The sequence below is a fragment of the Balaenoptera ricei genome, chromosome 15 (assembly GCF_028023285.1).
Source record: "Balaenoptera ricei isolate mBalRic1 chromosome 15, mBalRic1.hap2, whole genome shotgun sequence".
In the NCBI taxonomy this organism is placed as follows: domain Eukaryota; kingdom Metazoa; phylum Chordata; class Mammalia; order Artiodactyla; family Balaenopteridae; genus Balaenoptera; species Balaenoptera ricei.
In genome coordinates, this window is record NC_082653.1 from 79630933 (window position 1) to 79700431 (window position 69499).

At 55.9% G+C, this 69499-nt stretch overlaps 1 protein-coding gene and 1 pseudogene across 8 annotated transcripts; both read right to left on the reverse strand.

Moving 5' to 3' along the window:
* Positions 1–4625: 4625 nt before the first annotated feature.
* Positions 4626–5526, reverse strand: LOC132349902 (uncharacterized; annotated as a pseudogene).
* Positions 4626–38002, reverse strand: ELN (elastin). Of its 8 annotated transcripts, none has more exons than XM_059896194.1 (37): positions 37647–38002; positions 31557–31607; positions 30551–30580; positions 29660–29692; positions 27476–27505; positions 26163–26198; positions 25559–25654; positions 25251–25313; positions 25109–25165; positions 24383–24430; positions 23317–23388; positions 23008–23037; positions 22438–22509; positions 21735–21776; positions 21262–21321; positions 20620–20676; positions 19080–19175; positions 18935–18994; positions 17978–18250; positions 16700–16753; positions 16020–16130; positions 15745–15798; positions 15263–15343; positions 14354–14410; positions 12865–12996; positions 12722–12781; positions 12065–12169; positions 11344–11382; positions 9868–9939; positions 9723–9782; positions 9337–9420; positions 8766–8804; positions 8500–8553; positions 7922–7966; positions 7507–7536; positions 6813–6863; positions 4626–5655 (listed from the first exon to the last, which is right to left on the reverse strand). In XM_059896194.1, exons 1-37 carry the CDS (start codon positions 37726–37728, stop codon positions 5612–5614), a joined length of 2460 nt encoding a protein of 819 aa, XP_059752177.1. In that variant the 5' UTR covers positions 37729–38002; the 3' UTR covers positions 4626–5611. The 8 variants fall into 8 exon arrangements, with proteins under 8 accessions (XP_059752177.1, XP_059752171.1, XP_059752169.1 ...); XM_059896188.1 differs by having other exon boundaries at positions 22492–22509; positions 37647–37862; XM_059896186.1 differs by having other exon boundaries at positions 15745–15795; positions 37647–37862.
* Between the last annotated feature and the right edge of the window lie 31497 nt (positions 38003–69499).

The following is a 69499-nucleotide window of genomic DNA, read 5'->3' on the forward strand; positions in this document are numbered from 1 at the left end:
TGAACTTGGAACTGTTTCTCCTCCTCAATCTTTTGGAAGAGTTTCAGGAGAATTGGTATAAATTCATCTTTAAATATTTGGTAGAATTCACCAGTGGAAACCATCTGGTCTTGACTTTTCTTTGTTGGGAGGATTGATTACTGATTCATTCTCCTTTCTTGTCATTGGTCTCTTCAGATTTTCCATTTTTTCACAATTCAGTCTTGGCAGGTTGTGTGTTTTTAGGAATTTATTCATTTCTTTAGATTATTCAATTTGTTGGCATACAATTCTTCCAGCTTCTTTTAAGGATACTTGTGATAGCATTTAGGGCCCAGCAGGATAATCTCCCCATCTCAAGATCCTTAACTTAATCACATCTGCAAAGACTCTTTCTCCATATAAGGTAACTGTTAGGGGCTAAATTGCATCCCCCCTAAAATTCATATGTAGAAGTCCCAACCCCCAACAACTTCAGAATGTCACTGTATTTGGAGATAGAATCTTTAAAGAGGCAATTAGGTTAAAACAGGTCATCAGAATGGGCCTTAATCCACTATGACTGACATCCTTATAAGGAGAGGAGAGTAAGAGACTTATATGCACAGAGGGAAGACCATGTGAGGACACAGGGAGAAGACAGCCACCTACATGCCAAGGAGAGAGGCCTCAGGAGAAACCAACCCTGTGGACACCTTGATCTTGGACTTCCAGCCTCCAGAACTGTGAGAAAATAAATTTCTGCCACCCAGCCTGTGGCAATTTGCTATGACAGCCTGAGCAGACTAATAACAGTAATATTTACAAGGTTTCAGGGATTAGGACCTGGAGATCTTTGAAGCTATTATCAGCCTAGCACATTTGCTTACCATTACCACCTCTCTACCAGAGTGTGTAACTAATGAAAGCAGGGAGTTTAAACTATTTTGATCTCAGAACAATGTCTATCCTTAGGGAGTTGCATTCTGGTGGGGAGAGTCAGACAATAAACAAAGACGCAAAGTATATTGTGCTATGTGGTGACATGATGGGTACTGGTGATGGGTGCTCTGGAAAAAGAGGAGGCAGGGCCAAGTCACTGGTCTCCCAAGTGGGGGAGGAAGGTATAGTTTGCAATTTTATTTAATTATCATTATTATTTTTGGCCGCACTGCACGGCTTGCAAGATCCTAATTCCCTGACCAGGGATTGAACCCCCCTCCTTTGCAGTGAAAGCTCGGAATCCTAACCACTGGACCGCCAGGGAACTCCCTATAGTTTGCAGGTTTAGAAAGGGGGTCAGGGAAGGACTTTCTGAGAAGGTGACATTTGAATCAAGACCTGAAAGAGGTGAGGATGCCGAGCGCGCTGATAACGGAGGGAAGAGCTTTCTGGGCAGGAGAGACAGCAGACGTGGAGGCTGCAGAGGGGTGGCCTGTTGCCTGCAGGGAAGGGAAGAGGGCAGTGTAACCACACGGCCTGGCAGGGGGCCGAGTAGCAGGATGCTGGTCAAACAGCTGGTCAGAACACCTGGTCCAACTCAGGTAGGGGCTCCTCGGCCATTGAAAGGCCTCTGGCTTGGGCCCCGAATGAGACGGGAGCCACAGCAGGATTTTGAGCAGATGTGTGACCTGAGCTGACTTATGTTTTAAGAGGATTGTTTTGGCTGCTGTGTGGAGAGAAGGCTGAAGGGGAGCCAGGGCAGAATCAGGGAGCCGAGTCTGGAAGCTGTGTCAGTCACCCGGGCAAGAACTGCTGGTGGACCAGGGCATGGGGTTGGGAGGGGTGGTTGAACTCTGGTTATCTTCTGAAGGCAGTGACCCAGGATTTGCTGGTGAATCTAGTGTGGGCCGTGGGAGGAGAAGAAGTCTCCAAATCTGCTGGCTTGAACCACTGGAGCTGCTGTTTACTGAGATGGAGAAGGTGGGGAGGAGAGCAGGTTTTGGCGGGGGTGGGCGGACCCATGCTACGCAGGATTATGAGACTTCCAGGTGGAGATGTTAAGAACTGACCTTGAACGTGCAAGTCCAGAGTTCAGGGGAGAGGTCTGCGCTGGAGGTGTCAGTTTGGGAACTGCCAACGCATACGCGGTATTTAAAGCCATGAATTATGAGAAATCGAAGCAGGGAGTCGCCAGGGCTGAATGCTGGGGCTGGCCAACTTTCAGAGGCTGGAGAGCTGCAGAGGGATGAGCAAGGGATCTTTTGTTTTGTTTTGTTTTTTGATTTATCTTTTCTATTTTCAGGACTTTCTCCCATAGACCTGTATCATCCAATACTGTGGCTATTTACACTTAAAAATTTAAATTAAAAAACAAAATTAAAAATTCAATTCCTTAGTCTCACTAGTCATATTTTTAGAGCTCAAGAGCCCACGTAGCTAGTGGTTACACACTGGACACAGCAGATAGAGGACATTTCCGTCATCACAGAAAGTTCTGTGGACGGTGCTGCTATAGACCAACTCACACTGACATGTAGGAAAGATACGTACACACAAATGTCCAGGACAGCATTGGTCATAATAGCAAAGTGATTAAATAAATACAACAGATATAGTTACTGGTATGTTAACTCCATGAGGAAAGGGATTTTTGCCCATTTTGTTTACTACTGTATATTCAGCTTCTAAAACGGTACCTATTGCATGGTAGGTAACTCCATAAGTATTTGTTAAATGAATATACAGCTGATAAGGAATGATCTTTGAAACATAGTTTTGATTAAAATAACACCAAAATGCTGAGTAATGCAACTAGTATGTGTATATGTTTGTGCATGATGAATAGATGTCTCTGGAAGGGAGGGTGACCAACTATCCCAATTTGCCTGTGGCTGAGGGGTTTCCCAGGATGAGCAAGGGATCTTTTTGCTGAACAAGTGAACGAATGAATGAATCTGGTTTGCCACTACTCTTGGGCAGGCTGTCACTCCTCACTGACTGTCACAGCAGCCCCCCACCCCGTGGTCTCCTTTAACCTACCCCCTACCCGCTTCTGATCCATCCTTCGCCTTTCCTCGGCTCTGCTCCCTCCCACCAGGCAGTCAGAACCATCACAGGGCTGCCCTTCCTGCTTGAAAGGCCTGACCCTCCCTACTCTCTGCTCTATTCTCTGCCTAGTAGATTGCTTCCTGTGCTCTGCTGTCCTCTGGGAAGCTGTCCCTGAGCATCGCCCCACCCCCTTGCTCTTTCCACAGGGTCCTTGTGCGCAGGCGCACGGATACCCATACAGCCGTCTGCTGCCGTCTGCACGGCAGACTGCACCCACACTCCCGACAAACAGCTCCCTCGCCATCCTTCTGGCCTCCACGAGTGCCCACTGGCCATGGGGTTCGCTCTCAGGGGAACGGATGCACACATGAGGCCATGTGGGCCCTGGAAGTGGAGTTGGTGGTCTGCGGAGGAAATTCCAGAATCTGGTACCCAAGAGTGTGCTCTAGAAGGGAGTTGTGGGCTCCAGGGGGGCACATCCCCATGCTCTGTGGATTTGTAGCCCTGAGGGGAGGGGGACGACCCTGGGGAATTGGTGCATCCAAGGGTAGTACTGAGCCTCCTGTTGCCACCTGCAGGGTGTCATTTGTTATGCTTTGTAAGGAAGTAAAGTGGTGCCCTAGTGGCCATGTGTGACAGTGAGTCTTCCTTAGAGGGGATGTTTAGAGGGAAACATCCATCTGTTTTTCTGAGGTCGGGCCATTTCTTTTTTTTTTTTTTTTTTTTTAATTTAATTTATTTATTTATGGCTGTGTTGGGTCTCAGTTTCTGTGCGAGGGCTTTCTCTAGTTGCGGCAAGCGGGGGCCACTCTTCATTGCGGTGCGCGGGCTTCTCACTATCGCGGCCTCTCTTGTTGCGGAGCACAGGCTCCAGACGCGCAGGCTCAGTAATTGTGGCTCACGGGCCTAGTCGCTCCGTGGCATGTGGGATCTTCCCAGACCAGGGCTCGAACCCGTGTCCCCTGCATTGGCAGGCAGATTCTCAACCACTGTGCCACCAGGGAAGCCCTGGGCCATTTCTTTTCTCTCTGCAAGGCTGTTCACCAAGGCCAAGGGTTTGGTCTGGACAGAAGGGTCATTTTTGTTTTCTCCATCTGTACTCTCAGCATCTAGAGGCCAAGGATTTGGACCTAAGGGGTGAGGGCTGGGGAAGGAGTGTCTGGGTGGGTGAACCCACATCCTCAGAGGAATGAGACCCACTGTGGGTGGGCATGTGTAGGGCTGGCTGCTCTGCTTCCCCTACAAAGGGATTATCATTATTAAAGGACACGCTGAACTAGGAGATGGATCAATTCACCAGAAGCCAATGGCAGGCGATTGGCAGCCCCCTAAATACATTTTGAACAGGTTCCCCAAGGCCGAACCCTGTTCCCTACCCGGACCAGGAGCTGAAGGCAGATGAGGGATTACAAAGGAGGCCAAGACATAGTTTCCTTTAAAAGGTTTTCATTTATTGGTCTTTTCTGAAGCAGTTAATTCTCTTTTCTTATTTAAAAAAAAAAAATGTGTGTTTCACTCAGAGTTATACCAAAGTGATTAAAATGAATCTTCTACTGGGGATGTAGCTCCCCAGATCAGAAAAAAAAAAAAAAAAAAAAAAAAAGTTTTTTTTTCCCCATGAACCACAAAAATAAAACCAAAGGAGAACATCAACAATCAAAAATAATCCCCAAATATCCAGGACAAAAAATAAAATATTTATTGATCTATCACAGCGAGACACAAAGAGATGGGCGGGGCAGGGGGGGAAATGCTCTGAAGTACAGTGGCTCCAGGGGGGGGACCGGGGATACAGTACTGCGTGGGGGGAGACCCAGTTTTGGGGGGAGATTCCTGCTGCCCCAGTCGGCACAGCCCCTCACAACCTGGGCTCAGGGCCCCTACGTAGGGGTGTGTGTGGTGGGGCAGAGGCAGGGCACAGGCTGCCATGACAGGTTAATCGAGTTGATGGTAGGGGCGCCCAGCCAGCTAGCGGTGCCGGGCAGCCAAATGGGGGCCAGGACGGATGGACGGATGGGCAGATGGGCGGATGAATTCCACAAGAGCAAGAGGGCTATTCCCAATGGGGGGAATCTTCCAACCTGAAGGTGCCCCAGACATGGGGAATAGCGACTGGTAGGGGAGAGTGGGCCAAGGGGGCCAAGAGATCGTGTGACCGAATCCAGCTTGAGGGTTTCGATGCTTGGGTACCAACTGGACCGCAGCCAGAGGGGGGTCCTGGTGGGCAGGGGGAGGTGAGACTGCCCAGGAAGTGTCTGCACCATCTTCAGAGGAGCCCCAGGGAAGGGGTTCCCTAAGGGGCTGCCCTTCCCTCCTCCCTCCCCGCAGGAAGAATGAGAGCACCAGTACGTAGCACCAAGTTCCCTTGGAGATGGAGTGTGTGGAGGGGGAGCTCCTGGGTGGGAAGGGGGTGGGGGCAGGGGCCAAGCCCACCCACCCCTTGCCTCTGAAGCAGGGGGCTTCCAGGGGCCCACTTGGCCACCACTCTCTTGTTTCCTTGCCCTGTGGATTTCCAAGGCCACCCTGCCTGCCCTGTTCCCTCCTGGGGTGGGAACTTAGGAGGGGGCATGGGATGGGGGTGGGGGGTCACAAAGGGTTTACATTCTCCACCAAGCAGTAGCACCAACGTTGATGAGGTCGTGAGTCAGGGGTCCTGGGAAGCTCACTTTCTCTTCCGGCCACAGGCTTTCCCCAGGCAGGCCCCAGCTGGGTGCGGGGAGGCACACGCAAGGGTCAGTCTTGGTTGCTTCTCAAGCCCTTGCCCACTCCCCCCAACCCCAAGCTGTTCTTAGCACCCACATCATCACAGCAGGGAACAGAGGCTCCAAGAAGCCACGGGAAGCCTGGACACGACCCCAGGCCCCTCTCTGAACTCTTCCGCTGTACAGACTCCCACTGGGCAGGTGGGTGGTAGCAGGACTCCTGCCCTCTTGAGCGGAGGGTCTGATTGGTTAACCTTATTTCAAATCATCAAGGCACCGAAGTCTGGTAGTAGGGCCTGGGGTAGCGCCTACCCTTGGGGGAGCTCGATGTGGCTCATTACTGCCACCTGGTGGCAACGAGCACCATCTTTCTCTCTCTCTGTGAAGCTCATCCAGGGTGTTTGTTGGGAAAGAAAGCCAACAAAAAGAAAGCTTGTGTGACAGGACCACAGGCACCAGCTGGTGCCTGACTGAGAGCTGGGCGCCCTGGACGAGGTCAGGCTGCTCTTGCCTCTGCCTCTCCCTGCCCTGGCCCGGGCTGTCGCATCTGCTCAGCGGGAAGCAGGTGGCGGGGGAAGGGGATCCCAGCCTGAGCTGGGCACAGGGGCGGAGCTGGGGCTTCTCTGGGTCTCTTTTGGGCATCGTTGGGAGATGCCTGGGGGGTGGTGATCAGACCCCCCACGCACACACTGCCAGAGGCACATCTGCATCTTGGAGCAAGGGTGTGGATCTGGGCCGCCTCTGCCCACCCTGCCGGGTCCACCCCTCTGACCCCCTGACTCCAGGGCTCCCTTTGTTGTCGCCTCCATTCTCTCTCTCCTTCTCTGCCCCTCCCAGCCCCTCCCTCCTCCTCATCCCTTCTCTTTCTCTTGGCTCCTCCTTGCAGGGGCGGGTGTGGGTACCAGGGAGGGAGGGGCTGCCAGGCCTGGCCTGGATGAGCCTGGAGGGTCCTGGGCCCACTCTCAGCTCTGCGTGTCTGTGTCGCAGGTAGAAGAACGGGTGGGTAAGGTGTCCAGCTCTGCCCCAGCTTCCCCACTCCCTGCCAGGCCTCGTCTGAGGTGCTGCCCTCTCTCCCAGGCTGATGGGTCCCATCACTCTGCCTCTGCCCGACACCCACCCTCCCACCCCCCGCCCACTTCCAGGGGCTGAGTCTCTACTCACCTTGGTATCCCAGGGCTCCCAGAGCCCCTCCATAGAGCTTGGGAGGTTTGCCTGTGGAGGGAAAGCCGGGATTGGGGAGGAGGCCAGGCCTTCCCGCCTCTCCCAGACACCCCACCCCAACCCCCCGCCCCTCCACGCGCCTCCATCTTGCAGCAGCGGGTTCCAAAGGCCTCTCTGACCCCGGCCCTACCCTCCTGTCCAACCTTGCTCCTTGCAGATGGCCTGCTGCCTGTGGAGGACTGAGCAGCTCTGCGGCGCCTTCTCCCACCACAGTCAGACCCTGGCCACGCCTCCCAGGGGCAGCCTTACCCCCCACTGACAGGCTCCAGGCTCAGCCTCCCTGACCACCTGCTTGAAGAGGCCTTGTTCTTCCCCTACAGTTTCTTTCCTTTTCTATGGGACCTTGTCAACCTCTCTGGTTAGACCTTAAGACCCGGGCTGACCCAGGTCCCTGTCTCACTCCTGGTGCCCAGTCGAGTGCCCGGCTGGGAGCCCCAGGACCCATATCCCCACATCCCAGGGTTGACTTCAGCTTCTGTGATTCCCCGTGGAGCTCCCTCGGGTCCCCACGCCAGAGGGCCAGCCCAGGGCCGTGGCTGCACTAGCCGCTCCCTCAGCAGGATCGACCCCCGCCCTGCGAAGGAGCTCAGGGCTCTGCTTGAACCGGGGCCCCTTGTTCTTATGATAGACTCACCACCGACTCCCAGGCCCCCAGCTCCGCCACCTACAAGGCAAGGAGAGGGGTCGTGAGTGTGCCCACCTCTGGGGTGCCCGCCAAGCCCTCCCGGGCAGCCTGGGCCTCGTCTGAGAGGGGCCAAGTTCTGGGCTTGGGTGTTGGAAGCCCTTGGCTTTGCCTCTATCAGTGACTGTGTGACCTTGAGCGTGTCCTTGGCACTCTCTGAACCTCAGTTTGCCACATATGAACGTGGTGTGTTGGAAAAGCTGATGCTCCCTGGCCCGGCACGGGAGGGAGAGGAGAAGGGGAAACCCAACTCTGTGCGATCTGAGGGCGTGGGGTACCCTTCGGGTCCTGGCTCAGCCCTTCTGAGCAGGAGATGAACCAGGGAAGGAGGAAGGATGGGGCTCAGGGCGGGGGAGTCTGGTCATACCTGGGAAAATAGGAGACAGTCCGAAGCCAGGCCTTGCTGCGACACCTGCAGGAGGGGTTTGGGGTTGGTGGGGGGCAGGGCCCACCCCAGCCTTGCCACCTATTGCCTCTCCGACTAGGACCACCTCCTCCCACCGCCCCCTCCCCACTGCCAAAGCAGCTTTCTTAACAAAGCTGGTGCCCTCCTGGCATCCTGGGGTGCGGCTCCATGGCCTCAGCTCGTCGGCCTGGTGTCGGAGGCACATGTGTCCGCCTGACCCTGAGGCCTGCCCCTCTGCCCAGGATGCCTCCTTTCCCGGACTGTCCCCTCCACCCTCTCGCTGTGTCCCTGTGCCAGATGCAGCTGCAGATCCCGGACTGTCCCCTCCACCCTCTCGCTGTGTCCCTGCGCCAGATGCAGCTTCAGATCCCGGACTGTCCCCTCCACCCTCTCGCTGTGTCCCTGCGCCAGATGCAGCTTCAGATCCCGGACTGTCCCCTCCACCCTCTCGCTGTGTCCCTGCGCCAGATGCAGGTAGGCAGCCAGGCCTCCTCCAGGGCCGGCCGAGCTGAGGATTTCACAGCGGAGGTGGTCCCTACCTCCAAGTGGGAACGGCCTGCCGGCGCCTAGGAAACCTCCAAGGCCAGCGGCACCTGAGAAGAGGGCAGATGGGGGTCAGGACGAGCCACAGTTTAAGGGACCCTGGGCATCCCCTCTGGGGTCTGGGGTCAGGGATCTCCCGGATGTGCCTTCAGGGGTATCGTGAGCAGGACTGAGGCCTGCGCCGGGGCGGGGACAGGGCAGTGGGGGTGGGGCATAAGCAGCCTGCAGGCCTGGGCAGAGGGAGGCATCGGGAGCAACTCACCATATTTGGCTGCTTTAGCAGCTGCAGCTGGGGACACACCTGGGGAGATGGGGAGCATGAGGGCCCAGGAATATCTCCTCCCTCCCCAAGTCATGTCCCCCTCCTGACCTGCTCACCGATCTGCCATCTGCCTACTGACTCATCCTTCCACCATCCCTCCACCCCGCCTTCATCCGTCCATCTTTCCAGAAGTCTTTATTAAGCTCCTACTGTGTGGCCAGCCTTGTGGAGTACACGGGGTAAGAGACTTCAGGCCAGGTCAGGTAGGGAGACACAATGATGACCCAAGAGAGAGAGAAATGTTAACATAAGGTCCACCATGATGGCAGAGACTTTGGGAAGGTAATTTCCCTCCAAGCTTTGCTTTTCTTCTCTGGAAAATGGGCATAACCATCTCTATCCTAATGAACTCCCACTTGAGGTGGTTGGGTGAATTGAAAGAGAGGGAGAGGACTGGGACACCCAGCTGCAAGGGGCAGCCCTCGCTAAGCCTGCTCAGGCCCCTCCAAATGCTGCAGGAGCCCAGAGAAGGGGGCGGTCATGCACTCACTGATTCCAGGGTACCCCTTACCTCCAAGGCCCGCAGCCCCTGGGACAACTCCAAGCCCTCCGACTCCGAGCCCACCGACTCCGAGCCCACCGGGTACCCCCAGCCCTGAGGAGAGAGCTGTGCATTAAGCCCCGCACGTGAGAGCAGCTGGTCTGTGCGCGGTGGGGTGCGGGAGGAGGTGGGGGGGGGTGGGGAGATCATCCCAGGACCCAGGTGGAGCCTGAGCCCCCAGGGCCTTGGAGGGCTAGTGGGGCCAGGAGGTGGGCCGGGCCCCTGGGAGACGATGCCCCTGAGGGCCTCAGGAACAGGTCAGGGAATATGTGCTCCATGGTGCGTGGTCAGAACCCCTCCCCTCCTGTCAAAGCCTAGAAGCCTGGCGGCAGCCCCCGCCTCAAGCCTGTGCTCACCAAACTGGGCGGCTTTGGCGGCAGCTTTGGCGGCAGCAGCCACAGCATCAGGTCCGGCTCCTGGGGACACAGAGGGGGCTCAGGGAGGGACTCTCCATGGGTCAGTCTCCCTCAATGCCCAGCCTGTCCTGGGGTTTCAACTCACCTACCACACCACCTGGGACACCGACTCCGCCAAGACCTCCAACGTCTCCAAGGGCCCCAGGCACTCCTGCTCCTGTGGAGAGAGGACAAAAAGTCAATCCTCCCCTTTCTGAAGGACGGGGTCTCCCGGCCCCAGGGCTACTAGGCAAGTAGACAGGTGGCTGAGGCCATGCGACCTAGTGGAAGGAGCATTGGACAGAAGTCCATAACCAGACACCTGGGTCTGAGGTCCAGCTCTGCCCTGACCCATCGGGCAAGGGCACACCCCCTTGAGCCTCAGCCTGCCTGTCTCCTCTCCTTCCTCCCGGCCTGGTGCTGGGACCTGCAGGTGGTCACAGTGGTGGCTGTGGCCACAGGCTGCCAAGGGTGGAGGACTAGTCTCAGGTCCTGACAGCCCTGGGTTTGAATCTGGTTTCTCCACTCATCATAGCTGTCACCTCTCTGAGCCGCAGAGTTGCATCTCTATAAAGGAGATGATGATCCTTACGCCTGCTCACCTATAGGTGTTTGAAGAGTGAAAGGACCTCTGAGTGTGAACCACTGTCCAGTACAGAGCTGCCAGGAGCGGCAGCAGCAGGAGTTACAGCTAGCGCTTTAGGGGGACACTCATGGTCCGTGTGTCACACTTATCAGACTGCTCCGGGCAGCAGGAAAGGTAGGTACTATTAGCCCCATTTCGCAGATGAGAAAATTGAGGCACAGCAGTGGTTAAGCAATGTGTTCAAGGTTTCATGGGCAGGAAATGACTTCGGAGCCAGAGCCCTTAACTGCTCTGTTTCCCTGGCAATGGCTGCCGAACTCAGGCCAGCAGAGCCGCCAGCGAGGAACAGGAGAGGGGCCTGTGGGTCATCAGTCCCGCCGTGGGCGGGGGCTGAGGAAGCTGGGATTTTCCGAGGTAGAAACTGGCCCCACGTGGACCGGCCAGGCCTGGTTGGCAGTTCCCTGGCGGAGGCCCCGGCCCAGATCCCAGGAGGCCGGGAATGCAAGGGGACATAGACAGTGTGGATCTGGCCAGGCGGGGCTGCCCGAGTGCCAAGTGTGGGGGGAGGGCAGGTCTGCCACGTCCTCGTGGCTCGTGGCGGGCGCAGTCATGCTGACAGGGAGGCAGGGGCCCAGATGAGGAGTCCTGGCTTTGCTGGGAGAGCAGCCCCAGCCCCTCCCTGGCCTTGGGCCCCATGAAACTGTCAGGGTCTGAGGGGTCTTAGGGACCATGGTCCTCACCAAAGTGAAACTGCCCCCAGCGGGGCTGGAAATGTGAAGAGCGGTTTTGGTTGTCCTGGGGCTGGAGGCACTCTAGGCATTTAGTGGGCAGGAGCCAGAGTCTGCTGAACCATCATTAATGCTTCCTAGAAACTGCCTTTTTCCATCCTGACCATCCCAACCCTGCGCTGTAGGCTCCAGGCACTGGGCCCTGGCCCAGGGGGAGGGGAGCTGGGTGACCAGGTGCTGTCAGGGATGGTGTGTGGGGTGCACTCACCGTACTTGGCAGCTTTAGCTGCGGCCAGGGCTCCAGGTACTGGGGAAAAGGGCAAAAGGAAGAGTGGGGTGGTCAGCAGCTGAGCTCTGTGCCTGGGGATTCTGCTTCCTCCAGGGAGTCCTCCTTGACTTCCTCAGCCTTCTTTGCTTCTCTCAAAGCCCTGAAGCTGTGGCTCTGCAGCCAGGAGCTCACCCAGCCAAGTACAGAGCTTCAGTGTCTAACTGTGCCTCTACCAGTCTGGTCTGGGGGTGCTTGAGGGCTGAACTGTGCCTCCTCCTTCCATCTGTCCCCTCCCGTCTCCTCTAGGCCCGGCGTGGTCTGCCTGAGGCTGGACATAGAGCAGGCTCAGTAACTAGTAGATGAAGAGCTAGAGTTCCTAGTGGCCCCCTTGCCACAGCGCACTGCTGAAGGGGCGCCAGGCTAGCCCACCCACACCACTGATCCCAGGGACCTCCAGCCTCCTTCCTTGGGTGGTGGGCTTCTTCTCAGTTTGGAGCCCTGGCACCCTTCCACTGAGGAGACAGAAACTCTGAAATCTGGCAGAAGAGGACCCTTCGCCTGGCCTGCCCACATCCTGTTACCCCAGTTGTCTCTAACTGCTCAGGAGAACCTAATGGAGAATTTATTGCACACCTCTGAGTGGAGGGGACGTGCTGGGAGGAGAGGTCTCCCTCCTCTGAGGTCAGGGGCGTTTCTGTTCAGCCCTTAGAAGGCCCCTCACCTGCACCTGCCCCAAATCCAGGAACACCAACACCAACTCCAAGTCCAGGAACTCCAACACCGGGTCCAAATCCGGGAACGCCGGCAGGAAGCCCAGCGGCAGCCCCTGGGGGAGATGGGGAGTGGGGTGGCGGCAGCAGGCAGGGAACAGGCCCTTTTTGGGGTGTACGGCTTAGGGAGCTGAGTCAGGCCCCAAGGGAAGGGGTCCAGACCCCCTTAATCTGCCCTCTACGCTGCCACCAGAATGGTCTTCCTAAAACTCTCATTGACCACCAAGTCCAGCCCTTCCCCAGGCTGGCATTCAGGGACACACACTCTGGACACCACTGCCCTTTTCAGCCTAACCTCCTGTTCCTCCCTTTTGGATGAACTCATTTGATTCTCCTAACAAGCCTCTGTGACAGGTGCCATCGGTACCCACACGAGAGGACAGGAAACTCAGAGGTCACTCAGCTAGTGTGTGGCTCAGGGCTCGAACCCGGGTCTCCCTCAGGCCAAATCTGCACTTCCAATCCCTCTGTCTGCCGCCTTGGGGGCCTCATGAGGCTGCAGGGCGGGCCTGAGATATGGCATGTCCTGGGGTCCAGTTTAGGCTTGGGTCACGCTGGGCCAGGCCTGGGCTTGTGGGGTGAGGAGAGAAGGCAGGCAGGGCACTCACGGAACTGGGCTTTGGCGGCCGCCTTAGCAGCGGATTTGGCTGCAGCTGGGGCCCCTACTCCTGGGAGGAGAGAGAGGGGGTTCAAGGATGGCGCCCAGGGAGCATTCAGAGGCCCCTCAGGCCCACTTGCTCACACTGCTTACCTATGATGCCACCGGGGCCAATGCCAACACCGGGACCCACGCCGACTCCGGGACCCAGACCGACACCGGGACCCAGACCAACACCGGGACCCAGACCGACACCGGGGCCCAGACCGACACCTGGGCCTAACCCTGCAAGACAGAGAAGAGCTCATCCTTAACCAAGTCCTGATCAAGGAGGGCAGAAGCTAATGGAAAGAGCAGCGGGCTGGAGGTCAGGAGCCCTGGGTCCTTAGCCAGGCACAGACTTGCTGTGTGACCTTGGACAAGTTACTTTCCCTTGATGGGCCTCAGCTTCTTCATCCCTAATATGAGGTCTGGGCAGGATCAGGAGTTCTTAAACTTTGGAGTTACAAGGGCCCCTTTGAGACTCCTGAGGGTGATGGAGGCAGACTTATGTAGTAAAGGGAGCTCTGCAAGACAGGCAGGACTGGCTTCCAAGCTCAGCTCGGCCACCATTTAGCTATGTGACTATGGGCAAGTCTCTTAGGCTCTTGGAGCCTCAGTTTCCACATCTGTGAAATGGGCATAAGAGTACCAATTTCATAAGGCTGGTGTAATGATTACCTCAGCAAATGATAGTTTCACAAAAAAGAGTTGTTTGTCATATGTGAGTTTGGGGGTCAGCAGACCTGAAGTTAAGATTTCTCTGGCTCTAAAGTGAGCTGTTGGGCTTCCCTGGTGGCACAGTGGTTAAGAATCCGCCTGCCAATGCAGGGGACACGGGTTTGAGCCCTGGTCCCGGAAGATCCCACATGCCACGGAGCAACTAAGCTCATGTGCCACAACTACTGAGCCTGCGCTCTAGAGTCTGCGAGCCACAACTACTGAGCCTGAGTGCTGCAACTACTGAAGCCCGTGCACCCTAGAGCCCGTGCTCTGCAACAAGAGAAGCCACAGCAATGAGAAGGCCACGCACCGCAAAGAAGAGTAGCCCCCACTCGCCACAACTAGAGAAAGCCCGCGCACAGCAACGAGGACCCAACGCAGCCAAAAATAAGTAAATAAAATAAATAAATTTATTTAAAAAAAAAATAATAAAGTGAGCTGTTTCGCTATGCCATATTCAGGAAGGTATGGGAACCTGGGGCTGCCAGGGTGGCCCTCAGATGAAGCAGGACATGGAGAACCTTGTCAGGGAGCAAGAACATGGCTGTCCCTTGGGGTAGGTGGGAGCCCAGAGGAGCCCAGCATTTGTTCCAGAAGCAGGGCAAGGCCCCAGCTGGACTGGGAGGCAGCAGTGGCTTTGGGAAGGGTAGGGGGTGTGTTCTGGAGGGCTCGCCAGCACCTGTTCTTACTTTGCCTTCCTAATCAGAAACCTCATCCACACCCCTCAAAGTGGTCAGATGGGCCAAAAGCTGTGAGGAAGGCCCACACCCAGAACATGACAGCCTAAGGAGGGGGGTCTGCCAGACCCCAAAGCAGGGACACAAGAGAGCAGTGCTCTAGGCTGAGGGTCGAAGACAGGACTGGCAGGGGGCTCACTTACCAAACTGGGCAGCTTTGGCGGCTGCTTTGGCGGCTGCAGCTGCCTGGATCCCTGCCCCTGGAGATGTGAAGAGTGTGGAGTGGTCCTCAGCACCACTTCCCCCTCTTACCCACCCTCCACAGTGGAAAGGCTTCTCAGAGACCACCTCTAGGGAACTGTCCCCTCACCCAGGAAACCCAGCGTGAGGCAGGCCCGCTCTCAGATGGCCCACCAGCCGCCCTGGGTACGTCCCTTCCCTGAGAAGCAGCTCTGAGACTGTGGCCTTCTAGCTCTGCCCATGGTGGAGGGCAGCCCGAAGCTGTCTCTCCTAAACCTCAGTCTAAAAGATTTCTGGAGCTTTCTGCTGAAGGTGATGTTAGTTTTTAAAAATCCTAATCACGTCCGTATCCAAAACTATTAGAGGAAGCGCCACATTTCTTGGGGGGAAACTCAAAAGGGGAATTTCCTCCCAGAAAGAAGAAGAAATGCAGAAGAGAAATCTTCTGGTGGGAAAAAAACAACCAAGGAAGGCTGTAAATTAATCTCATTGTAATTCTTAATCTCCTCCCCTTGGAGAAAGAGTGCCGGGAAAACAAAGGCTGACACAGGCCCTCCCACCTGATCAGAAACCAGAAAGGCCCCGTGAGGGGTGAATGAGGCCCCCCAACCCTGGTAGAGCAGAGTTCCACTGCCTATTGGGCTGACATCCTGAGCGTCCCCGGGGTAGGTAGGGGACTTGCCGGGTTCGCTCAGCAATCTGGAATCCCATGGGGGCTCTTCCCTCCAAACTAAGGGAAATTGCTTTGTCTCTACCCTTGTCTCTGGGCTCAGTCTTGTCATCTGTAAAATGGTACACTTGACATAGGCCACCTCCAGGGCCCCTTCCATGAGATAAGCCAAACCCATGTCTGGGTTGGGGACACAGCTCACCTGGTACCCCTACAGCGCCTGGCACACCTGGTATTTCTCCTCCGGCACCTGGCACCAGCCCTCCCAGGGCTCCTGCAGCACCTGGAGGGGTGAAGAGCATCCAGCTCTGCCCTTGAAGTGCCCCCTTCTTGGGGGAGCAGAGGGTGAAGGTAGGGGTTGCATAATGGCATAATGGTTGTGTATGGACGGGCACCTTTAACTCGCTGGTCTGGGGGAGATAAGCCAGGCACCAATGATCCTAATGGTGCGCAATTGAAAAGCGCAGAAAACTTCACTGTGGCTTTGGAAGATGGGCCCAGGGGCTTCCGACCTTGACCCAGGCCATTTCAGCCCTGGAGGCCCTAGTGTGAGGTTGCTCTGCCCTCGTGTTGGAGAATTGCTCTGAGCTTTGAGCCTGGGCCTTGCAGGAGAGCAGGGCTGTGGTGGGGAGGAGGGGAGGGCATGGCCCTGGGCGTGAGGACAGGCAGGGCTGGGGCACTTACCGATCTTGGCTGCCTTGGCGGCGGCTGCCTGGGCGGCGGCTGCTTGGGCTGCTGCTATGAGGAACCGAGAAAGAAAGAGACTCAGAAACCTTGCTGGATCTCAGCCAGGCTGTGCTGACAGAGCTCCTGCCCCAAAGGCACTGGAGACCCTCCCTGCGCTCTACCCCAACTCCTCCCTGAGCTCGGCGAAGCCCAGTCAACCCTCCCCCACCCCCACCCCCATCCACCAAGCCCCCACCCCTTCCCTGTTTCCCCCGCATGGAACTAAGGCTCACGGGAAAGGCCAGCTCCAGGAACACCTCCGACTCCGACACCGAAGCCAGGAAAGCCCCCAGCACCGACGCCGAAAGTGGGAATACCTCCAACTCCCACTCCGCCTCTGGCCCCTGCAGAGAGAAGAGAACCAAGTGGAAAACGATCACAATGAGAGAGGCTGGGAAGGGCTCTGGGGGACGCTGGACTGGAGAAGAGGATGCGAGCTTCCCCTAAGTCTGGTCCATGAAGGACAGGAAACCATGGGACACCTGGGCCCCCCACCAACTTCCTCCCTACTGACACCCCGCAGTGTGTCTCCAGCCCCTCTCTTCTCTGAACACTTGGGGAAGAGCCTCTTTGTTGAAGATGGAAAGACTGTACACAGGTCCCCTACCCCAGCCAGTCTTGGGCTCCTCTGAGAGGGTCCTGGCCAGAGCAGGGAGGGTCAGGGACACTGTCTCCACTGGGACTCTCCTATCACCCAGTCCCTTGGCCTCATGGTGGGAGACAACTGGGGGAGACATAGTCCTGGGGCCCAACAGGGCCAAGTCCCAGCTCTGCCAGTGACTTGCTGTGTGGCCCTGGGCAAGTCACTCCCCTTCTCTGGGCTGTACAACGGGGACTAGAAGATGACGGTCCTTTAGTTCTGGCAAGTAAAGGCCAGAATAGGGTGGGGCGGAGCTATCAGCACAGGACTCACCGAATTTGGCTGCTTTGGCTGCTGCTTTAGCAGCTGCAGCTGGTGACACAGCCCCTGTAGAGACCAAGGGAAACACAAATGCTCAGGAGAGAATGGAGCAGAGATGCGCTATATATATCCTTCTGTCCACCCATCTGTCTTTCAGTCCATCTTCTTTCTATCTGTTGAGCCAACACAGAGTGGTCCATCCATTTACTCACACATATATCTCCATCAGCCCATCTGTCCATCTGTCTATCCAGTCACCCATTCATCCATCTGCTGACCTTCCTGTATGGCTGTCCATTTGTCTATCTTTGGACCTCAATCTACCCACTCAACCACTTATCTCTCTGCCCACCCACACACGCATTTATCCATCCATCTATCTATCTATCCATTCATCTAAATATCTAACCAACCAACCATTTTGATTTTCTTTTTCTCGCGGCGCCCCGCGGCACGTGGGATCTTTGTTCCCCGACCAGGGATCAAACCCTCACCCCCTGCACTGGGAGCGCAGAGTCTTAACCACTGGACTGCCAGGGAAGTCCCCCATCCATTTTGTATTTGCTTTCTACCCACCCATTCATCTGCTCACCTACCCACGTGCTTATCCATCCATCCATCCATCCATCCCTCCATCCATCCATCCATCCATCCATCCATCCATCCTTCTAACCACTTATCTTGTCCCCCACCTGCCTATTCATCTCTCTTGTCATTTATCCATTTATCCCACCATCCACCATTTTACCTATATCTATCTATCCATCCATGTAACCACCCATCCTTGTATCTGTCCCTTCATCCACCCACCACCCACTCTCTCATCCATCAATTTGCCTACTCATCCACATGGCCATTCACCTACCTCCCTAGCTGTCCCTCTGCCCATCCACCCCCCCCATCCATCTATCCACCCATCTACCTACCCACCCATCTATCCACCATTTACTGAACACATATTCAGCTAAGGGCTGGGAACACAGAGATGAAAAAGACATGGTTCCTGCCCCCAGGAGCACACTGACAGCCAAAAGGTGAATTCAAGATGTTGCTGGCCGTAGTTAATTAGGAGGTGGTTATATCCCAAGGAAGAGAAGATGACCAAGGGTGTGGAGAGAAGAGGATAGAGTGGGGAGGTGTCGGGGAGAATACAAAAGTCTTGGCAATAATTTCAACATCTCTCTCTTACACACACACATACATACACACACACACACACACGCACACACACACACACACACACAGAGCCAAGCTCACCTGGTCCACCCATGATGCCCGGGCCCCCAATACCTGGGATTCCAACACCTGGGACTCCAACACCTGGGACTCCAACACCAGGGACTCCAACACCTGGGACTCCAACTCCTGGGACCCCAACACCTGGGACTCCAACTCCTGGGACCCCAACACCTGGGACTCCAACTCCTGGGACCCCAACACCTGGGACTCCAACACCTGGGACTCCAACTCCTGGGACTCCAACTCCTGGGACTCCAACTCCTGGGATGCCGACTACTCCTGGGCCAAAGCCTGGCGCACCAGGCACTAAGCCTGCAGCAGCGCCTGTGGAAGGAAAGGATTGTTTCCCTGGCCTGGACCCTGTGGGGACCTCAGAGGGCCTCCAGGGGCATGACTCTGGGGAGCTACAGGAGTGGCAGGTCCTGAGTGCAGGATCCCAGGTGAGCGGGCATTGCATCTGCATGGATCCAAGTCATCCGAGAGAAGGGCAGGGAAATGAGGGAACCCCGACAGAGCTCTAAGGGTGTGCATCTATGGTTGGGAAGAGCACAATCTAGCTCTGAAGCAGAGTCAGAACGCTCCTCTGGGCACCCAGGCAGCTAGGGCAGCAGCTCTGGGTGGCCCTGGGGGAGAGTGGGAGGAGACAGATGCTCTACAGGGTCCCTGCCCTCTGCTGAGTCAGTCAGTGGAGAGCACTGGACAGAGTCTCCCAGGCAGAGTGGCCAGAATGGGCAGAAGCAAGGAGGCATGACAATGACGCTTTAACTCACCATCCACCATTTTACCTATATCTATCTATCCATCCATGTAACCACCCATCCTTGTATCTGTCCCTTCATCCACCCACCACCCACTCTCTCATCCATCAGTTTGCCTACTCCTGGCACTTCGTGCCCCAGATGGACGAAGGCAAAGTCCATCCAGCCTTATAGGACTAGGGTCTCCAAGGTCCATGCAGAGGCCAGGGCTGGCCGGAGCCCCGGTCCTGCCCCCTGTGGGGACACTCACCATATTTGGCTGCCTTAGCGGCAGCGGCAGCGGCAGCAGCAGCATCTGGAGCCCCGGCCCCTGGAGAGAGAGCCGCAGAGGGTGAGGCCCTTCCCCTACAGCATCCTCAAGGAGACCCTCCACCCCCTGCTGGAGTGGACACGACCTGCGATGCCTCCGATGCCAGGAATCACGCCGGGCCCGCCAGGAATGCCAGCACCTCCAACACCAATGCCAGGGAGAACGCCGGCTCCTCCAGCACCTGTTAGGAGGGGGATAGTGCAAATGTGGCTCCCAGGGGCCCCTCCTGAAGCCAGGCAGGAGGCTACTTGGATGCTGGTGTGTTCACAGTGCAATCTCCTCTGGGAATGAGGCCCAGGCATCTCCAGCTGGGCCTGCTTGGGAAGGCCCCCACCCCACTGTTCCTTGACTCACCCCCAAAGTGTCCATTTCAACACCCTCATTAAGGGACTTGTATGTTTTCAGACAAATCCCATTCTAATCACTGCCACATACTGAGAAACCACAAGCGGCCGCTCCCTGGGCCAGAGGGGCCCCTGCAAGAATGTTCAAGACTTCCTCTCCCTGTGTTCCGAAGACGCGGCCAAGTTTGCAATCCAAGCGCCTGGCTGCCTGGCTCTGGCAGCCCCTTGCCGTCCCACTCCCCTGCTCCCACATTCCAGCCACCCCCTCCAGCCTTGGGGGCTTGGAGGGAGGGCTTGTGGGGCCTCCGTGGGGCAGGCCTCCAGCTCAGTGCTACAGGCTACAGGAAGGGCTCCCCTGGGACTGGGGTAGAGGTGAAGACTTCACCCCCTCATGATCTGACTCTGAACTGGGGAATCACCCGGGACAGGGGGACAGATGCCCACTTTGCTCCCCACGTGGGCATAGAGAAGGCCATGCCACATCTACTAGCCAAGGGATCATGGGCTTGAGGAGCTAGTTAAAAGTTTTATAGTACATACTAAATTGATACTAAACTATTAAATTGTTTAAATGCTCATATAGGTACCACCTAAAATTATCATTCTAACCACCCTTTTACCCATTCCCTCTGCCTGCTCCCTCCTATTTTAACCACATGGCAAGCTCCACCTATATTTTAAGGCCTGAATCAAATATTATCTCTGAGAACGCTTCCTGATTATCCCCAGGTAGAAACAACGTCTCCCTCTTGACTCTCACAGCAGTGCCAACATTCTCCAGCAGAGCTCTTATCTGTCCCTGGTCTCTGAAATGGATGGGTGGAGGGAGGGAGGGACAGAAGGAGGGAGGGATGGATGAATGGATGGATGGGTAGATGGATGGATGGATGGAGAGACAAGTGAGTGGATAGATGGATGGAAGGATGGATGGATGGAGGGAGGGATGGATTCATGGATGGATGGATGGAAGGAGGGACAGAAGGAGGGAGGGATGGATGAATGGGTGGATGGAGGGATGGGTGGATGGATGGAGAGATGGATGGAGGGATGGAGGAATGGAGGATTGGAGGGTGGAGTGAATGGACAGATGGAAAAAAGAATGAATGAATGGATGGATGGAAGGAGAGAGGAACGGGTGGTGTTGCAAAAGTTGGATAAATGGGGGTGGAGTGGGGAGGGGCCACCTTAGTTAGTTATCTGTGAGGAAGGCTCTCAGTGGTAATAGGGATGGAGAGGTTGGGGGGCTGGCAGCTAGCAGGCAGGGACTCCAGGCGTACTCACCAAGCTTTGCTGCTGCTTTAGCTGCTGCTGCTGCTGCTGCAGCCTGTGTGCCAACCCCTGGGGGAGAGGAAGGAGAGAGACTCTGGAAAATGTGCCCCTGCATCTCCAGAGCCCATCTATTCCAGCCCCAAGAAAACCAACTGGTTCGGGGCTTCCCTGGTGGCGCAGTGGTTAAGAATCCGCCTGCCAATGCAGGAGACACGGGTTCAAGCCCTGGTCCGGGAGGATCCCACATACCGCAGAGCAGCTAAGCCCGTGCACCACAACTGCTGAGCCTACGTGCCACAACTACTGAAGCCCGCACACCTAGAGCCTGTGCTCCACAACAAGAGAAGCCACCGCGATGAGAAGCCCTCGCACCGCAATGAAGAGTAGCCCCCGCTCGCCGCAATTAGAGAAAGCCGCGCACAGCAACAGAGACCCAGTGCAACCAAAAATAAATAAATAAGTAGATTTATATAAAAAAAAGAAAACCAACTGGTTCACATCTGGGTGTGGATGTGGGGTTTCATAGCATGCAGAGGTTGAGGATCCTTCTCCAGGCTCAGACCGGGGTCTGGATGTAGGGTGGGCTGGCCTGCTTTATGGAGCCTCGGTGATTAGTGCCCCCTTTGGCTGGCAGTGGCGTGAGGCTCTCCTTACCTGTCCCTGTCGGGTACCCGGCCTTGCCCGCGGCACCGGCTACTCCTCCAGGCCCATAGCCTGCAAAACGAGAGCCTCTGGGCATCCACGTGGACCTCACCGTGGCTGCCCCCTCCCCTGCCCTTCAAGGGCCAGGCCACTCAGAGTCTCCACCTGCCCCCCCCCCCCACAGCCAGAGTTAAATACAAATGTGTATGGGATGGTTATTCCCATTTTACAGACAAAGACACTGAGGCTCAGAGAAGAAACTGGTTCTCCCAAGACCTGGTGATAAGTGCGAGGGCCAGGATTGAGAATGAGGCTGTCTGAGTCCAAGTTCCATGTCCCCTCCTTCGGGGACTCCCATTCCGAGACTCCACACCCCCCCTCCCTCCAGCTGATGCTCTCTTAGCCCTGAGCTGGGGCCACAGCTCCCTTGCCAGAACCCTGCAGCTGGAGAGAGCCAGAAGCCCGCCAGTCTAAGAGGGCCTTACCATAGGGCAGTTTCCCAGTGCTGTAGGGCAGTCCGTAGCCACCTGAGGAGACGGAGTGTGGGATCAGGGGCTGCCCCATGGCAGCCCCATGCCTCACTGGGCCCCCACTACCTGGGTAGATAGACCTATTCCCACAGGTACTGAAGCCCGAGACCGCGCCGCCCCCACCAGGGCTGTGAGCCGCTCTCAGAGGCTCTCGGGAGAGCAGAGGCCTTGGTGGAGGAGGGAGAGGACACCCCTGCCCCAGGGCATGATGGGACACCTGTTCTTCTACCAACCCAGGCCCTGCCATGGCCCTAGAGTCTGAGTATCTTCCTTACTCTCCTCCCCATCAGGAAACAGCTCATGATGTGAGCTGATTGCTGGGGTGGAGGCGGGTTGACATCAGAGGGGTCTTTCCAGTGAATGGTGTTTCTTACCATCAACGCAAGTGGTTTCCCATCAGGGCTACGGGTCTCTGTGCATGTGTGTGCATGTGTGTGCACACTTGTGCATGTGTGTGCATGGGAGTGAGACCAACACCTGCAGGATGGCTTCCCCCTGTTTCCCTTTGCTGGCGACCAGAAATGGGCTTTAATACCAGGTTTCCTGACTACCCCCATCCACCCCAAGACACAGGTGGCCAAACAAGTCCCCTCTCAAGCTGGCTTCCCAGTAGGGAGGCCCAGCGAGTGGTGTCTCTTGAATCCCCCTTCTGCCTTACTTGGCAGCTTGGGTGCCTTGATGGGGTACCCCAGAGGGACTCCAGGCTGCTGACCTCCAAAGGGTCCAACTCCTGTGGGAACAAGGAGAGCAAAATCAGGTCCCAGCCACTCGGGCCAGCAACCCCGGCGAAGCCCCCGGCCTCACGCTCCACTTTCTGCTCAGACAGAATGAGCTCCCATGGCATCCGGAATCCAGAAACCATCCTAGTGCCTAGAGGGCCTTCCTGCCTCTTTCTCATCGGCCAGCAGAGCAACCCCCAGTGACGGGCCACTTCCTTCTGGAAGCTACAGGACACTCTCCCTCCTGGGGCTTGGGCCACACTTAGGGCCTGTAGCCCTTGTGGCATTTGGCACAGACTGCTGGGTTTTCTGGGCTCATCTGGGCTCCCAGACAGAAGGTTGGGACGGGGGAAGCAGGCCTGTGACTGATGCCACTTTGTGCTGAAGCCAGTCTGAGGCCTGGAGCAGTAGGCACGCCCAGCCCCTCCCAGGGGAGGATCTCCTGCCCGGCTGGCCGACCCATTGGCCTGCCCACCCTCACTGGCGTGGGGGACCCAGCCTTGCCTTACCTGGGATTCCAGCAAAAGCTCCGCCTCCACCTGCAGTGACAAGGAGCCATCACTGCAGCCCTGCCACCACGGGCACAGGGCACCCACGCACCAATGGCAGCGCTGAGGGGCGGGCTGACCCGAGCCGTGGCCACTTCTGCCCAGACCTCCCAGCTCATGCTGCCTCGCACACACTCGGGGATTTCTGAGAGATGTGCCGCCCGCCTCAGCCAGCTGAGCCCAGGGTCCCCGCCCCTCACCCCGGGACGGAGGGGACTGAGGGCGAATGGAGATTCCCACCACGGGTCACCAGCCCAGCTGGCAACATACCTGGGGCCTTGGCCTTGACTCCTGCTCCAGTGGGAACCCCAGGGAGCACCCCTACACCCGGGAACCGAGCTCCTGAAGGGGCAAAGTGGGGGCTTGCAGTGGGCATGGGAAGGCCGGCCTGGAAGGTCCAGCCCGGCACCACACCCCCGTCAGTGACACAGCTGGCCTCCCTCCTCACTGACTGTCAGCTACTGGCATGGCTCACAGGGTCGGGGGAGGGCCTCTTTGGTGGTGACTTTTCTTCCCCATCTGACCCAAGGTCAGAAGTTTTAATCCTATTTCCTAGCCATGTGCTTCTGTGTTTCTGTTGGCCTGTCTCTAAACTGGAGTTAATTTCCCGCCGCCCTGCCCACCCTCATTAGAGAAGGCAGACAGCAGAAGCCTGCCAGAAATGGGAAGAGCCTGCAGGTCGGGGAGGCCTGTGACCTTGGGGGGCTCTCACTGGATGTGATTCACAAGCAAACACAAAGCAGTCATCTGCTCTGGCTGGGTGACACTCCACTTGCCAGTGTCCAGGGCTGCCACCTCTCCTGTCTCCCCTGGGGCTGGGCCATCGTGGCAGGGAGGGGCCAAGGGAGGGACACTCTGCCAGCAAATCCCGCAGAGCAGCCCGAGTCTGGGCTTTTGGGGGAATTCAAGAGGTCACACGTTGGGTGGGGTGGCTGGGCCCTGGTGGGGAAAGGAGGTTGAGAGGGCAGCTCCGAGGGTCTCCTGCAGGGCAGATGCACTGGGTGGGCCCCCTGGTGACTTATGGCTTTTGGGAAACAGCTGGCCACAATGGGGACTTGGTCTGTCCTTGGGGGCCCACTGCAGGCTGCAATGATGTCTGGGTCTGGGCCTGGGCTCAGGGCTCTGGGGGGCCAGGGGAAGCTTGTTGATCTTCGTAGGGGAAAGACAACCAGAGATCTTATGTCTGTAGCCTGAGCTTTGATGCTTAGGGAGAAAATGCCGGGCAGGACCCAAGGTCCCTGGTGGCCTTGGCTTCGGGGGAGGTGGGGGGCCACCGGGGAGGCTGCTAGGGTCCGCTCTCCTTGCTATAGGGTCCCCTTTCCCTCCTTGCTCTCACCTGCGCCGGGGAGCACTCCGCCTGGGAATACACCTGGGAGTCCCACACCTGTGGCCAAAGAAGGATCGTGAGCAACAGCCTGGCCTCCAGGGGCCCCTCCTGGCCCGTCCCGCCGTGGCAGCTCCGGGGCTCCTGAGCCAGCCACCTGGGTGCCCGGCGGGAACAGCGAGGGACACACGTGTGCTGGCTGCAGCCCTCCTCCCGAAAGTTCCGGAAGTCATCTGCAAACCCTTCTGTGCGTGGATTTGTCCCATCTCCTGGAGCCTGTTTACATGGCCGGCCCAGCCCACCTCTGGGTTAACAGTTTCCAGATGATGTTCCCTCCCTGCTGTGTGGACTCAGGCAGCCTTTTGTTTAACCTGAAGTCACTTCCTCAAGGGCTTGGTGCAGACGAACAAGCACCGGATGGGGAGTTGGCGCACCTCGGGCTCACCCCAGCTCCACAGTGGCGGGGCGGGCCCTTCTGCACTGACTTCCCATCTGTCGCCTGAATGTGGGTGCCACAGAGTCTGTCTCTGAGGTCTGCTCCAAAGTCCTGGAGGAAGGGCCCGGAAGGTAGACCAGGGCCCCTCGCCCCTATCTGGGACACGGCACCGTGCTCTGGCCCTGGCTATGCCCCCTGCCCTGCTGCAGCCAGGCCCTGTCCTTCCTGCCCCGTGGGCCTTAGAAGCTCTCGCTCCTCCCTGACCTCTGCCCTCCACCCCCAGGGACTCCATCCACGCTGACCTGGCACCTTCCCGGGCTTCCCTCCAACTCCTGCTCCGAGCTGAGGTACCACCGCACCTGGTAGGGAAGGGGCCACGTCAGAGTGGGCTCCACCCCTGACCCTGCGGCCTTCACCGGGGCCACCCAGGTCTTGCCTCCATACCTGCAGGCACTCCTAAGCCACCAACGCCACCAATGCCGCCGACCCCACCAAGCCCCGCAGCACCTACAGAGCCAGGAGTGGGAGAGGAGAGAGGTCACATCGGGAACAGTCAAAGGCAGGAGGGCCCGGGGCTGAGGTCTGGCCCTGCCACCACCTCTGAGACTCGGGCACAGCTGGTTGCCTCCCCACACCCCCAGGAGATGGAGCTGAGGCTCCCGTCTGCCTGCCCCTCAGGAAAGGTTCTTTGCAAAGTGGAGAGCCTGCGGGGGCCAGAGGGCTTATGGCACGTCCCAAAGGGTAACACTCACCGGCCTTGGCAGCGGCTTTATAGGCTGCAGCAGCGCCAACCGGGCCGCCGGGCACCAGAGCTCCTGGGAAGGCCCCTGCAGGAAAGGCCCCGAGCCCTGCGGAGAGGAGGACGGGGTGAGGTCCTGCCCGCAGCCCTTCCCCGGCCCGCCCTGCCCACGAGGTACATTTGAGGCTCTTCTGCTCCACGCAAAGCTGTGACAGCTGCTCCCAGGACTGCGTGCGGCGTCGGCGGGCAGTATGGACCAGGCTGCTCCGCTCGGCCTGACAAACCGCAGGGACCTTTCGGGGTCAAACTTCCACACCTCCCTCCTCCAAAAAGCCTTCCTGAAGCCCCGCCGAGGTGGGCGACTCCTTTGGGCTCCTGGGACTGCTTCCCTCCAGCTCTCGTTACTAGGTTATAACAGCACCCAGGACCCAGCTGTGATTCCCTTGTGCCCCGGACAGCTGCTCGGGGCAGGTGGTCTCAGCACCACCCCCTACACCAGTGCCCAGGACGGGCCCGGTCTGCATCCTTGTACCCCCAACCGCCCTCCATACCGGGCAGATGCCCTGGGCTTGGCTCTGGCCCCCAGAGGGGCATCTTGCCTGGGTGTCAACACTAACCTGCCCCAAGACCAGCGCCTACGAGCCCTCCAGCACCTGCAGGGAGAAGAAGACAGAGCCGGGTGAGGGGCTGGTGTGGGGCATCGTTCCTGGGCCCAGGGTGGAAAGGGTCTCGTGGAGTAGGGGCAGGAAACTGGCGATGCTGTGGTCGGCGTGTGGCCGCTCAGGGCCCTAAGCCGGACTCAAACCTTTGGCCCTCAGGGGCCAGTCTGATAAAATAGCAGCCGCTGCTTAGCAACCAACTGCTATGTGCCATGTGGACTGACTGTGTTGACGCCCTACAACACGCCCTGACCGGACCTCACTTCCCTTAGAAGGCCCGCCACCTAACGAGGGACCCAGAAGGGCTTTCTGTGAGGGCTGGAGCTGAGCAGGAGCTGCCAGCAAGGCCTCACCGAGGCCAGGCCCTGCTCTGTTCCCACGTTAGCCGCCCCACCCCAGGCCTCTCATCGGCTTCCTTGCAGGGGTCCCCTGCCTCAGGCCACGCCCTCGCCCCTGCATCCGGAGCCCCCTTTGTCCATCCGTCTAGCCTGCCCTGCAGTCCGGGAGCCTCCCTGCCTGCAGACAGATGCTAAAATGTTTATGAAAAGCCAAATGTGTCCCTCTGGCTCTCTCCTTCCCACATCTGGGCTCAATCTCTCCTTTTCCCCCTCCAGGAGACATTCCACGGCTTTGGCCAGGACGGATGGGCAATCAGGTTGGAGTTCACAACCGTGCCGGGTTTGTTTCCAGTTATGTGAGAATCTCTCCCACAAGCACCGGTCCTGGCCACCAGGGTTTCAAGCTCAGGGGCGGCCTCTCTGGGGACCGACCTCAAACACGCAGGACTGCTGAGCCCTGGAGAGTCCACCTGGCTTTCACTGGGTGTGGTCCCCCGACCCCATTTCCTACTTTTGTGAGCTGGCCCGTCTGAAACCCCGCCAGCCCCTCTGTAAGATGGGCCTCTGGCTCTGGCCAGTCTCCCTTCCGGGCAGGTGTGGTGTGGTCTAGCTTGGCGTGGGGCGTGCCTGGGTCCACTTCCCAGGACTGCAGGCCCTGCCCCTCCCCAGCTCTGGCAGGGGTTTCTCTCAAGCCAGACCTGTATCCTGAGCTCCAACAGGGCAGCGGACACGCTCGGGCCTTTCCTGACCACAGAGGGGCTGGGAGGAGAGGATGGGGACCGAACAGGAAGTGAGAAGAGGCTGGGTGCGTGGGGTGGGGCACGCAGCCCCTGTGCAGCCATCTACTCTCGTCCCGTGCTCCCCCAGAGTTGTCTGGTCCCAGGGCCACCCCGTAGCATGACCAGCTACATGCCCTCCTTCCTGTGGACTCACCTGGCCCAAAGGCCCCAAGGAGTCCAGCCCCTAGAAAGGAGGAGAGAGGGGTGAGGAGGAGAGAGGGGCGAGGACTTGCCCACGGTTGGTTGCCCAGGGGCCTGGCTTACCCAACCGTCTCTCTGCCCTGGAGTCAGAGAGCCCTGGATTCAAATCCTGCTGTCCCAAGCTACTCCTTGCATGAAAGAGCAAGTCACTTCACCTCTCTGAGACTCAGTTTCCCCACTTACAAAAGGGCCAGTGTATTCCCGACCTTCCTGGGACCAGAGGGCTTGTGGGCAGAGGGCACAGAGTGTCTGCAGCCTGCCAGGGTGACCGGTGGGTGGCCCCCCTGCTCCTTCCCGTCCTCTCGTGTGGGTGACTGGCCTCCAGCCGGTGCTGGGGGTGTCGGTGGGGCTGGCTCCCAGCTGCCTGGTCCCCCACTGAGAGCCCAGGTAGGGCCACCAGCCGAGGCCCACGCGGAGCAGCTGCCAGGCCACCCACGCTCTACTCGCTAACGGATTAGTTGTTCCCAAGCATGACATGCATTGTCTGTGCCCAGTTCCATCCCATCTGGGCAGGCCCAGACGTCCCTGCTGCCCGGATGTGGGGAGCTGCCCTTTGTCGGGGGAGGGGCACTGTGGCCCTGTCCAGGCCTTTGTAGCCCAGAGTCCTAAGGCTGAAAGATGACCTCAGGGAGGTCATGGAGTCCAGCCCCTTTTCATCAGCAGATGCTCTGACTCTCCTCTTGGTCTACGCCTTCACCCCGAGCCAGAAGTTCTTTTGGAAGTCTAAACTAAATCTTTCATTAATAAAAGCTTCACTTTATCAACTGCAGCTGAATGCAGTTTTCGCAGTCTTCTCTTCGGTATTTCATCACAACCTGCCATGTGTCCCCTGCTGCCAATGGGATCAATCAATCCCCGTTCTAGCTCTGCAGTCACGACCTCTATCATTTGGGTCTTCGCAGCTAAGCACGATCCTAATTCCACACCTCTGTTTATCTAGCCTTTCCCTGTTCTCTCTCTACCGTCAAAGACCCTGTTAAGATCACTCACCCCTCCGAGAAGATAGGAAACAGCTTCAGGTGGGATAAGCAGTGAATCCCGAGGGCTCCAGCCTTGCAGACCCCAACAGACCCCAGCAAACCCCTTGCCCAGGCCTCCTGCCCTCCTGCGTCTCTCTCGCCTGGCCCCAGTCCTGTAGTTTCATAACCCAGATGGGCTTGCAGGGAAGGGGAAGCTGGGTCTTGTAGATTCACTTGCACTTGAATCATTGAACATGTGGATTTCGTAAGAGCTGTTGGACATGCAAACTGTCCTGCAGTCCCCGGCTTCAGAGCCAGGGAGACATGGATCAGGGTGGGGGGTGCCAGGGCTGCATGTGAAGCATCTCATGCTGTTAGGGCCATAAATCCGGACAGAGACGCCCCTTCCTCCACCTGCTCCTTACCCACCAGGGCCTCCTGGAGGAGGAACCCGCCCTCCCTCTTTCCTGGGGGTGTGTTCTCTGGAGCTGATGGTGGACCCTAGTGGCAGATCCAAGCCCCATGGGCAAGGCCGGGATAGATCTGGCCACATCTTCATATTGGAGAACTCCTTGGTCTGGACACAGCTGGAAGGGGCCTGGGAAGGAAGCTCATCTGGGGCCAGGGTCAGGGTGCAGCCTAGGGTCAGGTTCAGGGCTTGGTCTGGGGTCAAGATTCAGCCTGGGGTCAGGATAAGGGCTCAGATTGTCATTAAGTTCAGGGATATCTAGGATCTTGGCCTGGAGTAAGAGAGGGCTTGGTTTGTGGTCAGGGACCATTCAGGCAGAGTATGGGGCCCACCATCTGTGTCTGAGCCCACAGGCTTGGTGGCCACTGGAACATCAATTCCTATCTTTGACTCTAGCACCAGGGCTGTTTCTGGGACCCTGTGCACAGGGGACGGTCAGGGAAGCTGGGCACATAGGCACTGGCAGGGTAGGTGCCAGACACCCCTCACACATGGAGGACAGCAAGCTGCCTCCAGCCTCCTGACCCTGGATGCCCTGGAGCTTGGCCCTAGCCAGGTCGTAGGTGGGGTTGACTAGGGGGCAGAGGGGCTGTTGCTGCCCACCACTTCCCTCCCTCCTCCGTCCATAGGCTGGGTTCACAGCTCTGCGGACCCTTCCCTCCCCTGCCCCGCCGGCACTCACTCAGTGCTCTGCGGCCACGGGTCTTACCTGGCTTGGGTGGTTTGCCTCCAGGGCCCAGTGCTGCAGAGGGAAGAGATGGTGGTAAATGGGGAGTCCCAGCCCACCTGACCTACCACGATCCCCCAGGGCACTGCGGGGTCTCACTGTGGGGTGAGGAATGGTCCTCCCCTCTGCACAGGGAGCTGCTTGGAGCCCAGTGTCCACATGCCTGGGTGGGAAGCCCAGCTCTGGCCCTGATTTGGGGTTACCCTCTCTCACACTGTTTCCCAGCCTCTGAAGGGGATGACGCTTCCCGCATAGTTGGCTTTGCAGGGATATTACTGAGGATCAAAAGAAATATGAAAGAGGGACTTCCCTGGTGGCGCAGCGGTTAAGAATCTGCCTGCCAGTGCAGGGGACACAGGTTAGAGCCCTGATCCGGGAAGATCCCACATGCCGCAGAGCAACTAAGCCTGTGCGCCACAGCTACTGAGCCTGCTCTCTAGACCCCGCGAGCCACAACTACTGAGCCCGTGAGCCTAGAGCCCATGCTCTGCAACAAAAGAAGCCACTGCAATGAGAAGCCCACGCACCGCAATGCAGAGTAGACCCCGCCTGCAGCAACTAGAGAAAGCCCGCACACAGCAACAAAGACCCAACACAGCCAAAAATAAATTAATTAATTAATTTGAAAAAAAAAAAAGAAAGAAATATGAAAGAAGGCAGGGCCCCCAGGGAAAGAGGCCATGGGGAGGGGCTTAGGGGGCTCGTGAGCTCTAGTTCTTAGACAAATCCCTCCCCACTGGACGCTCGGTCTGTGAAATGAGGGGTCCCTTAATGTCTGGGCCTTCTGAGGTTCTGAGGTCTGAGCACATAATGTGGACTAGAGTGAGACCCAGACCCCATCGCTGAGGAATCAAGTTTGGTGTCTGAGCTCACCTCCTACTCCCAGGCCTCCGAGACCAGCCCCTGTGTTGAGGGGAGAGAGAGAGAGAGAAAGAGAGAGAGAGAGAGAGGACCATCAGGGCCCCTGCCAGGAAGCCGTCCATCGACCCTGGTCAAATCCACCGCTGCCTAGCCATGTGACCTCGGGCAAGCCTTGACTTCTGTGAGCCTCCGTTTCCTCATCCATCTCATTGGGGAAACAGCTGTGTGCCCGTGTGTACCTGGGAGTGTGCTGGTAGCTGCCCTCATTTCCACGTTGGTTCTGAACACTCAGACACTTTGTAAGTATTGAAAATATTAGTTTTGATGTTTCAATCTACTTTAAAACATTATGCTTTTTTCTAAATTAAAAGAAAAATTGTAAAGCAATTATACTCCAATAAAGATGTTAAAAAAAAAAAAAAAGAAAATACGCACCCCCCCCCCCCATGCCATTGAGTTAATATTCTGCCCATTTTCTTTTTTTGGAGGGGGGCCCAATCTCCATCTGCACCTAGTCCTTGCTTTTATATTGTCTTTATTTGAAAATCACTTTACCATGTTACCCGACAGATAGCATATTCATAATTTTTAGTAGTTGCATCATATAAGTTTACTTAATCACACCCTCCAGTCAGGTGGGTTTCTTGTTTGCATTTTTGCAAGGAACATTCCTATGAACCTTGGGGCGGATGGTTCTTTTTCTCTTCTTTTCAATTATTTCCTTTGAATGGGTTTCCAAGAGTCAGGTGAATGGTTCGAAGACTAAACAGCAGGGATCGGTGAGGCGGCCACTTTCCGACAGTCTCACAAGCATTGCATTTCATCTTTCAGAAAATTTATGCTCTTAATAGTTGTAAAATAGCATCATGTAACTGCTTTTTAAAAGAGGAGTAACTTATGGGTCCTCTGGGGTAGGTGTGCCAATGTTGTTCCCTTCTGCAGTGTCACAATGTGCATCTCTTGCAAATGTAATCACCATCTGTCTTACCTGGGAGTGTGACAATCTCATGTACATTACCTGGGTAGAAGACCCCTCCAGGCACTCCACCAGGAACAGCCCCTGGGACCCCTGGAATGAAGTAGGTAGAGTCCCCCATTAGCCAGAATGAATAAAAGCACGCTAACAATAAAGATAATGATGATGATAATAATACTGCCTGTCTCCAAAGCCATTTAGGTTGACTAAGCAAATAATGTTTACAAAGCATTTTCTCATTCATGCTCCTCAAAATGGCCTGGTGAGGCTGGAAGGGCAGGGATTATTACCTTCATGTTAACAGATGTGAAGTCAGGCTCAGAGAGGTTAAGGGGTGTGCGGGGGGTGGGGGGGTCGCACAGGTGGAAAGAGATGAAGCCTGGATTCAAAGCCAGGCCACTCCTCTGAGCATAACGGTCTGCGCTGCGTTACCTGGGGAGAGCCTGGCATGGGGCTGGGCCTGAGCACCTTTTGCTGGGCGGCCAAGCCTCTCCAGCCCTGAGCGGCACGGGCGGGGGCCAGAGTTGTGTGAGGGCAGGCCAGACTGTGACGGTGAGCGGTGAGGAACTGTGGCTGCTGCCGACAGAAGTGCAGCCATTCCCACGCTGGGAGGACGGCGTGAGGTTCGCGTCCTCAGCCACCGGCCAGCAGTGGTTGGGTGGTGCTCTGGCTGTCTGACACAGAGCTGCCTAAGGAGGCGCCGAGGCCCAGAGGGGGACACCATGAATGAGCAAAGTGAATAGTTTCCTAAGGAAAAGCTAATTCACTGGCCAGTCCAGGGGCTGTCTGCCCAGCCCAGATCACGAGTTCAGTCCCCACGGACCAGTGAAGCTCTCACCGGGGAATACTGTGATGCAGGCGCCCCAGACCCAGCCTGCGCGTAGTCATGGCAACAGACAATCCTGGTGCAGACCAGGCCCCGACTCCACCGCCACAGAACGGCCCCAGCCTCGACAAGCCGCCTTGCCGTTGCCCCAGCCCGGGCCCCAGCACCACCCTGCTGAATGGGGCGCGGACTGGGTTGGGGGACAGTGTCGGGCAGCTCCGCAGTGTGCCCAGCAGACATCTGGCCTGCTGGCCCCAGGGCCCTGTCAGCCTAAGCCACGGCCCAGCAGGGTGGGGGATGCCAAGCTGTCGTGGCCACCCCGTGCCAAAGCCCCGGCGCCACCCCCCTACCTCCCCCCCCAGGCACTGCAATCCAGGCCTGGAGTGTCTAAGCAGTCTGCCCAGAGCCTCGGGGGCTCAGGGCAGTGGCCCCAGGAGGCTGGGCCTGCTGGGAATGAGCGCCTGGGTCCTGTCATCGGTTGCCAAGTGCACACATGGTCCGCCCCAGGCCTTTGATGCCTTCTCTGGCTCCAGCCTCCGGTTCCGAGCTCTGAGCTCTGTCTCTTATGTGCCTTTCCCTGTTGTGCTCCAGACCTTTCTCTGCCTCGGCCTCTCTCCCTCCTCCCCTTCCTCCCTCTCTAACCCTCTGCTCCAGGGCAGACTGCAGGAATGACATGGTGGGTGGAGGGAGCAAGGGGCTCAGGATAGACCCATCTAGCCTCTAGTCTTGGCTGTGCCACTTCTTACCATCTGTGTGACCTTAGGCAAGTCACTTAACCTCTCTGAACCTCAGTTTCCTTTGTAACAACGTGGGGCTGATAACTGCTGCCTTGCCAGGTTGTTGCGAGTTGTCAAAGAGTTCAAGAGACCTGTCCTACCCTGGGCCTGGCACTCGGTAGCGCTTAAAAAAAAAGGTGACACTTTGTTTCTACTTCACTGCACAGTACATGGCCTGAGGCCAGGTATACAGTAGGTGTTCAATAAAGGATGGGTGAGTTAGGTGGGGGGGAGGCAAGGAGGTTGCCTGTGGGTCTGGTCTGACCTGTTCCATCCCCAACCAGCCTAAGGGTCTCCCCACCTCGGGGTCTCCCCACCTCGGGCTGGCCTGGCTGAAGCCCCACTTCCTCTCCTGGGGTTCTGTTCCCCGACCAGGGGCCAGGCTCCTCCTGGGCCTGCCAGCTCCTTCTCTGCTTCTTCTGTCCCCAGCTCTTTCTTCTCCCTACTCTCCACCCCCATGATTCAGATCTCAGCAGTGTTTGCCAGACTCCGTGCCTGAACCATGACGGCCTGGGGAGCCAGAGGTTTTGATCCCCGTTTTGCACTGAGGAAATAGGGAAGGCTTAGTGGGTGTAAAGGATGCCCGCCCGGCCTCTCTTCAAGTGCAGGAGAGGTGAGAATAGAATAAGACAGTAGTTGATCAAAGGCCTTCAAAAGGCAGCAGCCTCCACTCCTGCCCCATCATGGGAAGGGGGCATCCTCCTTCCCACCTCCCCTCCTTGGCCTGAGCAGTTCCTCCTGCCAGGAATGCCCTCTCCTCTATCCAAGTCCTACCCTTCCACCAAGACTGGGCTCAGCTTCTCCCCCCTGCCGTCTCTGAGCCTGTGGTTCTCACTGCTCATCTGGCCCAAAGCAGTTGGCCTGGAGCATACTTGTCTTGTTTTATGTGGGTTTGGCTTGTTTCACCGGCTAGCCCAGGGTGGAACTTGTCTCTTGCATCTTAGAATTGTGATCCTAGACTCTCAGGGATCATGACTGTCTCCTGGCCCGGGCTGAAATTCCTTCTGTAAACATCCTATTGTGTTCCCGCTTGCACGCCTCCAGTGACAGGCAAATTCCCACCTCCCGATGCCGTCCGCTCTACCTGCAGAGAGAGCTTCCTCCTACTGAGATAGAATCTGCCCCTCTGTCTCTCTAGTTCTGCCTCCCAGAGCCCCAAAGACTGAGGCCCATCTCTCATCCACAGAAGCTCCTCGAACATTTACCTTTTTTCAAGGTCTAACTCAAATGTCACTTCTTCCGTGAAGCCTTTCTGGATTTCCTGGGACTCCTCTAGGCCACCCCCTCTCCCAGTCTTGTCAGCTTCCTCCATTACTGCATCTCTGTTTACACACGGGCTGCCTCCCCACTGGACAAAACGTGGCATGAGTAGCAAGAGGGAAAATTAAACCTCACAAACGTGCACGAATTACAAGGGTTGATCAGCCCAAGATAGCAAATTCTGAATAAGAGAATATACAGTTTTTAAAATTTGCATTCCCACAGTCCTCTTACTTGACGCATTTTTTTTGCAATGTTACATTGCTGGAGCCTCCCACCGGCCCTAGGCAGTAAGTAGGGCAGGGATGTTTCTCCCCATTTTACAGCCAGGGAAACCAAGAGTCAGAGAAATGAAGTGCCTGGCCCAGGAACCACATCTGACCCCAATCACACGCAGGGCATTCTGCGTTCCAGATTCTTTGATCTAGGTTCAAAGATCTGGGACATGGCTGTTTGGGAGCGAGCAGCAGGCCAGCAGGCCTTGGCAGGGGGCTTTGCCAGTTCCAAGTCCAGGGGGCCGGCCTGGGGTGCAGATAAGACCACGCGAAGCTGTTTGTCGTTTGCATGGAGAAAGGCCGCCAAGGGTTTTTCGAAAACAATCCTCCAGTGACTGACTCTGTCCCCTCCCTCCCTCCCTCCCCCGGACACGTCTGTCCTCCTGCCTTGGCCCCAGCAGACTTGGAGCAGGATCAACCCCTAACCCCAAGGTCCAAGGTCCAAGGTCCTGGAGGCTCCTCAGAGTCACCTGGGCAGCTTTTTACAAGACCTACAGGTCTGGGTCCCTCCCCAGACCACCAAATAAAGCAAAAATTCTTGGGTGAGACCCCACATCAGAATTGTTTCAAGTTCCCGGGTAACTCCAATTATGCAGCCAGGGCTGAAAATCCCTGTTGCAAACCGTCTTCAGTTCCGAAATAAGAAAACAAACAAACAAACAAACAAGAAAACACCCACAACCAAAATGATAAAATTTCTGGGGGTTTGGGGCAGCTGGTCCCAATTATAACTGATTTAATTTCTCTCTCTCTTTTTAAATGGCGTGGGAGTTTGGGGCAGCTGATCTTCAAAGCTACTTTTGACCCATCTTAAATGGGTCTAAACAACTTTTACCATCACAGAGTCTTCCCGGGATGCCCCTTCCTTGTCTCCCCTGGCAACACGGTTCTTTGGAACTGGGGAACGCATGAGGGTAATATCTTCTTGGGGTGGGGGGAAGCTGGGTTCGCTCAGGACAGTCAGGCAGGTGTGTGCGTGTGTGCGCACATGCGTTTGGGTGGGGGGCCCCTCCCACGTCCCATCTCTCTAGACTTCCTTTGGGAGGCTCTGGGCACAAACCCCAGAAGACCTCATCAATTCACACACCCCTTATTTGGACCCAGCTACTCTACCACCTGGGACGGAGCTGAGATTTATGTTTGCAAAGAACAGGACCAGCGGAGCATTTAGCTCAGTCATTGAGGATGCATTCTTCTTAGGGCAGGCCCACCCCAGAGTACTTGGCCCCCAGCCTGCCCCTCCCCAAATGCTGCTCAGAACCTGGATCTTTGGCCACCTCATCTTTGGCCCAGTGCAGAGAGCTGGCTGGTGCTAATCCCCCTGGGGCTGCCTTAGCCTGTCTGAGCCTCAGTCTCCCCACTTGAAAAGCGTAGATAAAAATCCTCTACTCCCAGGGTTCCGGTGGGGACTAACCATCATGCTCTAGGTGGGAGCTCTCTCTGGGAAGGCAGACGTTCAGGGGCCAGACTCCGGGGAGGAGGATCAGACAGGACCAGAGCTGCTGCTCTCGGGCATGGGGGCGGCTGCTCCTCTGGGACTGTCTCGCTGCCGCCCCTGGGCCCCACCTGAGGGTGCACACCATCCCATGGCCTCATCCAGACCCAGGAGTTGACCTCTGCAGTAAGTCCCTGCTCCCAGCGGTCCTGCCCAGCTGGTCAATCTCACGGAAAGAGCTGTTGCTCCAGCCCTCCGACCGGGCCCTGCTCCAGCCGGTGCACCTCCCCACGCTGGCCGCCACCAAAGGGCCGGTTCTCATGGCGAGGAAGACTCTCCCGGAAACCAGACCCCACCCAGGCTACCCGACCAAAGGCTCGTGGGGCTGCCTGCGCCTCTCTTTTCCCGTGGCCAGGAGCACCGTCAGGGACCCCTGGTAGGCCACTCCCAGGGTCCCACAAGGTGCTAGCAGCCCCCGGGGGGGGGCGCCCTCGGGACACAAGGCAGGGAACATGCCAGGTGGTCCAGGAGTGCCCCGAGGTCCACTCAAGCCCCTGCCCCTCACCACTCTCCCTCCGCCAGGAGACGGACACCTTCCCCGGCTTCCTTGTCCTCGCTTGTGTTCCATACCACACATACACACACATACACACTCACATGCACAGTGACAAACCACACCCAGTGACACACCTGGACACCAGATCTCCCACGTATACGTGCCTGTTGGGTGGCAGACTTTTACACATGCTAACAGGCACTTTCACGTACCTACAGCACCCCTCCTCACACACACACACACACACACACACACACACACACACACACCCCTGTCCAAGGATGAACCTGTGAACGTTCATCCCCTCGCAGAAAACTCCTCCTCTATTTGGTGACACGTCTGGGCATATACACAACATGCACACCTGTGCAATAGCGTGTAACACACTCACACACACACACACACTCACACACGTACACACATGCTCCCAGCCCTCCTCACCAGGGACAGACCACAGCAGCAGCTTTCCAACTCGCAACCCTATAATCAACTTAACCCTGACTTTGCTCCGAGCGCGTCCTGACTTCCCAGGGGACGAGGAACCTGTGGAGGTCAGAGAGCTCACTGATGCTAAGCTGGCCCCCAGCCCAGGTCCCCTGCCCCCAGGGCACACGTGCACACCCGGCAGGTCCACAGGTGTGCAAACTGCCGGTGCCCACAGAGCCGGCGGGACCTCGTCGGCCCTTCCCCAGCATGCTGGCGACCCCCATACCGGGAGATCCCCCAGGACAGAGCAGGGCCCATCAGCCCTCTTGGGGCAGCAGAAGCCGGTGCTGGCTTGGGACCACCCTGAGTCGTGGGCCGATCGTGTGACGGGTTTCTGCTCAGCGCGGCTGGCTGCCGGGAGGGGCGGTTCCAAGGATCCAGTGGCTGAGGGGCTCCTGCCTGGGACCCCCTGGAGGATGCTGGGGGTGAAGAGCGTCCTCTCGTCCGTCCGTCGGTCCAGCCCCCTGAGCGGGAGGCCCGAGGGCTGCGGGCACGTCAGGGAGCAGGGTGAGGCCTACCTCCAGGCTGCGAGGGGTGGAGAAGGCACAGCAGGAGCAGGAGGGCTCCGGGCCGCAGGGCTGCCGCCGTCCGACCCGCCATCCCGGGGAGAAATGCCCCAGCCCGCTCTCTGCGCCTCGTTTTATCCCCAAAGCGTAATTGCTGCCTTGTCGGGCTGCGAGGGAAAGAGGGAGGGAGAGAGGGCGGGCGGGAGGGCGGGAGAAGGGGGAGGCCTCGGGGAGGGGGCCGCGGGGAGGGGGCAATTACGAAAGGCCGGCTCACAAGCCTCCCAGGCTGGGTCTGACTGGACTGGACTGTGGGCTTTTTTCCTTAAAACACACGCGCGTGCACACACACACACACGCACACGCACACACACACACACAGTTTCCCCCATCTCTCTCCTGCTTTCCCTCTGTGGCTGTTCTTTCACTGCTGGCCCCGTTCCCCGCCAGAAAGTGCGAGGGGGGCCCCTGCCAGGACAGCCCTCGGGAGAGGAAGCGGGAGGGAGGGCCCTGCAGGCCGGCCAAAGATCCGGCCCCAGCCAAGGCCTGAGTGGCCAGGCCCCCACCCCTGCGGCTGGGCCACGGGCCCAGTGTGGGGAGACAGGCCAGCTGTCCCGTGCCTCTGCCCTCACCCCAGCCTTCCAGACTCCTTCAGCACTCCCAGACCTGGCAAGAGACAGCCCTGCCCAAAGCTGGGGACGGGGGTGTTGGTGGATCTGGGGTCCAGAGCCCAGGCCAGTATCCGTAGAGGTCGAGGGCCTGTGGGCAGAATGGCTGGGAAGGTGAGATCACGTTGGCGCCGCCCCGTGGGGCACCTGGGGAAAGGAAGGGGGACCCTGAGCCACTGCAGGGCTCCATTCTTTGTGGGCTAAGGTCACAGCCTCCTGCCTGAAGCTGTGGAGGGTGTGATGGGTCAGTCTGGGATCCATGTCTGCAGAGGCCAAGGGGCTGCAGGCAGAATAGCCTGGGAGTTAAGACTCTGTTGGTGTCATTCCCCGGGACATCTGGGGACATGTGGGAGACTCTGACACATCACAGGGGTTCCATCTGTCATGGATCGAGGTGCAGCCCCATGCAGGCCTGTGGAGTGGTGAAGGTCAGGCTGGATCCCCAGGTGCCCTGCAGAGAACCAGGGGGCTGGGGAGCGCATCCAGACTGATAGGTGGCCCAGCCCCCCTTTATCACTTGGCCCCCACCTGTCCCAATGCTGAGCATCCCTAGAACCCAGACCAGACTCAGGAGCCCCCAGACTGCCGGTTCTCTCCCTGCCCCAGAAGAACACCCCGGGCTGACATTCCTTTGGTGGCCAGGAGGGGGCGGCCCTGAGCTAAAACAGCAAGGACCAGCATTTCCAGAAGGACTCGGGCTGTTCCCGCCTGACTGTGCAGTATGGGGACCCTGGGGATTTTGGGGATGGGGTGGGGTGGGAAACAAGGGGGTCACGCCGCCTCACCCAAGTGGGGAAGAAATTTGGGAGCCAGAGGATAGGAGAGGGAAACTGGTACCTGCCCTCATCACAGCCTGTGAGGGGGAAAAGTTGAGGCCACGAGTTCTGAGAGTTTTCCCTGCACCCAGATGGAGAATGAGAGGAGGACACAGCCACAAGTCAGAGGAAAGGGGTTAAAGGACCCCTCCTCCAGCCAGGAGCACTGAGGCAGTCTGCAGGACCTGCAGGGGCAGCCAGGAGTGCAGATGCCAAAGGCCAGGCACTGGACTCGGTTGGACCTAGGACTAAGTTCTGGTTCTAGCACTTTCTAGCAGGTTAACCTCTCCAGAGAACTTCAGCTTCCTCATCTGTCAAATGGTGATAAATATTCCCGCCTAGGAGGTTATTGCAAAGATGGATAAGATGTGGTCATATATTTCTGTACTGTGTCTGCAGATCCAAAATGCTCTGTACACTAGTCCTGGTCCTATAGTGCTACTGTAACTACATTAGTTCTGCAAGAACCACTCGTGTGTAAGTATTAGGCTTGGCTCTATGCTGGGTCACCTTGGGACCCTGGGCCATCCCTTCCTCTCCCTAGTCTCAGGCGGCAGCTGCTCCAAGAGTTTGGAAGGGGGTGGGCATGCACGCTAGCAGAACTGTCTTGAAGCTGTGCGTGCACAGCAAGTGTACAGCTCTTACTTCCTATGTGTGTTATTTGGTGGTGATCTGGGGGTAGCTCATGGAGATTACAAGCCCAAGCCAGCCCTTGTTGGTGCGGGGAGCGGTGCTCAGGGTTCGGGTCTGAGGCTCAGGGCCTGACTTGTGCCTGCTGGGGGAAGGGAGGGGAGGCGGAGGGGTGGGGTGCATCTGCGTGCCTCCCGGGGAGGGGGGAGGAAGGGGGTGCTGGGGAGAAGCTGGGCCCCATCTCTCCCGGAGCAGTGACGTGGGCAGGAACCGGCTTTCAGACTTTCAAACCGCAGTCTGCTCAGAGTCTTTATTAATTCCAGGACTGGGAGAGAGGCTGATGCCAGCGGGAGAGGGCTTGCTGTGGGGATCCAGGAGAGGTGTGGAGGGGCGCTTGCAGGGATAGACTTGAGGCTGCTGGGCCAGGCCGCTCCCCACAGGGCCAGGGCCCCGTGTCCTGTCCCCCAGCTGTGTTCCCCCTTCTCCTTAGTATCCTGTATTACAGGAGCTCCATGAACTCATATCCGACAAGGCTTCCGTACACCTCAAGAGGGGGCCTCAATTCAGAATCGAACCCAGTAGACTGATTATTCAGTGCAATTTAGCCCAATGCATTCAATGCATAATGTAAGGACTGGAGGTTAGAGTTTAGACCAACATTCATTCATTCAAGAAACGCAACAGTCCTCAGCTGCTCAGTGCTCACCTTCCTGCATAGCTGTACAGATTCAATAAGGTCATAAATGTCGAACTGCCTGGCGCACCAAGTGCTGGAGGAGCTTGGCTTTACTTGTTGTCACTGACAAGCATTACCACCCACTTGTTCCCGGGCGTCCAGGTGAGTCACTGACAGGCCATCCCTGTCCACCAGCATCTCCAGGTGTAGCCGTTTAGAAAAAAAAGAACCCCAGCCTCCACTCGGCTCTCAGCATGTCATTGCGTTGCTCAGAAACCCTCAGTTGCCTCTCAGATAAAGTCCAGACTTCTGAGTACGGCCTTCAAGGCCTTGCCTGACCCAACTCCACTGCTCTGCTGCCCTCCTTCCTTCTGGCTGGTGGAGCTGCTCCCCAGCGGCCTGGACTTGTCCTGGAGGGCTGGGTGCTAGACCTTTGTTGCTGAGGTTCCCTGGTCTCAGCTTCCTCCAGGTCTGTGCCCCTCAGCATCCCTGCCCCTGGAACCTCTCTGAGGGTTCTTGGGTTGAACTTGGTGCTTCATCTTATCCCCCACTGACTGGCCTGGCCATCACTGAAGGCAGTTTGAGGACAGACCCATTTCTGTCTCCCTCGCTGTCCAAGAGTATGGGATGACAAACACAGATGCGCACGCCAGGAGATGTGGGCAGAGTTCTGGTGGTATGGACAGAGCTCCAGAATCCGGGGACATGTGGTTTCTGTTTGCTTCCTTGTCTTCACATGGTCCTTTTATCCGTTGAATGCCAGATGCGCTGTCTGCATGGGACCTTGGACCAGAGAGAGTAAGCGTGCACTGCTGAGCTAGGCTGGGAAGAGCTGGGTGTCATCCAGACCTGGGACCCCTACTGGGGTCCCTCCCAGTGAAGGGGCCACTGTTGTCAGTCATTTACACCTCTGTGCGGGTGAGTGTCCCTCCAGGTGGTCCCACAGGAAATAAGGTCCAGGTTATACCAATAGGGGAAACATGAATTTCTCATATGGACCCACGTGAGATTTGGGAAGGAAATGCATGTTGGTTGGGTAGTGTAGGTTCCAGTGTAGATGCTCCAAGAGAGAATTAGCAGGAAGGCAGAGTGAAGGACTTCTGGCCCATCCCCTCTCATCCATGAGACACAGCCGTGGACATTAAGTCCGAGCTTTCCCCTCCTCTGATTTTAAACTTTCTAGTAGCCACATAAAATGAAAGAAAACATAAGCAAAACTAATGTGAATAATAAGCTATATTTAACCCAATATATCTAAAAGATTATCACTTGAACAGATAACAGAAATAAAAAATTATTCATGATGTATTTTGCATTCTTTTTTTCATTAAGTCTTAAAACTGGAGCGTAGGTTACACTCAGAGCACATCTCGATTTGGATTCGTCACATTTCAAGTGTTCAGTAAGCACATGTGGCCCGTGGCTGCAGGGTGGACGGTGCAGGGCGAGACCACAAGGGGTCTGGTGGGGATGAGCCCGACTTGGGACAAGCGAGGAGGGAACATCGAGGGTGGTTCCTGCTACTGAAAGGTTACAGGTGGGATGGGGCATGAGGGTGAGAGACAGAGGGAAGAAGGGAAGTCCTTGAGGGCCCGCAGGGGGAGGCCTGAGGCGCACACACCACAGGGGAGAGGCCATCATGCGGATGACCGAGCTAGAGGGGGCGGCCTCCTACTGAGGGGTACCAGGCAGCCTCGGCCCAGAGCCAACATTTCAGACAGGAGAGGAGAAAGGTCTTCTGCAGCTCGGCCTCCCCAGAGGCGACTGGGCCCTCCTCAGGGGACCTCACTGGAGGTAAAGTGTCTGTAGCTAAAAGAGATAGGACGCTACAGATCTGGGCTACTCATGGCATCTCGTTTCATCACACGGGATCAGCCCAAGGGAAGTACAGGCTGTGCTCAGAGCGGGGTTTGGAAGTTGGGGAGGCGGGCTAGAATTTCTGCAACCCCCAGGCTGGGGTGCCGGGAGCAGGCTGGGGGTGCAAAGGGGCCAGTGGTCATCATTGTGACATAGATTAACGCTGATTAGTGTGTGAGCTTGGACGGATCACCTAGTAATTAATACCTGATAATGGTGACGTTAATATTAATTAACCCTCTGCAGCCCTCACTTTCTCTTATGGAGACAGGGGTCTTCACAAGCCTTTAAGACAGATGACTCGTGTCCGTAAGAGTCTGGTATACAGCAAGTGCTCAAAAGTGGGACGGGGTCCGTGACACCATTTCAGGCAACTGAAGCAGATGTTTGAGGCTGGGGGAGCGGGAGGCCCAGGGGGAAGTCCCCTGCCCACAAGCGCCAGCTCCACCGCCGGTCCAGGGTGTCCCAGCTCCCGAGGCACGCATCTCTGATCCAGCCACCTCTGCCCAGGCCTGGGTGTTTGTGTGTCTGAGTCATTCGTCAGTCTGGGTCCTTGGCCCGTGCGAGCTGGGGGGTGGGTGTCCCGGACGGGCCGTTCTGCCCCGTGCTGTTCCCACATTGCCTCACGGGCTGTCTGCTGCGGTCCGGGGAGAACGTTGTGAGCCAGGTGCTTTGTGCACCCGGCCCCAGGGGACCCAGGACAGAGGAGTGCAGAACACGCCTCTCATTGCTTTCACACTTGACAGTTTACAAAGCACATCTCCATTTTCAATCAGAGATATTATTAGCCAAGTTTATAAACACAGGGGTTAGGAGCCCTGTCTACAAATTCGGGCCACCAGAAAGAGCACTCCTATCTCCTTTAGATCTATTTAATTTTAACTCTGAGCCCCTGTCACATGGGCGGGGGCAGTAAATTCCATCCCAGTTACTGGGTCTCTCAGCCTCCACCCTCCATCCCCAACCAAAATCCAGGAGTCACCTCTAAGCCCTGGTCTCAATCACTCCCTTGTGGGAGCCTCTATGCCTTTGTGCACCCTGACACTGTGTGGGCCGCCTCTGGGGATGCTTGCAAGGGGTGATCCACTCATGGGACTCCTCGCAGGGGACTGTCCCAATCCCAGAGCAGGACATCTTTCCTCTGGGCCTCCTGCTCCTCTGGGATTCTGACTCAAAGAGAAGATGACTTCAGGCTGCCTTGGCTGGCAGCCTGGTGAGCTGCAGGAGGGGAGGGATACAGGACTGACACACCCAGGTATTCACGACTGAATAAACTATCCTGCTCCCCAGAAGAGGAAACTGAGTCTTGAGGAAGCACACCCCCGGCCCAAGGTCACCCCAAGGCATTGTGGCCTGGGGCTGAGGCCTTCAGGGTATTTCACTCCACCAGCCACACCATTCTCTGATGGGGTGATGGCCGCAGCTTTGGGGTACACTCAGCAACTGAGAGCAGGGCCTTCTCTTCCCTGGGTTGGGCACAGAGTAGGGCCTGGGGCAGAGCTGCCTGCCCCCAGGGGTTCCCACGGGGCTCTGGGAGCTGGTGCGCCGAGCTGTCCGGGCACCCCCCGCCCTCCTCCGTGCTCCCTCTGCCTGGCTCACAGTGGTGCTCGCTCCTGCACGTGCCCTGATCGCCCTTATGGCCTCACCTCCCCCAGCCCGCCATGCCCAGAAGCCCTTCCAAGAGCCTGACCCAGGAACACTGCCGGACAGGGAGTTCTCTTCCTCCTGGGCTCTGCCAGTCTCCATCCCACGTTTGGCCACTCCCTGCCCTAGGCAGACCCCTCCACCCACGCCCGGAACCCTCAGCTGGCCTGATCCCTGTGGCTCCGGGCGGGTCCCACGGGGCGGCCAGGGCAGCTGCCAGGACGCAGGGTAGGAGGCAGGTGAGACCAGGTCAGGGGCTCCTGCTGGGCCTGGGTTATCTACTCCCTCGCTCATTCTGTCCTCCACATTCCTGAGCTGCCTGCTCTGGCTGAGCATCAAGCCTCGGGAGTGGGGGACACACAGGACACCAGCACCAGCAATCCTGGGAAAGAGGAGCGATCAGGAAAACTTCCTGGAGGAGATGACGCCAGAGCTGCATCCTGTACCCTTCTCTCAAAGGGAGATGCGCTCTGGGTGGCACCTGCAAAAGCAGGAAGGCTGAAAGCTCTGACCAAGGCCTGTACCCTTCAGCGCACCCACAGGCCGCCTGCCTGCCTTCTTGCCTGCAATGGGGGCACAGGGAGGAGAGCTTCCGAAAGCACAGATCCCAGCTGGCCCTGCCCTGATTCAAGCCACCAGTAACTGACTCCACGAGGAAGCTGTCCATTCCTGCTCAGCCTTTCACGCTCTACCAGCACTTTTCAAATTGCAGGCTGTGACCCGTTGGTGGGGTATAAAATTGATTTAGTGGGTCAGGAACAGCATTTTAAAATGAGAGAATAGAATAGATGCAAGTGTAATACATGTGACCAAATCAGCCTTGTGTCTTAAATCTTTTGTCTGAGTTTCACGTGTTTGCATGGGAGTACTAGATGAAGATGAACTTTTTTCCTGCACGTCAGTCAGAAAGTCTGAGAGACACTGTTACCATGAGTGTTTGCAAATTGTCCTCACGCTCTGCGCTGGGGGCCGTCCTCCTGCTCTTGGGAAAGAGGCACCCACGATGTGGCTGAGGGATGTCCGGGTAGACAAGTGAACGGTGGGGAGGAAGACCCCCATTCCTACACACCTCCCTGACCACCTTGTCTGGCCACAGGTTAGGCTCCTGCTAAGCTGACAAGAACTGAGGTCTTGGGACTTCCCTGGTGGCACAGTGGTTAAGAATCCGCTTGCCAATGCAGGGGACACGGGTTCGATCCCTGGTCCGGGAAGATCCCACATGTCGCGGAGCAACTAAGCCCGTGCGCCACAAATACTGAGACTGCGTGCCACAACTACTGAAGCCCGTGCGCCTAGAGCCCATGCTCCCCAACAAGAGAAGCCACTGCAATGAAGAAGCCCGCGCACCGCAATGAAGAGTAGCCCCCGCTCGCCGCAACTAGAGAAAGCCCCCATGCAGCAACGAAAACCCAACGCAGCCAAAAGTTAATTAATTAATTAATTAATTTTTAAAAAAAGAGCTGAGGTCTTGGCCCCCAAGCTTGGGTCACCATTGTTCTCAGGGGGACGCTATGCCTGCTTCTGGCACCAAAGCCCTCCAGACTCCCCAGAGGCCCCCAAGAGGACATCTTGGAGAGCTCAGCGAACTTAGGGTGCACTCTTCAGAGCCCTGAGGACAGAGGTGGGGCTGCTGGGGGTTGGGGGGGGCAGGGCTCCAGGCCCCACCCAGCTGGTACCAACCAAGGCAGACCTAGTTGTGTTTGGTTTATATACTAAGGTTCTGAGTAACATTTCATTTGAAGAAAGGCTTCTGGGGCTTGAAAAATCATGAAAGCCACCACTCTGGTGGGAAGGCAGGGTCCCCAGGAGACTGGCGTTCCACTCTCTGACTTGCCCCAATCGCTGTGTGATCCTGGGTGACTTCTCCCTGCTCTGGGCCTGAGGGTGCAGGGGGTGCAGAACAATGGGCGTGTAGACTGGAGCAGTGCCTCTCAACCCTGGCCGCGCATTAGAACCCTGGGAGTTTCTAAATTCCACTGCCCAGGCTGTACCCCAGACTGGAATCTCTGGGGGAGGGTGCAGGTGTTGGTATTTTTAAAACCTCTCAGGTGTTTCCAATGCACAGCAGACTTCGAGAAACACTGGGCTAAATGGCCCATCTCGAAAAGTGACCCTCCCACAGGGGACTCCGGCTGTCAGGCCAGGGGTTCTCAGAGTTTAATGAGCATCATAATCATTGGTTCTCAAAGTGTGGTCCCTGGGACTTCCCTGGTGGTCCAGGGGATAAGACTCTGCGCTCCCAAGGCAGGGACCCGGGTTCAATCCCTGGTCAGGGAACTAGATCCCACATGCTGCAACTAGGAGTTCGCACGCCGCAACTAAAAGATCCCGCATGCTGCAAATAAGACACAGCACAGCTGAATAGATAGGTAGATAGATAGATAGATAGATAGATAAATTAAAAAACAAAAACAAGAACAAAGTGTGGTCCCTGAACCAGCAGCACCACATGAGCACCACATGAGAACAAACTTGTTAGAAATGCAGATTCTCAGGCCCCACCCCAGATCTACCGACTCAGAAACTCTGTGGGTGGGACCAGTGATCTGAGCTTTACCAAGCCCACAAGGTGATGCTGATGCACATTCAAGTGTGAGAACCACTGGCCTAACCTTGTCCATGAGAGTCCTCTGCAAAAAGGGTCACCTGCCTCCCAACCACAGCTTCTGCTTCTGGAAAGAAGGCAGAGCCACCAGAGGTTTCTAGAGGGTATATGGGTTTTCCCAGGCTACCCTGACAAAGTACCACAGACCAGATGACTTCAACAAAAGGGATTTATTTTCTCACATTTCTGGAGGCTGGAAGTCCATGATCAAGGTGTGGGCAGAGTTGGTTTTTCCTCTTTCCTTGGTTTGTAGGCCATCTTCTCCCTGTGTCCTCACGTGGTCTTTCCTCTGTGTGTCTGTGTCCTAATCTCCTCTTCATATAAGGACACCAGTCATACTGGATTAGGGCCCACCCTAATGACCTCATTTTAACTTAATTACCTCTTTAAAGACCCTGTCTCCAAATACAGTCACCTTCTGAAGTCCTGGGGATCAGAGCTTCATCATAAGACTTTGGGGTTGGGGACACAAATCAGTCCATAACAAAGGACTTGTGGGAGCTGGCGAGGGGGCCACCTTCTTCCTCCCAGGCCCCAAGTACAGTGAAGGAACATTCTGGAACTAAGCCCTCCAGATGCTCACTGCATCAACATGTTTATTGCACCCTCTCCTGAGAGCAGAACTTCTGGTTCTGATTCTTGCCTGGGTTTGAGGAAGTGTGTGTACCTCTTGACACAACATTCAAAATGTCCCATATAGGAGGGAAGTCCCCTCCCCTGTACTGACTTCTCCAAAGGGTCTTTCCTGGTCACACTGTGTTACCAGATGGTCGAGTATCCAGGCGGGTGTATGATTCTTCTCATCCATTTCTTTTAAAATATCCCTGGATTCAGGCTGAGCTGCCCACTCTTTCCCCATCAACCCAGACTGGTGAGAACCCTGGCCCCCCAGAACCATGTGTGTGTAGAATTCACTGGTATAGAAAAAAAAAAAATCTGATGGCACTAATGGGGAACTGCAGGCCATGAAGCAGAAGAGATGCCAGGTGTGGTCAGCTCGGGAAGGCTTCTCAGAGGAGGAGGAATGTGGCTTTGGATTCCAGCCTGTACTGTGTTCCTGTCACCTGTCAGGCACTATGCTGGGAGCTTCAACAACAGTAACTCGTTTAATCTCCAAATGAATGAGGAGCTGCTGTTATTTCCCTGTATTAATCACATCTTTTTATTCTGTATTTTTGATGCTTTGCCATCTTGGGACCTTGCTGAGTCTGGAGGGACCACCCCTCCCAGGGTTAGCCAATTTCTAGAGGTAATAAACAAGTTGCCTGGGAGAGGGTCTTTCATATATAAACCAACCAATCCAGAGTTCACACCTCAACCACCTCCCTTATGGAGCTTTCATACTCAGGGCTACTACCCACCGACCCTCATCACCCCACGCCAGGTATCAGACAACCAGGGACAGTCCTATGCCCCAGAGCCTGCTGAAATTATTCAAAGTAGCCAACCCTAACCCTGTTCACCCTGCCTCCCCTCTTCCTTCCCACAAAAACCACAACAAAGGCTATTGCTCATGTGTCCCCCTCCCTCTGCCCACTGACCGGCCCTGCTGCTTCCCTGTGTGGCCCTGAATGGCATGTCTTCTTCTCTTGGGATCTCTGAGTATTACAAACAACCTTTTCTTTCTTTTTTTTTTTTATATCTTCATTGGAGTATAATTGCTTTACAGTGTTGTGTTAGTGTCTGCTGTACAACAAAGTGAATCAGCTATATGTATACATATATCCCCATATCCCCTCCCTCTTGAACCTCCCTCCCACCCTCCCTTTCCCACCCCTCTAGGTCATCACAAAGCATCGAGCTGATCTCCCAGTGCTATGCAGCTGCTTCCCATTAGCCATCCATTTCAAACTACCTCTTCAATGGCAGTGGTCTCCTGATCTGTTGGCCTCACCGTATCTGAATAATAACAAAACTTATATTTTAAAACATTCTCTTCCCATTTTTCAAATGACTAAACTGAAGCCCAGAGAAATTAAGTGACTCACCCAAGGTCCCAAAGCCAATAATAGCACTTGGGCTTTGAACCTTATTTCAAGCCCAGCATCTGTCCCTGGCCCCTGTCCTTAGACGGAGCAGGCCTGGGAGGAAGTGGGGAGGAGGAAGAGTGGAGATGCAGAGGGGGCTGAGACACATCTCCTGGAGCTGGCCCTTTGCAGTGGGGGTCCGTCCCTGCTGAGTCTGTGGCCCTCTCCAAGCTGGCCCATCACTTCCACTGCTCTCTGGGCTCCGTCCCCTCTCTGGACTCTTGAAGAAGGGGTGGAGGGAGGGGGATGGGACACAAACTCCCTTGGGAAAAGAAGGAGGCAGACCTGCCCTAAAGCCTTCCCCACTCCCTTCGGTCAGCTGGAGTCTCTATTTCACAGCCAGGAGCTCCTTGTTGGTAGTGCTATGTCTTGCCCTCTGTGTCCCCAGCACCCATCATGGCCTGGCCCAGAACACGTGCTGGGGGTGGCTGGGTGGGAAAGAAGTGAATGGATGAATGCCCCCTTCTCTCCATCCCGCTCCTTCTGTGTCTCTGTCTCACTCTCTCTGTGTGTCTCTGCCTCTTTCTCCGTGTGTCTCGCTCTTTCTCCTGCTGGTTTCTACATGTTCCTGCCTGCATCTTTCTCTGCCTCTCAGGGGTTTACTCCTACAGGACCTGAGGCTCTCAGGTCCCTGGGTTTGCATTAAGTTGTTTATCCTGAGCAGACCTGGCTGCCTGAACGCACCTTCCAGGCCCCAGAATGATGCCTGGTGGGGTGGTCTCCGTGACCCCCAGAATGGGTTTTGGCTTTCAGCTCTGGGGGAGAAGAATCCCCCTCCGCCTTGGGCTCCACACTCCTGCCAACCCCTGCTGATGACAGACGAGGAGACTGAGGCCTTGGGGGAGGTATTAGTGAGGATGAGTGGGTCTGTATGTGTGTCTCTGTGTCTGCCTGTCTGTGATTGTGTAGCGTTGTGTGTGCATGTGTGTGTGTGTGTGTTGTCATACTAACCTACATAATGACATCCGCTCACTCACCCAACAGTTAATTCAGCTCCACAAAGGCATTTTAAAGTGAGAATAACACATACAGAGTCAAGTGCACAGAGGGTAGGTGGGTAGCTTGGGTACATACCCATGTCACCACCACCCACATCAACATGTAGAACACTTCCAGCCCAGCAGCTTCCTCTGTGTCCCTTCCCAGTCAGTACCCGCTAGAGATAACCACTTGGCTGATGTCTCTCACCACAGATTAGTTTTGCCTGTTCTTGAACTTTGCAGTGGGCTGAAGTGTGTCCCCCAAAAGATATGTTCAAGCCCTAATCCCTGGTACCTGTGAGCATGACCTTATTTGGTAATAGAGTCTTTGCAGATGTAATCAAATTAAGATGAAGTCCTATTGGATTAGAGTGGGTCCTACATCCAATGACCAGTGTCTTCATAAGAAGGTCACGTGAAGATGCAGGGACACAGAGACCCACGGGGAGAAGATGGCCATGTGAAGACGGAGGCAGAGATCGGAATGAATCACCTACAAGCCAAGGAACTCCAAGGATGGCTGTCAACCATCAGAAACTAGAAAGAGGCATGGAAGCATTCTTCCCTAGAGCCTTCAGGAGGAGCATGACCCTTTCAACACCTTGAGTTTGGACTTCTAGCCTCCAGAATTGTGAGAGAATAAATTTCTGTTGTTTTCATACCAAGTGTGTGGTAATTTATTATGGCAGTCTCAGGAAGCTAATACAAACTTCATATAAATGGAATCCCACAGTGTGTACTTTTTTGCATTTGGTTTCTTTTGCTCATATTGTGACTATGAGATTTATCCTTGTTGTTGTGTATAGCTAGGGCTCATTCTTTTTCATTGCTATGTAGTATTCCATTTGAGAAATATACCACAGTGTATTCACCTATTGTAATGTTAATGTACTTTCGGGTTGTTTCCATTTTTTTGGTATTATGAATAATGCTGCTAGGAACATCCCCATCTTTTGTAGAAATATGTGCTCATTTCTCATGGGTATGGAGCCAGGAGTGGAATTGCCGGCTTCTGTGGTAAGTATATGTTTAATTATTTGAAGAACTTCTGGACAATTTTTTAAAGTAGTACCATTTTACATTCCTACCAGCAGTCTAGGAGAATTCCAGTTGCTCCTCATCCTGTCAACACTTAGAATTGTCAGTCTTTAAATTTTAGCCATTCTGGTGGGTGTATAGGGGTATCTCATTATGGTTTTAACTTTCATCTCCCTGATGAGTAATGATGGTGAGCACTTTATCATATGACTCTTGGGCCTTTGAATATCCTTGCTTGTGAAGTGCCTATTCAAGACTTCTGTTCACTTTTAAAAATTGAGTTGTTTGATATTTTCCTATTGATTTGTAGGAATTCTTTATATATGATGATACAGTTCTGGGGTTAGTTATATGTATTAGAAAGATCTTCTCCCACTCTGTGGCTTGCCTTTCTTTTAATGTTGTCTTTTGATGAACAGAAGTCCTTGATTTTAGTGAAAGCACATTTATCAATCTTTTCTCTAGTGGTCAGTGCTTTTGCTGTCCTGTTTAAGAAATCTTTGCCTACTCAAAAGTCTTAAAGATATTCTCCTATGATTTCTTTTAGAAACTTTTACCTTTCACTTTTAGGTCTCTGATCTACTTTGACACAGAGCATTTTAAATCTCAGCAGGGCCAGGCCTCACCCTGCCCACCCTATCCCTCCCCAAGCTTGGTGGCCCCAGCACTTGGGAGAACTCCTTCCCTCCTGAATTGCCGGCTGCACTGCCTTTTTCACTAGTCCCTGCCCTCCCCCCAGGCCCTGGATTTAATAAAAGCTCTGAGCTGCCTGTGGTTTTCAGGCTGAAGGCTGCTTCCAACTTCTGTCAGGATTCAGGCAGCAAGTGGGGTCCCCCATCCCCTCTCCATGTGCATGTCTATTTCTACCTGGTATGTGATAAGCTCACCAGTTTCTACAACTCTGGGAGTCCCCAGACTGGGATAAGGAATCTCCAGGGAGGAGCCTCCTTACCTGATTCTTCCTTCCTCTTCCCTAAACCCACCCCACAGCCTGGGCTTTCCCAGAAGCTTCTCTCCACTTGTTCATAGATTTATGGGCTGGAGGAGCTTGTCCTGTCCCAGGATAGCAAATAGGTTCCATCGCCAACCGCATTTGACAGGCAATGGCTGCCTGAAATGATGTTAAAAAGGATTCTGAGGATATCCAGTTTCAGCAGGTGAGAATCATACATTTGCTTGGTAACATCTGCCTGGGAGCGAGAGAAGGGAGCTGTGCCCTACATGTTGTGTCTTTAATGCCTCTGATCTAGTCTAAGGCTCTAACTAGGATTAGTCAAAAGTAGAGTTCAAATGACTCATTCAGGGGCACTGAACTCTTAATTAATAGAGATGGTTTGGAAGCTCAGGTATTATCCATTCAGCAAAGAGGCCTTTACTCATTTATTTAGCAAATATTGATTGAGCACCTACTATATTTCAAGCCCTGTACTGGGCATTGAGGATATAATGACGAATAAGCCTTAGTCTGGTATATCCCTAGTTCCATGATTTCCTTGATGCCAATATTCAACATACAGAATTAATGAATCAGGGGTCTCATGTGATGGTCATCTGCCAACCAGCGAGCCCACAATTGCTCACTCTTTCACCCTGCAGCCCCAGTCCCCAGGGTGGGATTACAGTACAATTTTTTTTTAAATGGAACTTGGTGGATATCTGGGGTTCCACAGTTGAAGTGCTTCTCTCCAGATAACTTTCAGGAAAGTGAGCCACAGACAAGACCTGTAACAAAACGATGTGAAATTGCTAACAAAATGGACCAGGGGGACTTTGGGGTTTCTAAAATGGTCCTCAGGGACTGCCTGGGCACCATTCTATGACAAATCCCCTAGTCCTTCCCTGCTGGACCACCTTTCTCCCTCTGAGCCAGCCTCAGGGCTCTCCACTCTTCCGCAGATGTACACACACACACCTAGACATGTACGCAGACACACACACAACAAAAGGACACACACACACACAGAGGGACACACAGACACACACGGGGACATATATATAAATGTATGCATAGACACACATTCTCTGCCCCACAAGGTTCTGGGCTCACATATCTCAGGTTCAAGTTCCCATTATCCCACTTTGAACTATTTGACCTTGGGCAGGTTAGCATCCGGAGCCTCAGTGTCCCCATCTATTAGAGAGGGTGGTGGTGAGACGTCAAGGAGCGCATTGCACATGTCAGGCATTGGGTAGCTGTTCAACAAATGTTCGCTGGAGCGCTGCCCCAAGCCCCGCTCAGATCCCTGGCTCAGGGCTATTCCAAGAAACTGGGGCAGTGAGGAGGGGCGTGGTCCGGCCCTCGGGGCTCTGTAGCAGATTCATCTCTGTGCCCCCCACGCAGAGTTTGGCACTGAGCTGGGAACATGGTAGAGCTGCAATCAAGGCCAGTTACAGGAGGGAGGGAGGAAGGGAAGATCAGGGTTTTGCTCTCCATCTTCTGGTTCTTTCCCTCTGGGGAAGCTCTAATTTGTTTCAGAGGCGTGAAGGAACAGGGTCTGTCTGTCTTCTGCACCAGGTAAGCTGGGAAATGACCACTGCAGCCTCCACCGGACGACAGGGGTCCCAGGAGGTGAGACCCAACCCTGCGGCGGAGCTGCTGACCGGAGCCCAGCTGGGCCCCCGCCGCCCGCCCAGGCCCCGTGTTCTGTGCTTCCATCGTGTCCACCGCCCTGGCTGGGCCCCCGCCAAGCGCTCACTCGCTGGTGAGGGCCAAGCCGGGGCTGTGCCAGGCTCAGCAGAGGCCCTTGGCCAAGAACAGCAGAGCTGTTCTCAGGAAAGCTGGGGGATTAAGCTGCAGGCCAGCGGGGACTCAGGTATCCGCCTCTTGTCCCGGCTTGGAGATGAGGGGCAGGGTGACCTCACAGCTGCCACCCTCCCAGGGACATGGGGACAGAATACCCCCTAGACCGGCTTGCTCGGGAACCACCTTCAAAGAGGAGCCAAGGCCAGATGTCTCCTGCCCCTCTGCCCCCAACAGGCCCGGGTCTCACAACCTGGAGCCTCTCTCCTCCAGCCCGGGCTGAGGCCTGACCCCTCGCCAGGCTGGACCCTGGATGACAGCGGCCTAGCTCCTGTCCCCGATCCCAGGCTGGACCCTACCCCAGACTTGGGATCTCACCTCTTCTAAGTCTCCTGGGGTTGGGGCCCAGCTGCAGGAAGGAGTAGGAGGATGTGGGCGGCTCAGGGCAGACAGTCCCTTCTGCTGGGGCCACCTTTGCGCTCGGCCGGGATAGTGTGGGATCGACGGCCCTGCCGCGCCTGCTGGGTCATGGTGTGAGGGGCAGATTCTGGTTAGAGGGTCGGGGCAGGAGCTTTCCTGGGGGGCCTGCGTCTGCCTGCTGAGGGGTGGAGGTACCCCACTTGCTCTGGGATGAGTCCCCCAGTGCCCGGGGCTTCTGATCATTTTACCCCCCTGTCTGCAGTGTGTTTCCCCCCTTCCTGTCCTGTCCAGATCCAACTCATCCCTCAGGGCTTGCTTGCCTCTGGGAGCCTTCTCTGACCCTAGGCTGGGTTGAGGGCTCCCTTCTGTTTCCTCAGCCCCCTACTTCTCCCTCTTCTGGGACCGTGACCACACTGGACTGCCATCCTCTGCAGACGCTCTGTCTCCCTCAGGCAGGAGCCCCAGGGCAGGGCCCCCTCTCCCTTCTACTCCCAGGCCTCTCCCTCCTGACCCTAATGGTCTTGCTGCCCTCTGGGCTGTGCCTGTCACTGGCTGGGTCCCCACTGGAGCAGGTGGCCGCTTGACCTGGCTCAGTCCCCTGTCTGGGCCGCCTCCCTGTGGGCCCAGGTGGGTGGGGGCGTCTGCAGGGACGCTGACTCAGATGTTATTTTGGGCTCCCCTTGGGCCCGGCGGGCTCTGGGGCCTCAGGCCTGTTTAGACGGCTGGGCCGGATGTGACCGAACTCCAGGCGCTTGGGCCTCCCTGGGGCTGGTGAGAGGCACGCCAAGGCAAACGCCAGCTGGGCAGGGGGCAGGCAGGGAGGACAGGCCTGGCAGGTAAAGGGATCCAAAGGTTGACCTAGGCCTGGTTCTCAGTTCCAGGGGTCCCAGCTGAGGCCCTGAGCGGCAGGGTTGGTCACTCGGCCTGGAAAGGTCATTTTACACACCCAGAATCCCCCAAATCAGAACGCCAGTCAGAGAGGGCCAGGCCTCCTAGGGCATAGCCTCGACACCCCTCATGTGGACATATACCTGTACCCCCCATGCAAGGGCCTGAGGCCCAGTTCAGATGGAGAGGGCCTTCCAACCTGGGTCTCTGGGTCCCAGAAGACACCCCACTTTAGAGCTGCCACCTCAGAGGCTGTTCAGCCAAAGGCTGAGGGGGCAGATGCCCCGGGCTCCGTGCCTGTGCCCTGCGGGCCTCAGCTTCCTCGTCCATCACCCATGGGACCCCAGTGCCCTGTGAGCCCGTGGGCCAGGACAACATCAGGCCTGCTGTGCTGATGTGGCCTTCCAGGAGGGGACAGGTAGTGCCTATCGTTTCTCCCTGAAGTCTCTGTCCTCAGTCCCTGCCCTGGGCCCCAGCTCAGAAATGTTTAAGGAAACATGAAAATCCTTAAGCTCTGTCCACCACATCCGAATTGAAAGCAGAAGGGGCTGGCGCTCCGCTGTTAACCCCGGCAGAGCCGGTGACGGGCCTGGGGCTGTGGGCTGGGGTCCAGGTGCACATCTCTGCCACAGGCCCCATCGCTGGCACGTTCAGGACTCACTGGCAGGTGGCTGCTCCGTGCCAGCCAACCTCACGCTCTGGGCCCAGCGACCCGCTGGACCCGCTGCCTCAGTGGGAGGCCTTTCTGAGGGAAGGCGGGGGCGAGGGAGGGAAAGGCTGGCTGCTGGAGGACTTCTGGGTCCCTGACACTTTCTCCTGCCACCTTGCGTTCCCCAGGGTAGTGTACCTACCCCAGAGATGTTTCAGAGCCACCTGAGGGCTGGGCCTGGGTTCTCCATTCGAGAGGGGAGGAAGGCAGACAGCACGCCCCCCGTCACCCCCCCTTTGCTTTGTCACTCGCAGCACAAGGGCAGGGACCAGTGCGAGACTCGAGGACCCTGTGGCTGGCTGGCCTCTGTGCTCAAAGCAGGAAGAGGGAGGGATGCTTCTGCAGGTAGGGTGCCCGCAGGACCAGAGGCTGGTATGTCCCTGCTGTCGTGGGGTGTGGGGGTTCTAGTGACCCCCTTTCTATCCTCTTGGTGTGAGCTGTTCAGGCCAAGACCCAGGTTCTAACTTCAGACGCCTCAGAGTTGAGAGGGCCTTGAGGGAGCCCACTGTCTGGAGGGTAAGAGAAGGGTGTGGCTTGCCCAAAGTCACATGGTTGTGGCAGTAAGGGAACTGGCATCCACGTTTCTGTCTCCCAGACTCAAAGACAGTGCTTGGCCAGCAGGGCCCAGGGCCTGGGTGGGGGGCGGTAGACCTCCGTTCCCTGCCAACTCCCCTTCCTCCCCCGGACCCAGATCGCAGCCCCGGGGATATTCCCACCTGGTCTCCAGGCAGGTGCGGGGTAGGGGTGGCCTCTCAGGGGCCCATCCTCTCGGGACTGAGGACAGAGCTGGCCCAGGGCAGCCCAGCTTTCCGGCAGCTGCCCAAGTATGTGGACGGCAGTGTGGACAGCCGTTCTTGCCACGTTCCCAGAGCACACACCAAGGAAAACATGGAATGTTTCTTGGATGACATAGTCTCCATTCAAAGTCACGCATTCCTGTGGGAGGGCTGTGAGGAGGGGTCTCGGCTGGCGGCAGGAGCGGGGCCTCTGCTGAGGCACGCAGTCCTGTCTGCAGACGTGGGTCCCAGGGCCGCGCCCACAGCCAAGGGAGTCTGCGCTGGGTGCACCACCGGGTGGCTGAGCCGTGGGCAGGCAGCTGTGGCCCTGCTCGTGCGGGCAGCCAGAGGACACCAGCCGTGTCACGCAGCTCACGCTCTGCTCTGTGTCCTGCCCCCGGCACTCAGCGGGTACATCTCCCTGCCCCACGTGGGTAACCGATATGACCCTGCCCACGTGAGTCCTCAGCCCCGAGCCGGCAGCCGGGGCAGCCTCTGCCCTTGCACCCACTGGCCTTTCCCCATCTGTGTGGTCCTGCCCGAGTACCAGCTGTGTGTCCCCTGCCCTGTACCTGGAGTGGGTGTGTCTTCAACCTGCTCTGGACACACGGCCATTTCAGTCAACCTGCTTGGGCTGGTTCAAGTGCGGCTTGGATAAGGATGTGCCCCCAGCCCCTAGCCTCAGTTTCCCCCTCTTTAAGGGGATCTCATCATTCCCTTCACATGACCGCTGTGATCAGGTTAAGGGGCAATGGCCAGAACACTCTTGGTCTCTGGCCCAGGACTGGGTTGGGGGGAATAACAGAGAGAGTGTGGGTGTGTATGAGGGGGGATTATGCTGGGGACCTCATCCTTTTGGCCTCTTTACAAAGGGAGGGAGCCTCTAGCCTTGAACTTGGAGATTCTGAGTCCTCAGCAGCCCAAGATGGAGGTCGGGGACCCAGAGAGGGCATGCATGAGGCTTCTGCCTTAGAGAGCCCCATCAAAGGAAGATCAGGTTGGCAAGAGTACTGCGTACTGTGACCAAGAGGACTGGGATGGGGCTGGGGGTTGTGGAAGCTGAGGGCAGCCCCTATCCTACCTTAGGGAGGCAAGAATGACTCTGAAGAAGGGGAACTATGGGATTGGTTTTGAAGGTTGAGTAGGAGTTTGCCAGCAGATCAGCATGGAGGACTTTATAGTCAAGGCATCATGTGTGCAAAGGTGCCGAGGTGGCAAGAAGTGTGAGGCACACTCAGGAAGTGCAGGAAGTCAGGAAGGCTGAGTTTGAAAAGGGCCATGATGAGCCATGAAGGAGGAGAGACTGACCCGACCAGGGGACAGTGATGAAAGAAAGCCTGGAGAAGTCAGGGAAAATTCTGGAGCAGGTTTGCTTTGAGAGAGAATAAAGTGATGTGTGGAACCACGAAGAAAGAGAGGTCCAGGCGGGCTTGTGGGGAAAGGTGGGCCCAGCCCTGGAAGGTCCTGATGCCTCCTTCCATCCAAGATGACCTTGACCTGCCCCAGTCTCCGTGTCTCCGGCTGGTACAGGGGAGCTGGGGTGCCCTCACCCCACTGTCTACCTTGCTGACATACTTCCGGGCTCTTATCTCCAAGGGTCTGTCGTGCATGCCCACCTCGCCAAGTGGTCCCATCGCTGCTTGCCTCATAAATCAGGCCTGCTTCTCCCCAACACCTCCCTGCTCCTGCCACACCCTCCCCTGCTGCCTGCCTTACCCTGAGTCCCACCCAGCGGGGGAGGCAGAGGAGGGCCCAGGTGAGCCTGGGACCTGCCCAGAGCTCCCAGCTCTGCGGAACAGATGTCCTGCTGACCTGGTTCTCAGTAAGCATCCCCAAAGGTCTCCAAAGACTGCTCCAGGGGACCCCCGTTTTCCTGGCTCCTGGAGGGCTGGTCAAGCCGGCTGCTCCCTGCAGGGGACTGATCTGGGGTGGGATGGGGAGCAGGCAGATCCTAGAGGCTGGAAACCGGCCCACACCCTCTTAGAAACTCAGAGGCCGGGACTTCCCTGGTGGTCCAGTGGGTAAGACTCTGTGCTCCCAATGCAGGGGGCCTGGGTTTAATCCCTGGTCGGGGAACTAGCTCCCACATGTCACAACTAAAATATCCCACATGCCTCAACGAAGATCCTGTGTGCCGCAACTAAGACCCAGCGCAGCCTAAATAAATAATAAATTAAATAAATTAAAAAAAAAAAAAAGAAACTCAGAGGCCTGTGTCTGCATGCTACAATGCATCAGAGCCCCTGTCACTGCTCTACCGGGCTTCAAGCCCCTTGTCTATAAAATGGGTGCATTCACTCCTTCATTCGACAAACATTTACTGTATGCCAGGCCCCAGGCATGGAGATGCACCAAGCAGCGCCTTGGCCCCAAGGCTTCAGTCTAGAGGGGACGATAGACAAATGCAGAGGAGTTCCCCAAAGTGCCTCAAGGTCTAGAACAGACGGTATGTGGGGCGCAGGGAGAAAAAGGCAGAGCGGTCAGTCCTCTCTGGAAAGAACAGGATCCATTTATAGAATACCTGGGGCCAGGATGGGGTGTGGAAAGAGTGCTCCGGGCAGAGGCAGTGTGGTGGGCAAAGGCTTGGGGGAAGAGTTTGGGGACCTGCCCATGGTCTAGCTGATGGAGTGAAGTGCTGGGGATGAGGTGTGGGTGACAGACCATGGGAATCAGGCCAAGACTTTCCACTAAGGCACTGGGGAGCCATGGAGGGTTTGAGACATGGAGCCTCATGGTCAGATCTGGATGTGGGCAGGTGCCCTTTGGCTGCCATGTGGAGAACTAGCTGGGGCAGGTGGAGAGTCCTGTTAGGGGACTGTGGGATCCTGGGGGGCCATTGGGGGAGTCACAAGAGGCCTAAATCAGAGGTGCTGTCCAAGACTGGCTTCTGTGACCAAAGGGTCACACCGCCTTCTCTGCTGCCGAGCCAGCTTGGAGGAGAGGCCAGCTCATCCCTGGGGAGATGTTTCTCACTTGGGCTACCTGGCCAGGACCCCCTGACATCTTCCCACGGCCACATGCACCAAGTCATGTGGACTGATAATATTGCATCAGAGGAATGGGGTACTCTGAGGGGAGCATGAGGCTGAGGGAGCCCGGAGGAGGCACTGACTCTGCCTCAGCAGTCAGAGAGGGCTTCCTGGAGGAGGGGATATTTCAGCCAAGTCTTCCAGGACAAGGAGAAGTTTGCTAGTTTAAAGGGAGGCAGGGGCATTGTAATTAGGGTAACCACAATTCAGAAAGCACACAAGCCAGAAATCCAAGGCTGGGTTTTGAGTAGGGTGCTTGGGAGTGGACAGTGGAAAGAAAAAGGTGGGGAGTCCAGTGGGGCTGGATCTCTCCAGGCATGAAATTCCTGATGGAGGAGTTTGAATGCTTTTATAGAGGTAAGTGGGAGCCATAGGATGCTCAAAGCAGAAGGGCCACATGACCAGATTTGCATCCTAGAATGACCCTCAGGGCATCGCATCCTATGTGCAGAATACCACCCATTGGTACCAAGGAAAGCGGTGTGGGGTCCAGGAGGGGCCCCAACAGTGAGTCGTGACTGGAAGGGGGTGTAAGGCGGCTTTTGGGGGACCCAGAGAAGGTCTATATATTGATCTGGTCAGTCTGCTGTCAACACAAAGGTGTTCAGTTTGTGAAAATTCACATTTGATTTGATGAGAGTTCACATATGATTTTTGTGCTTTTCTATATAAATAATATAATACTGTGATTAAAGAGTTCAAAAATTAGTCACAGTATTTTAATATACATGTATGTATATATGTGTGTGTACACACAAATCTAATGTCTGTTTATCTATCTACTATTTATCATCTATCTATTTATCTATCTATCATTGTTTAGCTATGTGTATTTGGGAAAACTTGGATAATACTTTTTCTCTATGCACATTGGGTTCCCTGCAGGGGGGTGGGTGGAGGGAGGTAAGGACTGTGGACCAGGTCCTCCCTCCCCTGCTCACCCTGGACAGAGACCCCCAGATCTGGCATCCCTCCCCCAGAAGGGGAAGGGGTCCCAGGGGGCCCTCAAGCCGCAGAGACAAACAGCAGTGCTGGCCAGAAGAGACGACTACATGCCCCTTCCAGTCCCTGCAAGCTGGCAGGCGGAGGCAGACCAAGCTGTCAGCCCCTCATGTCTGACCTATACACCCCTGAATAAATATTTGTTGATCCACTGACCGCCCAGCTTGCAGACTGCTGCGCAGTAAAGGTCAGGACGCCCAGAGGCAGGTGGACGACACACCATCTTGTCTCACTTATCAGGGACCTTCTGGGAAAAAGAGTGGTCGACACAGCCGGCATAGACTCACGGACAAAGGAAGGGGGAAAGACGGCTGGACATTTGCACACACATGGTCACAGACACACGTGGACCCGCACACACAGGCTTGGACACGGGCACCCAGATGTATGTTTATCCTGCTGCTGAGAGGGACTCAGCCCACCCTGGACTCAGAGTGCCTTGGGGACAGGGCTGGTGCTGGTGCTGGAAGACCAGAGGGTGAGACACAGATACACAAAGTGCCCCAGGAAGATGCCCAGTTGGAGCACAGACACACATGGAAGGAAGGAGACACACCCTTGCTTGTTCTCAGTCTGGCTGAGTCTTGGCTGGAAGAGCTGGTCCCAGAGAGCCACTGGAGAAACCGGAGAAGATGCTAGGAGGGGAGGGTGGTGGTGCAGAGAGATTCCCAGATTGGGGATCCGAATCTAGGGCCCTCTGCTCCACTAGGCTGCCACATGTGTCCCTGTTCCCCTCACCCCTGCCACCCCCTGATGACATGAGCCTTGCACTGTCCCTAGCCCCAGAGGCTGTTGGGGTCCCTCAGGCCTGCTTTGTTTTCCACTCACACCTTAAAAGGGCAGTGGCAGCTTTGCCAGCGACCCCTGACCTCTCCCTGTCCCCCCGCTGTCTCCTGCCCACCCCCCCACCCCCCCCCCATCACATCCCCGGCCCTGACCTCATGTCTGCAGGGCCTGGGCGAGGGCGAGATAAGACAGGCATTGCACACTGCTCCCTCCTGGGGACCGACGGGAAGGGCGGGCCAGGCTACCAGCCTCGAGAGAACCCATGACTCACTAGGTGGGCAGGGCCGAGGCTGGCATCCGGGAGGAAATGCCACTTCCTCTGGATAAGGTGGCAGGCCCGCCGTTTTTGCCTTCTGGTTTGTGCTTTGGGGGTTTTGTTTTAAGTCCTTCCCCACTCCTCTTTTACAAAGCTATTCTCCAACAGTTCATTCTAGCAAATTCAGCCTTGCTTTTTACGTTGAGGTCTTTAATCCATCTGGAGTCACCTTTTTACGAGATATTAAGTAGGGATCCGGTTGTAATTTTTCTCTGTAAAGTGAGCCCATTTCCTCAACCCTATTAAGCGCTCCATCCTTTCCCGGTGGACTTGTGGTGGGTTAACCTCTGTGCTTGAGTTTGCTGATCTGTTCCGTCCCCCATGTGTTTGTCCTTGCACCCACACCATATTGTTTTTCTCCCAATGGCTTTGTTGTATGTGCTAATATCGGGCAGGCAAGTGCCCCCTTTTGTTCTCTTTTTCAAAGTCACCTAGCCATTCATGAATCTGTTTTCTATATAAATTTTAGAGTAAGTTTATCGAGTTCCTCAAAAATATCCAGCTGGAATTAGGGATTTTGGTTCAATGAAGGATCCCATGGACAAAGTGACAGACGGGAGGATGATGACATATTGTGGTTTTTAAGCCACAAGGAACTGTGACCTGGAACATACAAGGAACGCCTACAGAGCAAGGAGAAGAAGACTGCAGCCCCAGTAGAAAAATGGGCTCAGGGTATGAACTGCAATTTGCAGAGGAAACATAAACAACTAGAGAACATAGGAAAAGAGACTCAAACTCACTTATAATCAGAGAAATGCTAATTAAAACAATCATGAGATATTTCTCAACACCCGTCAGACTGCCGGGTGTTAGAGAGCCAGGTAATGCCAAATATTGGCAGAGGGCAGGGATGTGGGCAGGAGCGGCCGCCCTGCTGGAGGGCCATCTAGCAGGGCTTCATTAAATTAAGTGCACATGTGGGTTTCCCTGGTGGCGCAGTGGTTAAGAATAGCCTGCCAATGCAAGGGACACGGGTTCGAGCCCTGGTCCAGGAAGATCCCACATGCCACGGAGCAACTAAGCCCGTGCGCCACAACTACTGAGCCCACGTGCCACAACTAATGAAGCCCGCCTGCCTAGAGCCCGTGCTCCGCAACAAGAGAAGCCACCACAATAAACCCGAGCACCACAACGAAGAGTAGTCCCTGCTCGCCGCAACTAGAGAAAGCCCGCACGCAGCAACGAAGACCCAACGCAGCCAAAAATAAAATAAATAAATTTATTTTAAAAAAAAATTAAGTGCACATGTACCTTCAGACCTCACAATCCTCCCAGCTATATCATCAAGACACTGCCACCCAGGCCCACAAAGGGACATCCATGGCAGTACTGCTCGTGGTGGCAGGGAGAGGGGCCCCCTCGGTGCCCATCACTGGGGTGTGGGTATATAATGTGGTCACCGCCCACACCCCGGGGGCACCAGGTAACCCTGCAAAGCGACCAGCCCAATGGCGACAAGACTACGCTATTAGATCTTAAAAACAGAGCCCTGAGTAGAAAAAGTAGGAAAGAAATGTAGCCCGTAGCCCAATTCCACTCACGTAAATAAAGATCCCTTCAAATAGTGACACACATTTTAAAAAGATCGAGCTGAAATTCACGTAACATTAACAATTTACCATTTTAAAGTGGGCAATCCAGTGGCATTTTGTCCATTCCCGATGTTGTGCAACGAACCATCCCCTCTATCTAGTTCCGAGACACGTCATCCCCCCGAAAGGAAGCCCCGGACCCATCAAGCAGTCACTAGTAGTCCACGTTTTACAAGAACACACATGAATAAAAGGACATTCATTATAAAGATGACTGTAGGGGTAGGGCCATGGGGCTGAAAGGGACAATGTAAATGAAACTTCTATGCCTGAAGGCCAAAAAGAGATTTAAAAAATAAAATATAAGCTGGAGGTTCAGATTCCCTCTACTCTAGGGACCCGGGGAGCAGAGACCCCAGAAGAGAGAGAGAGACTCTGTGGTCCCAGGTGAGCGTCCACCATCCCTTCCTCACTCCTGGCACACGTGGAGAACAGGCTGAAGGTGGTACCTGGGCTTGGGAAGGAGATGGTGGGGAGGAAGCAGGCCGTGTGAGGCCGGAGCTGAGGGCATGGATGGACCCCTTGGGGGTGCAGGGCTGGTGCTGTTGAGGTGGTGGCCGGTAGGGAGAGCGGGACCCTGAGGGTTGTGTCGGGCCACACGCTCTGCTGGTCCCCGGGGTTCCAGGGCAGCGCAAGGCCTCATTCTCCGAGCAAGAAACCCAGACATGTGGTTTGCCAGAGGTCTGGGTTTGTTTGCTTATTTGTTTTGGATTTAAGAAGGTATTTATATGAAAAGTCTTACCAAGGTATAAACATTCTGGGCCTTTGCACATGCTGCAGACTTAGCTGGAATGTTCCCCCCAAGCCCCCCTCCTGCTCCGTGTCTGCCTGGCGAACTCCAGCCACCTCCTTCAGAAAGCTTTCTCTGACCGATGTCCTTCCCCCCACCCCCCTCCGGCCCCCACCCCCTTGCGGTCACTCTCTCCTGGGAGGCCCACAGCCCCTCACGTGCCGGTCACCCTCTATTTCCCCGTCAGCCTTCCCTCCACCCTCACTTGGAGGCATTTCTCTGGGGCAGGAGGCTGCCCTGTTCTTTCCCAGGTCCTGACCGCCCTCCTCCACGTGGCTCAGTGAGTGCCAAGTGCATGGGTGACTCGTGGATGTTTAGTTATACTTTCAGGGGCTCACGGCCGGGGTGAGGGCAGCACCGAGTCACCGGGTTTGCGTCAAGGTGGTCTCCAGGCCTCTCCTCACCTCCCCTCGGCTACCCCGGGAGGCTGGCATGAGCCTGTTGTCTGCCAGAGGCTCCGGGGTCAGGGCCTGTGACAGGGAGCCCTGGCCCCGGGGAAGGGGGGGGAGTGTCACTGTGGGTAGGCAGTCAAGACCCCAGACCCCAGAAGGCAGAGGGGAGATTGGGCAAATCAGGCTCCCGCCTCAGGGGGCTTTGTGACAGGGCCCAGGGCACCTCTGTCCATCTCAGCGGCCCTTGGTTGGCCAGAAGGAGGGGGCACCATGGGCAGCCAGTCTTCCACCCCCTAGGACCAGATGAGGGCTGCCGTGCTTGGGGCTCAGCGATAGGGCTACTTCCACACCCTCCGTGGGCCCAAGAGACCCCCCTGCCCCGCAGCTTTGCAGGCCCTGTCTCTGAGTGGGGCTCATCTGGGCCAGTCTGGGAGACCTTGTTTGAGCCCTCCCTTTGGGAACGTGAGGGAGAGAAGGGAATTTTTTAAATGAATGTACTTTGATTTTCTGGGCTCCCCTCCTTGCTTGGCAGTGCTGCCCGCCTCGTGCTGTTGACCTTGGCTGTGGGTTTGTGGGGGCTGGAGCTCTCACACCATAAATTCCTGTCTTCTAGGAATCCAGCCTGGGAAAGAAAGGAAACACGGAGGAGAATATTTGATCAACATTTTTCCAACGTGACCACATCACAGAGACGTGTGGCCGGAATTCTCACCCTGGCCTGGGCAGGGTGGGACTCGGTTCATGCCCAGCTGTGGGAAGGGTGAGCTGAGTTGGGGGACCCTGGAGGGTGAGCTGGAGTGGGGTCTGGGCTGGCATCGCCCCTCGGGGTGGAGGGTTCTTGGATGGGGGCCAGGCCAGATCAGACAGACACCTGGAGATTGAGCGTCTGGGAGAGGTCACCTTTGACCTCAGTGGCTCCTGGGCTGCACCCTGAGCTTGGGATGAACCCCAGGGGTGCGGGGCTCTGACTGTATTTTAACCATCTGCCTCCCACTCTGGATAGAGTCCTCTCTGCCCCTGGATTGAATCTTGACTCTAACTCCAGACTCCGACCTGGCTTAAGTTCCACCATGACTTCTGACCTCAGCCCCAGGCTGATTCTGGGCTTTCCTCTGTCACTGAGCTCTTACACAGCAATCCTCCATGTCCCCTTCACGGTCCCCCAACTCCGAACCTTTATCCACAGCCTGAGGCTAGTTCTGTGGGACCGTCCGCAACCTGCCGTCTCCAAGCTTCTGGCTGTCTGTCCGCCCTCCTCCTGCCAGTCCAAGCAGAAGAGACACCATTTCTACCAGCGTGCCCCTACCTGTGCCTGGCTCCCCTCCCCCCCCCCGCTCAGCATCTCAGCCCATCCACCACCCTTAGGTTTGCAGCACTTCCCTTTTTATCAGTACCTTCTCAATGGCATGTAGAGATTCCATTAGCAAAATAAAAAGAAAACCTTCCTTGAACCCCACATCCACCTCTGGCTGCCCCCTATCTCTCGCCTCCCTGTCACAGCCAAGCTCTCCAAAAAGCTGTCTGCACAGTTGTTTCCACTCCTCAGCCCACTCCTGTCTGGCTCCTGCCCGCACCGCGCCGCCCAGACGGCCCTCACCGGCCCTCACCGAGGTCAGCGGTGACCCCATGAGCCCAGCCCCACGTGCATCAGCGCGGCTTTTTAACTTGCCATCTCAGCAGCATTCAACACTGCGGACTACCTGCTCCCCAAGACCCTCTCTTTCCCGGCTCCTAGGACCCTCCTCTGCCCTCCTTGGTCGAGACAGGCAGTGTCACCTCTGCCGGCTGTCCCTCGGCCCCTCAATCTCAGTCGTCCAAACCTAGACTGCTCGTCTTTCCCCAAACTGCTCCCCCTGCAGTGCTCACGTCCCAGCCGCTCAAACCCAAGTCATTTCCCACACTTGCCGCTTCCTCCCCGCCCCAGGTCCAAACCAGGATGGTGCCCTGGAAACCTGACCTCGTGAGTACTTCTGGTATGTGTCTACTCGTCTGTTTCTACCCTATGCTCACTCCATCACCACCCCAGCACTGTCTTGTTACCCCTGCTCACCCCCACCCCACCACTGCCACCACTCCCACCCCCATCTACACCCCCTCGGCATCCTCACCACATCTCATCACCTTCCCCCAAACCATCCCCATCACCCCACCCCTACCATCTTCCCATCACCACTGCTCCTTCACTGCTACTCCCATCGCCCCCCACGCCTTCCTTCCCTCACCTCCCCATCACCACCACCCTCCTCTATCATCATCCCTTCCCTCTCCCAGACCCAGCTGCCGTCACTTTCACCCACCTTACTGGGATAGCTTTCCAATTCCCCTAATGTCATCCACTCCTGCCCCCTTCTAATCCAGCTTGCTCTTTAAAAAATGCCAATCTTATCACGCCACTTGCCTTAAACCCACCAATAACTTCCCACCACCAGTAGGATAACCTAAGAAATTCTTTCCATGCCCACAAGGCCCTGTGTTATCTGGCTCAAGCCTACTGCACCAATCTTGCCCTGGACTCTCTTGTTCCAGCTCTACCCCAGCCATCGTGGCTGCACCCGAGTGTACCATGCTCCCCTCTCAGCCAGAACTTGGCGACCCTCTCCCTGGAGCCCTCTGTGCCTTGTCTCCCTCCAGCTATACCTGAATGCCATGCTTACCATCCCTGCTGCCCACCCTGCCCACCCCTAGATTAAGTCTTCCCACCCAAGGGTCATTTATATGTTGATATAGCAACTATTGAAATGGTGGGGGTGGGGCAAGGGTTGGAGAGAGGTGTTTTTTTTTTTTTTTTCCTTAAAATACCATCAAGGCATCCTATGTTTCATCTGGAAAAATACATGGGTGACAATTTTTTTAGAAATTCAAGACAAGAGGAAAGGGACTTCCCCAGTGGTCCAGTGGTTAAGACTCCGAGCTTCCACTGCTGGGGGGCACGGATTCAATCCCTGGTCAGGGAAGTTCTACGTGCTGTGTGGTATGGCCAAAAAAAAAAAAAGACAAGAGGAGAAATGAAATGGAACAAGACCCCATGCATATTCATAATACAAGCAGCATTTACTGTGTGTCAGGCACTGTGCTAAGTGCCTCATGGGCATTATCTTACTGCATAATCACTAGGGCCCATGTGAGGTTGTCACTGGGGGCGTCTCCACTGCCACCCCGCCTCACATTTCTATGTGAAGGGAGTTCAGCTAGAGGACATTCCAGTCCTCTCTCCATTCTTGTTTTTCCTCCACCAGGACACTTGTATTTTCTGCTGAGCTCCGTAGTAACTTTATGAGGGAAGGCTCTGCCTGGCAGGGGTGGAAGAAAGATCTAGGGTGTCTGGCACTACCTGTGACTGGGGTTCAAGTCTATCCAAGTCAGGGATGAAGGGTTAGGATGCCCACTGAGCCTTTGTTTGGGGCTTATTTTTCTAATCATCATACCTTTTATTTCTTTTTCTTGCCTTATTGCAGTGGCTAGGCCCTCCTGTATAATGTTGAATGCAAGTGGTGACAATGGACAGCAATCCACAGTAATAAGGCTAATGCTGTCTCTCTGACTGATTCCTGTAGCTCTCAGTTTTTTCAGAACTTGTGAAGGAGATGTTATTTATAGGCCTCCTAATACTCCATTTTACTGAGGAGGAACTGTGAGGTAACTTGCCCAAGGTCACACATCTATTAAGTGGCAAAGTTCCTATATAAATCCCAGTCAGTTTGACTTCAAAGGCCATAATCTTAATTACTATGCTCTAAAGCCTTCAATAAAACATGTCCTATAAGAACAATAATTTAACAGTGTGGTACTGGCGTAAGATCAGAAACATGCAACATTGGAATAGAATACAAAGCAGCAATTATATATAAGAACCAATTATATATAAAAATGCAATGCACAGTAAAGCAAGGACTATCAAATGAATTGAAGGGTCAGCAACTCGGGGTGAGAGGCAATTAGCTAACACTTTCTATCTAACACTAAAATCATCTCCAGGCAGAGGACAGAGTTAAAACTTATATAAATAAGTAATACAATTCTACAGTAGCTAGTAGGAAATATTGAAGGCTTTCTTACCCTCTGGAAAAGCATTTATACATATTCCTTAAATTCTTTAACTTTTCTTAAACTTCCTGAGGGGTTTGTAAGTTTCCAAGCAATAGAAGAAATCACAAGGAAAAAGATGAACCTTTCTGGCTACAGGATGGGTGGTGTAGGGGGAAGGAGCAGAGGGCATTCCCCTGCGAGTGACCATGGGGGACGAAGGCACAGTGACCATCAGTGTAAATCATCTGTGAAGACCGAGAAATAGACCAACATACGGCTGCCATTTTGCCAGTGACTGGAATCGCCTGGCTGCCCTAGGATGTTCACAAAGGCCATACCCTCAGGGCACACTCACACCCGTGGTCGTGTACGACATCCCTGGCTGCACTCTCACACCCTTGGATTTCCACAGATGCATCTTCTCTTGGCTTCATGCGTCGCATTTGTGTCCCACAAAAGTGCTCCCCTGGGGAGTCGCTTTGAGATGTACGGGCACGTGCACACCCACTGGGGAGATGCAGCTGGTGGCTGAGCACAGACCAGGGCCCCATCTACCTGCACAGCCTGGGCCTCCCTGGGTGGCCACCTCACTCCAGAGCGTGGTACCTGAGTGCCCAGCCAGACCCCCACCAGGCAGGGAGGCCTGAGGCCCACCCAGACTGGACCACTGGGAGCCTGGGGCTAGCTCACCCCTCTGCTGTGCTCCAGTTCCTACTGCCCCACCCCCATACTCCCACCTTGGACCCCTCTCCAGCCCAAGAAGTACGGTGCATCTGTGCCTGCTCTAATCCCTGTCTGTAGGCCTTGAAAGACAAGCGCCATGTTCCAGGCAAGGTCACAGGATCCCCTTCACCTGCAGGCTCAGTTCTGTTCTTTAAGCCCTCCTACCTACCCAGGCTAGGAGGAGGCACTACCACCTGCTTGCGGGGGGAGTCGGGGGTCTCCAAGGGAGCAGTGCTGACCTCCACCTTGTCCTTCCCAGGTCTGCTCCTGCCCAGTAAGCCCCACTACCCTTTACCCCCGTCCAGTCGGTCCAGCCCAACCCCCAGTGCCTGCCTGGGCTTGACCCCTAGACTCAGAACTTCCCCTTAGAACTTGAGTTCTGCCCTGAGCTCTGTCTGGAGCTTGGCTGAGCCCTCATCCCATCTCCAAGCCCTTGGGAGCCCCTTCCCTAGAAGGTCAGACCCCCTGCCCACCTCCTTGCCGAGGGATTCCAGCCTGGCACATATTAGGTCCTCAGTAGAGATTTGCCAAATGAGTCAATTCCTCAACGACCCCTCGAAAATTCTAGTGATCTCCTTGACCCCTCCCCTCAGCCCGGACCCTAGGGGTGGGCTGCTTTGGGTCAGGAGACGAGGCCATGCTCGATGCAACTCTGTTCATGCCCCCCACATGCACTCTGATTGCCTCTCCCTTCCCTGGGGAGGGTACGTCCTTCCTGATTCAGAGCGCCTTCCCC

What these genes read in the sequence shown, in the direction of transcription:
- ELN (XM_059896194.1), bottom strand. Translation starts at nt 37,728, where the DNA reads ATGGCGGGTCGGACGGCGGCAGCCCTGCGGCCCGGAGCCCTCCTGCTC. An exon ending in AGGCAAACCACCCAAGCCAG is followed by an intron (nt 27,506 to 29,659) that starts GTAAGACCCGTG and finishes CCTCCTTTCTAG; the next exon opens with GGGCTGGACTCCTTGGGGCC. An exon ending in CGGAGTGCTCCCCGGCGCAG is followed by an intron (nt 23,389 to 24,382) that starts GTGAGAGCAAGG and finishes TTGCCCCTTCAG; the next exon opens with GAGCTCGGTTCCCGGGTGTA.